The sequence below is a fragment of the Papilio xuthus genome, unplaced genomic scaffold (assembly GCF_000836235.2).
Source record: "Papilio xuthus unplaced genomic scaffold, Pxut_1.1 DF828177.1, whole genome shotgun sequence".
In the NCBI taxonomy this organism is placed as follows: Eukaryota; Metazoa; Arthropoda; class Insecta; order Lepidoptera; family Papilionidae; genus Papilio; species Papilio xuthus.
The window spans coordinates 3472544-3544632 of record NW_013530472.1 but is presented as its reverse complement, the minus strand read 5'-3'; the positions used below and the strand labels follow the sequence as shown (position 1 = coordinate 3544632).

At 33.8% G+C, this 72089-nt stretch overlaps 1 protein-coding gene across 2 annotated transcripts; it reads right to left on the bottom strand.

Annotated features, from left to right (window-relative positions):
* Positions 1-21628: 21628 nt before the first annotated feature.
* Cph (BCL11 transcription factor chronophage) lies at positions 21629-56709 on the bottom strand. 2 transcript variants are annotated; one of them, XM_013306910.1, is made up of 5 exons: positions 55963-56709; positions 35563-35736; positions 35163-35366; positions 34691-34876; positions 21629-24832 (listed from the first exon to the last, which is right to left on the bottom strand). In XM_013306910.1, exons 1-5 carry the CDS (start codon positions 55997-55999, stop codon positions 22839-22841), a joined length of 2595 nt encoding a protein of 864 aa, XP_013162364.1. In that variant the 5' UTR covers positions 56000-56709; the 3' UTR covers positions 21629-22838. The 2 variants fall into 2 exon arrangements, with proteins under 2 accessions (XP_013162364.1, XP_013162365.1); XM_013306911.1 differs by lacking the exon at positions 55963-56709 and adding an exon at positions 45314-45431.
* Between the last annotated feature and the right edge of the window lie 15380 nt (positions 56710-72089).

The following is a 72089-nucleotide window of genomic DNA, read 5'->3' as shown; positions in this document are numbered from 1 at the left end:
ATTCGAAGGGCGCGAAAGTCAGTTTAATAAGAGTATTTACTTTTCTGTTTCTTTTTGCATTATCTAGTCTGTATATTAGGTAAATAAATTATAAATGTGTAAACTAACAGACAGGTTACTTTCGAAATAGAGAGCGTGTGCCAAATGGTATTTGGTTGATAATTTCACTCTTATCAAAAATCTAAAGACTATCAAAACTTAAAGATAAGGCACTACCCTCATCCTACGAAATAATCTTTGCACGCGCCCCCCAATGAGAAGGTTTCTAACTTGGGAACAAAGTTGGAATAACTTTGGAAGACCAAGGGCTGTTTGGAAAGGACCCAAAGTTGCGCCCGGCTCTGAAATATTAATGTAGTTCGCAGAATCTTATATGAGGTGTGTGTGTTCTCGCTTTATTTGACGATAATGTGGTCAGATCATACCGAGTACATTAGTTGACAATAACGACCGCTCTAAACAATAAAATAAAGTTGATATGACTAAAACGTAAAGTGTAAATAATACAAACTTCTGTATAAAACCAGCTGTTATCCGCGACTCTGTCCGAGCGGGTTAAAAAAATAGATAGCAGCCGACTCTCAGACCCTGAATATGCATATAAAATTTTATCAATATCGGTCAAGCCGTTTCAGAAGAGTATGGTAACTATTAATTTAATAACATTGTATAACAAGAGAATTTTATATAATACTAGCGATCGCCCGTGACTCCGTCCCCGCGTAGTTAAAAATAAAGACACAATTAGTAGTCTATATATTCTTCCAGATTATGTTCCATATGTATGTCAAATTTCATCGAGATCCGTTCAGCCGTTCCGGAGATACCTTCAAACTAACATCCATCAATCTAAACATTCGCATTTATAATATTAGTAACATCGTCTATAGTTGCGTAAATTTATTTTTCTGCATAATTTATTTTGTACTTAAATATTATTATATTTTTACAACCTTCATCTTTTGTTTTATTACAGATCTATTCGGACGGACTACGACAGTCTTCTGGCAAGCAACGAAGTATTATAAAATAACAGCAATTACATAACTATTATTGATTGATAATGATCAGTCATTATCATACTCTTCTTGGTTGGTTGTATAAAAAAATATCTTAATTGTTCCTGAACGCATTCGACATTTCTGTATTTTTGAAGGATGGTTGTCTCGCTATGTACTTGCCTTCTATAATATACAACATTGATACAACTTGGTATATAATAAGGAGGTGTTTAAATACCTATTGTTAACTATTGCGATACCATCTTTCTACTCGGTGGGCATACGTGAACCGTTGATATGCCTCTTAGAACCACTGGCAGCTGAATAGGGACACCAACCTAATTTTAATAATTAGGACAAGTCTTCGGAATCTAAATCAAGCAAGAGATATCAATAATTTGTATTGTGGTACATTATAATATACATTCATAGATTTATACAAATTTCTTAATATTTACGATTATGTTTGCTGTAACTTTTATTTGCTATTTTCATCATGTAAATATTATGACTTTCTAGTTTTAACTTCTTATATAACATAACCCTTTAGCATGATCTTTAAAGTAAACATAAACCTATCGAAAACTTCTTGATAAGCCCTATTGATTCTCTTTTTTACCGAAATTAGGCGGCCACTTACTAACTTACCACACCAAAGAATACTGTTAATAAATAAGCGTGTAATTAAACAAACATTTAAATTAGTTAATTATTTCAGTAAAAACCTATTGTCACCCTATCACTTATACGTGGTAAAGTCGAGGAGGCAACGAGATTTTGACCAATTTACAGCGTGCCAAGTGGAAAGATAAGCTAATACGGCTTAGGGAGGGCTCCTTTATTGGAAAACTAATTCGCCACAACATACGCCCAGTACAAGTGCACTTGTAGACGTATTCTCCGTGAAGATTAGGCATTCATACTCTGACAGGTGATGACAGATATAATCCAATTTGAATGCGAAATAATCACCATAGCGCAACGATTAAGAACATTTTTAAGTACGCGATGAAATAGAACTATGGTAATTGATTTTAAACCAATAAGCTCCAGCGACGAACAGAAAAAACAAGAATAGAAAGATATGTATGTACTCGTTAAAGGTAAATATGTGAATGAACAATTAGTATGCAAATTACAGCAAAATGAAATAACTAAAAGCGTAAAGAACCAAACAAAAGTAAATCTAGTACTAAGTATTGCGTCGCAAATGTCAGTAAGGAAATTAAACGGGACGATTTCAACATACCTTCGGTGATATAGCGTATACTAATGACTGGAAGGCACGCGCTTGGACTTCGAAGGGTGACCAGCAAGGGACGAAAATTTCGTAAAGGGTAACCCTAAAGCTGGGGACGCGAAGCGATAATTAATGCTTTAAACGACTATGTTTAAACAAATTCAGCTGTTACATTTTATACTCTATTACGATTGAATAAGGTGGTTTATAATACTGAGTATAAGAATACGTTTGGTCCAATTTTATAGTCTGGGGTGGCGAATAATAAGAGGTTTAGGTACATACAAAGTTGGAAGCGAGTTGTTGATGAATGACACTCCATGGACCCATTGCCCTTCGGATGTTTTAAGTGGGTTGGATAAGAAATGTCGGATATCAAGTGAAATATTTGTTGGGTGTGTGTAGGCAGATATTGTGTTTGCTTATACCAGGGTAATTAATATGTAAAGTTAGAGGAATCGCTTCGTTTGCAACGACGAGCGACTGGAGAGTGATTGTTTTTGAGTTACGTTCCGTTATACGTTTATTAATTAATTTATTAATGTTTTGTGATTCAACTACGATTTTACTACTGATAACTCCAATAAATAGTCATAACTTAAATTTCTTTCTTGAAACAGTAAAGGAACAGAACGAATATGATGTACAAATTTTGTTTTTAAGAAACGTAAGTAAAAATATTACATCAAATGGTAATGCACAAGTATACATCAATTATAAGAGCTTATGTGGTGATTTTTTCAAAAGCTTAATCTGTAGTAATATTTTGATGAACTAAAGAAGTAATATTACGTTAGATGTTCCATGGCCCGCATTATTTACTAAAGTATATAATTAAAACATAATCCCCTAAATGAAGCGATGACTGAGCGAGAACGTCAGAGCATATGTCGGGGGTGCGCATTGGACGCGCTAATCATCTCAGATGCAGCCATAATAGCTTGTTACTTTCTATTAGTTAGAAATTTAAAACCTTATGATAGGGTTGCGTAAATTAGTTTTTGTCTTAAACCTAAAACCGTTCCATAATTTTAAATGCCGCTGCCACTTTTATTTTAATATTTATGGGGGCGCGTATGTTATTGGCTGAATTAAAAAAATAGCGTACTTCACCACAAAAGGGTTAGCATATCAAGTTGGTAATAAAATTATTAGTAACACGATTTCATGATTAAAGAACGTATAACATTACCATCCATAATAATGTTGAAACAAAATAATTAACGTTCGTAAATAGTGTTGGATTCATCAACGTGTTTATATTCCGATAATTAAACGAACAAAGCCGTTAGCGCCTCGCTATTGCAGACTCCATTGAAATTCGAGCCTTTATGAAACTATGAAACGTAATGACCATACGTCACATCGTAAAATACCAACCAAAACAATGGGAGCCCGCGACAGAAATTAATATATCATTATGTCAGAGCCATGTACTGGCAACCCTAGCAATATGTCTGTCTCGCTCTCTTACAGGGGTTCCCAACTTTTGTAATAACAATATGGAAATAGATACATTAATTTAATAGATTTAATTGTATCAGTTTTCTGTACATTTGGCAGATTTAACAACACATAAAAAATGGAAGCAACAACTTCTTATATTTGTTAATAAGAATATGTATAGCATTAAAAATGTTGACGGTTACGAAACTGTTCGATATTTTTTTTAAATTCCTAATTATCTTTACTTATAGTAAATTTATATAAAGTATCTACAGAGAAAAAAGTATATTGCTTTTTTATATGGAACCCTTTTTCAGCTAAGGTAGTATATATTTCTTAAACACTTCAATTAAAATTATATTTACTAGCGGACCATTAGTTTGTAATCCCTGTCGTAGAGCCTAAGTTTTGCGCGCCATCTCTTTCTCCATGGGCGGCAAACTTCGCTATGAATACGCGAATCTCTCCCGTGATTGGGATTAGTTAATCTTAGCGCTGAAACTGCTCCAAGTTAAAATTCTAATGTGTTACAACGCCTTTGGGTAGTGTTTGTGTTTTGCTGATGTTATTTACGACAAACTAAGTTATAACACTGGATTATGATTTAATTTCTTGGACTTATATTTAAATTTAACCTACATTTATTACTTTTTAATTTACCTATGTTTTGGACACTAAATAGTACAAGAAATTGTATTAGTTAAACTTACTTGGCTTGTAATAGTCAAGATTGCTTTTGCGTTGACCATAATAGGCCCCAACAATTATTTATTTATTAACAATATTACTCACATTGTGACGTCGTTCTTCAACCTTTCAGCTAATATACCTAAAAAAATAAAACAATTTTAGTTCACTTATGTTATACAGAAAACATGCCGGAATAATTTATTGGGAAAACGTAGTTCGTAGAACACGGTGCAATCATGCGTGGTATTGCTTCCAATAACTTGTAAACAAACGGAGCATTTGATATAACTTGTAACTGCAAAGAAAATGCTTAAAAATGTCTATAAAATTTTTACTTACACTATAAAGTAAAATATATAGTACCATAATTCGATGAACACACTAGTACTGTAAAAGTTCTGCGTTCCTAGTACGTACGCAGGAAATAAGATAGAAAATGAAAACAATAATTTAGTGTGATTTTTGATGTACACTAAGGGGCACACTTAGTGACTATATAACTTCTCTTAGTATGTCAGTGATTCTATTAAGCTTTATATTTGTATTTATTCAAGTGACGAGCATTTATGTAAAGAGAAATTTGTTTAATCATTATCTACCCTTATATGTTCAAAGCTATAAGTTCTCGCGGTTTAATGAAATATCTTTGATTTTGATATCTTTGTTTCAACCTTAGCGAACACTGAAGTGTATTTTGAAATATATTTGCCGTGGTGTATAAAACGATATAGAGCAGGGGTGGCCAACCAGTCGATAGCGATCGCACGACAATAGCGACTATTCCAGTCGTAACTCAAGATGTTTAGATGGAATGCAACCACTTATTTAAATAAATATTAACTAAGAATAATTGTCAATTTAACTATTTATTTTTTGAGATAAAAATACTGCATAGTTGTGTACTGAACTATGCTATTTTATTACGATTTAAGGAAGTTTGTCTTAAATAGTAAATCTTTGCTCTAATCAAGTTGGTCACCCCTGATATGAAGTCTTATAAGTGACTACGATGAAGGAATAAATAATCAGAAATGTAATTATCATGGAATATAATATCATTATTACGTCTAGTTTTGTCTTTGATACAGAAATAAAAAATAAATATATATCCTTTAGAAATATGACTGATAAATAATTAAAACGTGATATTAACAGAGCATCTTTTCAAAGAGATACAAGCGTATTGTTATAATATTTTAATACAAAAAGCTGTACATTGATCAACGAGGCGGCGTGTTACAATGAATCAGTGAATAAAAACAGTAATTTGCTAATGCCTCACAAGTCGCGTAGTAAATAGGGTAGGACGCGCATCACGATGTGTAGCACTTGACGTCACAGGCTAATTTACACCGGCCTACCACAAAGAGAAATACGCTAATTAAAAAGTGAGTCGTCAGTCACAAAGTGTCGACTGTCGACTCTGCACAAGGCGGTAGCCGCGCTTTGTCGAACTCTCGCTGTTGTTTTACAACCTCGCGGCTTTTTATATCGAATGTCATTTGTTTGATTTTTTCTAAATATCAATTGGGTTAATCGTACTAATATTATAAAAGTTTTGTTGAATGGATGTTTGTTTGAAGGCATCTCCGGTACGGCTTAGCGGATTTCGATTAAATTTGGCCCAGATGTAGAACATAGTCTGGAAGAACACATAGGCTACTTATTATGTATTTTTTAAATTTCTCGCAAACGGATTCGCAGTCGGTATTTATTCATTAAATAATCAAAGCTAAAAAACCTTCATATCTTATACTAAATGGAGTACGCACTTAAGTATAATATGTTTCATTAAGGCATCAATAAATTAAGTCTAACCGTGGATTTCTGAGACAATAATCTCAATTTAAAACATATCGTTAACTCTTTTGTATCAGACATTTCGGTCTCAGCAACCCACGGTTAGGTACTATCCATCTTGTAAATCCAATGCCTTAAAATTGCATTAGTAAAAAATTTATATAGTAAAAATTGTTTTAAATCTATTATTACTCTGCTACCTAATGCTTGGTTCTTAAATAAAAATACCTTTGAAGTGTTTTAGAGTCTACATGAGTCAAGAAAGTGTCTCTAGAACTAATTCACAAACAAAAGAGAGTCAGAATTAAAGTATGCATTTTGAATGTTCGTAAAAGCAAAACTATTTATTAGTTAAATAATAATAGTATGAAAAATATGAAAAAATGTAAGAGTTATTTTTTTCTTTTAACTTAAATCTAAAGCAAAATATGTTGTTAACAAATAAATAGTAAGCTTAGTAAAACAAATAGAAAACGGAAAATGAGCGTACAAAATAGAATCAGAACAAAGACGACTGAGCAGATATTCCATTTAGAAAAAAAAACATTTCTTTTCATTCTTTCTCGTAATAAAATTAAAAACATTGACGAAGCAAGCGTCTACTTATGCTTCAAATGTGCCATACATTTTGTTTGGGAAAACAAGATGTCTGAAGGAAATGATGCAGAGGAAAGACTTTTAATGAGCTGATTCGAGTGCACTGAATACAACCTCCATACTGCACGAGCTCGTAACAAAAGACCCTTTCCATTATGCCAGTTTTCAAAGGAGAAATGATGCCAGTGTTGCTGGTTTGTTGGGGTTAGAAATGTACTGGCAGTGTTCTAATGCGACCGGCTATTGTTTCTGTTAATGTGAAATGTTGATTGCCTGTGTGATAGAGTGCCTTAGTCGGAATGCACTCTGGATTAGTTTTTCCGTTAATTAGTTAAATAAAACGGTGTTGCACTTTCATTGTGGTTCATGGTGGTTTTTTTTTCATATTTCTCTTTCATTTATAAATGGAAAGTTGTTTTGTTTCTGATTTAAATGGTTTTAGATTCTTTTTTTAGGTTTTAGTTCAGAAGATGTAGCGAAAACTAACATCAAAAACAATCAATATATATAATTGGAGAGTCTGTATGTAATATCAAAAATAATATTTCATGCATACCATGTATTTACGTTGCTGATTTTAAAAAGCCTACTTTATTAATTTTTGTCTGTCTATCTGTATGCAAACCGCATTTGTTCCAGGTAATCTTCGAAAAAGCTAGCTAATGCATGCAGGCTATTATGAGTACTTTTTACTGCACTGATAAAATTTCTAAGTTATGCCTTTGCTACGTAATTGTATCAGCAAATTTTAGATGTTGGATAAAGCAAGAAAAAATATATAAAAGTAAAATACAATTTAAACACAACCATGTTATCTATTTGTCAAATCTCAACGATTTTTTGTTTCAGATTAACATATGTAGTAGCGAATGTGGAAAACATCAAGAATTAAAATAATAGCTCGTTGGAAGACTACGACTTTGGATGACATTATGCAAGAACGAAAAAATACTTTTGATTACCTATTTGATAAAAATAAAATTATATCCTAATTTATTTATAAAGATAAGAGAATATATTTAAATGAAAATGTTTATTCTGGATAACTTCTACTACAAAACTAATTTTAAAATTACTGTCACTAATAAAAAGTATGTCGAATAAAGAGTCTACTAGCAAGTTTATAGAGTAAGTTATAAACCTTAATAATGTCCTATTTTATTCTGATTTAATATATTAACATTTAGACCAAGTTCATAGTCACTGTTTGTTGAAAGCCATCCCGCTGAGTGCTGGCCCGTTCTTAACCGTAGATGGTTTTATCCAACAACGCTACAGTCAGATCGATAATTCCGATTATTGTTTCACTAAAACATGCACTTATTCTGAAAAAGAACCAGGTTGCAATACTCCACTATTGTACGAGTCAATTGTTTCCTTCCTTCAGTAAGTTTTTTTGAGACTTCATCGACTTGGTTTATTACTTCTCAGTCTCAATTGTGAATGCGATTTAAAACTAGTTTTCCCTTTAAAGATTCGCTATTTTCATTATTCAATTCCTACTATAAGCTTGCTTATAGTTTCCTCAATTATAGTTATATATCTTGCATAAAACCAAACATAAAAAATTAACTAAATACTTAAGGATGATTTGCTAAAAGTAGGAATAAGTTTAAAAAATATTACTAAAAAAATTCTTGATAAAACTTGTTTCAACTATACGAAACATTAGTATCAATTTTCAGCAAGTAGATTGGTGTCCTGCAAAAAGACCATGGATCTTCCTCAAAGGTTCGCAATACATCTGCAATTCGTCTATCGTTGCGGTACTCTATAGACGACTAAGATCACTTTGTTGTCTTTATTGATCCTTTGTCCTGTCCTTACAAAAAAACACTAATTCTGATTTACCAAATTTTACCAAAAAAAAATTGTTGAAAATTTCTTTTGTTTTTTCATTCTGAAAAAAAGCGCATACTATGTATACATTTTCAGTAACTATTCCTCTACGCGGATTCAACAGCCACAATTACATGCAATCACCATTAATTGGCACATCGAGGTTCCACGTGACGTCATTGGATCCGAGTAAAAAAAAAGGTGAAACCCACAATCAGGGGAAAAAGTGGCAATTGCGAAGCACTTAGTGTTGCTAGCATAGCGCTAATTAAAGTGTCAGAATATCGCACGATTCACTCTGAATTAGGGTTCCTTGATGATAAAATAATTTACGTATGTTAAATGTTTACTATCACCGAAATGTTGACAACATATTGTAGTACGAAAATGCTAAACATGCATAGTAATTAGACATAAAATTCGGTATTAGTTAGACTGGAGAAAACAGAGCAAAAGTGCCTAAAGAGTTTTAAAATCTGTCTGCCCATTAGTCGATTGTCGCTCACAAAACGGTCACATTATAGAACGGTGTAAATTAAATATTATGTACACTAGGAATAAAAATGTTGGTAATGATCTACCAAATTAAAACCTATTTTGAAATTAAATTATTGTACGGAACAAATTGATTTTTTTAAAGGCGGCGCCAATAAAAGACCTTTTTTCATTGGCACCTATGTGAAAGCTTTCTAATTGGTAACTCGCAGCCGGCGATTGCGACTGCAACGTGACACTCACTCAGTTTTAATTTCAATCTCACCCTCGAAATGTACTTAATCAAACAAAACAATGTTTTAATTTTTTAAAATCAAAATAAGGTGCGCGTGAAACAAAACAATTCAAACACACTTCAGGCATCAATTAACAACAGAGTGGAAAATTTTCGACGCGCCCTATAATGTACTCGTGTCTTTTTTTATTTGGAATGAAATATATTTTTTTTATTTCGATAACATATATCGCAGTTATTTTCACAAGTTGTTTCAACAAAGCTTAGAACGTAGCACTACAGTTTTAGAGAGTTTAACAGTGGTAGAGCCCGCTTTAACATCTTCGCACGAATCGGCCCGGCTCATCCGGTGAAATACCATAACCACACAGAAGACAGGCGGGAAGTGGAAGCAATTCCGCGTTTCGTCTGATGAGTGTGCGTCCCGGAGGCCTAATTTAGTCCTCTTTCCCTTCCCATCCTTTTCTTTATAAGGCAAGGATGGGAAGTGAAAATGGACTTTCCGGATGAGAGGATGCATGGAAAGGGAAGATATTTTCTTTCTGTGCATCCTCTCCTCCGGCGATTAAAGGTAGGCAACGCATATGTAATTGCGTATGTCTATGGGCAAAAGTCACTTCGCTATTTCAGCGATTTCAGGTGACCGCTCGCTCGTTTGCCACCTTTTGATATAAAAAAAACATAGTCACAGTCGAAATATTTGTATTATATTTGACAATAAGCTAAGATAAATTTGTAAAAATAAAACTGTAATTTAATTTTTATTCAATCACCCTAAATACCACAAAAATCCACATACAAATGTAACAAACCAGAATTATGATCGATTATATAAAATAACTATCAACACTCGTTAATTTAAACTGGCAACAATTTGTCAAACAACCCTAAAAATGTTGTCGGGGCATCGCGCCCAATGTTGACAAAACTTTATTACCGAAAATTGGACAATATTACCCTAAATCGGGTAATAGTTTTTTTGTATAGCCACCGCGCAGTTGGCCGTTCGATGTACAAAAGAATGGTCTAGTTACGTGACCCCGAAGTATGGTTCTGAAAGGTGACAATTGGAACGAGAAATTCCGGTTTTATTTAACATTTTTCCTATCTAATTTTATTAAAAAGGGGTACGATTTGGAACAATGTGATGAAATGAGTTATACAGATAATATAATATTTTGTACGTAATATGTGAGTATTCATCGCTTGATTTATTCATAATCACGTATTATTTAAACTCTAAAACAGATATTTAGTAAGTACATAATTATGGCCGTCTTAAATTTAAGTTAAAAATACTTTTAGTTATCTCTATAAGGTGATATCTTAAAGTGATTTAAAACATTGGGATCAAACTTGTAAATACTATTCTAAATGTAAACAGCAGAAGTCCTTTAAAACTATGATGAAAAACCACAATAAAAGAAACCAAAAACTGAAACAGCATTTTAAATGTCACTGCTCTAATTTTAACGGCCGCAAAACGGAATAATACCTGCAACAGATCTCACAATAAAAAAGCATCACAATTATCCATTGACATACGGCGCTATTAAAAATTTAAAATTAGAAAACGTTAAAACAATGGGTACATTCGTTCAGTCACCGCGATTCGGTCCGTCTGCCTCTGCGGCCGAACAAAGCCCCTCATTGTTCCAGCGTCCATTTTAAATGGGCAATATGGCGACTGCGAATTCAGCCGCTAAGGGTTGCAGCACACGAACAATAGTTTAGCAAACTATCGATTTCTAATAAACTTCTACATTCAAATGATTTATGCCCATTTCACATTCTAACTTTCCAGTTAGCAATGTTATCGTTCAGAATGTATTATAAATAGACAGAGGTGGACAGTACTACAGAATTTAATTACCTATAACTTTGTATTGCATATTATCCTGGGCGGTAAGTTTAATTCTTCTTTTGCTGCTGAAAAAATCCTGGAGCTTGAACTCAATACCATAGTATTAACCTACAAAATTTAAAGCGAATCTTTGAGTATAGGAAATTAATTTGAATTCGTAAAAAAATATTTATATTAGAGTCCAAACGGTAAAATTCCTTAACCTTACAAAAGTCTGAGGTAAAATAGTATATTTCTTCTCAATTTCATACTTTATAGTGTTGTTGTTTATAGTGTCTAGCACCTACCTATAGAGGTTAAAATATCATAATTTATTAAGAAATACATGGAAAAGGAAAAATCGCATGTGTGTCAACGCCCTTAGCTACAAGACATTTGAAACAATACTTCTATTATAGTGAAGGGTTAAAAGCATGCTATTGGTCAACTCTACCCCTTCGGACAAGCAGCATTCGAGTTTGTATTTGTGTGGGTAAGTAACGCAGTACCACATTAATAGAACAAATATCTTTTCAACCAAAATAGAGAAAAATTGCTGCCATAGTGAATTTTTTTTTTAATATTTTAACGCTAAAAACCATTGCAAGTTTTATGGAAATCGAATCTTTATACTCTCTAGGCTACAACCCAAAAGAAAAGCCAAAGTTAAAACGCTGTACCAGAACTTTTCTTGGTCTCATTGAAAAAATGGCGATGATAACACAAGGCGACTCGCTGATATGTTTTTTCTGCTACAACGTCTAACTTCTGTTGTCTACCATGATTCAATATACATTTCTAATAACCCTTAATGGATTATTAAGACGGCCATTAAGCCCTAAAAAGCGTTCTTAAAAGTAATTATACGTATGTGTAATAATCAAAAATACTCCTTAACCACGAACGCGTTAGATTCATTGGACGCGTGAGGCGTGACAGAGGATCGCAATCAAAACTTCCCCCCAGTCCTACACGTCCCACTTTTCTCCGAAGAGTATTATTTGAATGTTTCAAGCCGTGAGAAGGGTCCAAACCCCCTTCCCCCGGCCCCACGCGTGTCCCGGCCTGATAATGTAATTAAAACAACACCTTTATTTGGTACCGTCGTTTTGTAACGAGTTTTAGTTTGACATAGGTCCTTTCCAAATTCATACTTCTCTACATATATATTAGTTAATAGAGAGAGGATGTATTTTAAGATTTATTAAACACATAACTAACTGCATTTCTTAGGAAAAATATATTTTATTTGGTCATAGTACAGAATGACAATTATTTAAAAAAAAACTGTAACATATTAAGCTATAGAAATTATAAAATATTTGATTTGTTATTTCTAATAATATAATGTTTTATCAAAGCCAAAGTAACAATTATCAACCACTAACCATATTACACTATCAACTCACAAACAATGCTTTAAGATTCGACATTGGATTATTCTTTTATTTAATTATAAAGGAGGCAACAAAGTGTACTTTTAAGGTAAGTAATAGTTAAAGCAAAAGTTTATATAAAGCCATGTGGTCTTGTAAGTTAAGTAACCAGCTTATTGCATTAAACGTAACCTTTAGTGGATAAACAAAGCAAGTCGTAGTAAGAGAAGTGTGGTAAGCGAGCTGTGTTTTCGAGGAGAATTTTCGGGGTAACATTATACCGTACATTAGGGCTAAGTGATAGCGTCACATTTGTTGGATTAATTCATCATCTGAATTGCCGTGGCCAGACTGATGGCCCGGAACGCCCGTTTCTCCCCAACCTCCCTCTACCCGGAGGATGGGGGAACATCGTCGTAACTTTTCTTCTAGTCCGTTTTACGTACGAGAATTTAAATTATAACAAAGTATGTGTAGATAAACTTATTACTACGGTAACAAATAAAATATTGCGTAAAAAAAAATTTTTCAATGTCACAAAATATAGGTAATATAATAAGTTTCTAACTACAGACACTTTAACAAATTACCTTCGGAAAACTACTTGATCGTCTCTGTAATTGCAAATAAAATAATTGCCTAGATATTTTATAAATGAACTTTTTAGCTCATTTATAGAATTCTGGTACTATTAATAATCTTCCAAGACACACTGACTATCGATTCAAGTATTATTTTATATATTTATAACATACGGATACTGCTACTAATTTAAAAATAATAATTATAATAATGCTATTAACTCTTATAAAGCTAAAAAGAAGAAACACACAATACTTTTAAAAGTGAAATTAACGCCTTGTAGCGCTTGGCCGGTTGCGCTAGCGCCCATTGCCCTTTGCCCCCCGAATTAGTCCCCCGTCTCCCTGCGGCGTGGGGGGCGCCCTCCCCCACAGGACACTGCGAGTGTAAGGATAAATGGGAGGGCTGGCTCTTCTGGTTGAGTGTAGATTTTCCGAATGCGGTGTTGATGATGGTTGGCTAGGGATTGAAGTATATAATCTATCGATAATTTTCGTTTTACAATAAAATATTTTTTTATCATTTCACTTGCCTTATTATTCCATATTAATACGAAAACAAATGGTGTGTTAGGATGTCTTTGGAAGAAAGGTATGAAATTGTTTTAAAATGTAATATGATAAAAACATCTTTTGATATCATTTAAGAAGAGTTAATTCGGTAAATAATACTTTGGTTTGTAAAAAACTATTAAAGATAAATTAGGTATGTATTTATTAAAAATTAGATTTACATATTACCTTTTTACTCTATTCCTACTCTTATATTTCTCGTCTAACGTGAAGGAGACAAGGGTTGACATGTCACTGGCCGTCACTTTTTTTGGCCACCAATGGATAAAGCGTTTAAGTTTATTGAAGTTTGTATCGTGTAGTGTGAGTGTGCCCGTGTCGTGTTTGGAAGTCAATTAATAAGATAGCTGTAAATTCGAATAAATGAAAATTATCGATATTCGATAGATGAAACAAAACATTAGTAACCGCAGCACGTCCCTAGAGACACAATTTCCCTAGACCGTTGGACAGCCGGTTGTAAATACTCGTGTAAAATTGTCCACGCTCCCCCCTGGAAGCCTTTTGTGCTACATATTTCTTTGTTATTTACCTCGCACTGCGGCGCCACCTACCTGCGGGATGATTCATTTATGTTTGGGTTTAATACTTATTTGAATGAGTTCGCGGACGTTTGCTTTTATGAAGAAAGTGTTATTATAAACGTAATATAACAATATATTTACTTTAGTATTTTGTTTTAATACTGATTATTAACTATTAATTTAAGGTTAATTAATAATATAATTATTTAATTGCATTCGTTATATAACAATCTTTATCTATGAGATACCTGCGGCCCGCGACTCCGTCCGTTCGGAATTAAAAAATAAACTTTATTCCTATGCTACGCTATACCTATTTGTTCTTTCAGACTATGTTCTACATCCCTGACAAATTTCATCAAGATCTGTTGACCCGTTCTGGAGATACCTTTAAACAAACATCCATCCATCCGTACATGTAAACATTCGCATTTATAATATTAGTTAGATAATAAGTAAGATTTAAACATTTCTAAACTTAGAATCAACTTTAATGCTTAACAAACTGTAAAGGCATAAAAATTACAAGACAAAATAACATTGACCTTATATTATCCTGTGCCTATTTTTAATAATAAAGGTATGTACACACTATTGTAAGCGATATATAAAATGGAGTAAAACCGTCTAATATTTGGAGCACTTATGAGTTCGCCTCACGATCCCGCGGGTTAATTGCTAAGCACAAATGAGCGAGGCGAGTTGCGCCTGCTATAGCCCGCCGACCGACACCTGTGGTAAGGACAGTTACACACTGAGAACAACACAAAGAATATAATTTTTACTCAGTAAATAAAGAGGTATCTGACAAATGTGATGTTAGGCGTCCGTAATATCCAATGATGTTGTTTACATTTACCTCAAATTTATACTTCCAATGGTGCATTTTCCAATATTTTAGGCCATGAGAATTTGGGGATAACACAATTTATCAGATGAAAAACTTAGGCAGATAAAATCCTTTAAACTATTTGCTACAAGAATAAAATCCTGCTTGCTCGAATATATGTCAAGAAACCAGTATAATATAAAAAAATAATAAATAATTAACTCCAAGTCAGATGATATAGTTCTGTGACTATTAAAAAGAGTTTGATTATATTAGTATAGTAATAATTTGTTTTATTGTAATTTCTAATGATACTAGTTTTCCCCTTGATGTAACCAGGCCTTTCAAGAAAATGTCTCCCTTTCACCTTCTACTTTCGCTTGGATAATCTTATTTTTGTCTCAAACACGGCATTCTAACTGTAAACCTACTTACAATAAAGTCTAATATGCTATATCAAGGCTGCAGAAGTTAAAATGTATTACCTTTTATTGTGATCCTCAACACGGATTAAGAGAGAGCGCGGTTTTGAATTTTGATTCGGATTGTGTAGCTAGCGACTTGGCCATTCAAATTAGACCTCTCACGGATTATTTGTTACCTCTGTTCTAATCTGATTGTAGAATAATCGCGGGGCGAGGGGGGTCAGGGGATGCTGGTTTGTAACTATACACACTTATTATGTCTATTGCTTTGATTACATTCTTAGGACGGTCTTTAATGAAGATTTTGAATGATGATGGCGTGGTTTGCGATGTCTTTAGACTTATATGATTGCTTAATAGTATTACAAAATAATATCTTATCTTATTAAAATAAAATAAAAATTTGTTTGTGCCTTCAATATATTCTTTAACCAACTTACGCTTTAATTTTAACTTAGATTTTATTCAGTCTTGCTCTAAGTTACTCATACTAATATTATAAATGCGAATGTTTAGATGGATGTTTGTTAGAAGGTATCTTTAGAACAACTGCATGGATCTCGATTGAAATTTACCATAGATGTAGAACATCGTCTGGAAGAACACAAAGGCTACTAATATTTTTTTTATAAATTCCGCGCGGACGGAGTTGCGGGCGACAGTTAGTAGTTAAATAATACTCAAATCAATGTAATAACCGTAATAATTAAAAGCAGTATATTGACGCTACATAACCGGTTTGTTTCATAGGACATAACATTAGGTCCCTTTTACTCAGTTGTAAGGGCGTTTAAACCCTTCACGTGGACCCCAAAACAGAGTGACCTCGACGACCCATTTCCCCGTATTTCTGTAAAAATTATAACCCTTTAGGCGCGTGCGCTTTGTGGGGATAAAATATTATTTTCAAGTAATAAAGTTTTATTATTTATTGTGGAACATATGTCGTGGCGTGTTGTCGCATTTATTGTCAGTTTTGATGTCCCGATAACTTATTGGTTTTGAATTGGACTATTCTTTGTAATGGGGTCAGTGTGTTTATGTATATTTTAACATAACTTTGGATTTATTCCGTTACATGTTTATCTAATCCGATGGCTGAGTTTGTTCAGCGTGATCTCTGGAACGGCGGAACCGATTACGATGGGAAGGTAACTGAGCTGATTCAAGCATGTAAAAGGACGCATATAAGCAACAACAACTCAAATTAATCCTGTAACCCAGAAGGGTAGGCAGAGACCACGGACCACATTTAGGCGTGGCCAAACGAACCTCCACAATACGCTTAACGCCATTTTGGAAGACGAATCGTAGCGGGTGGCTACTTTTTTAAATTCTGCGCTTACAAAGGCCCAGATGAGTGTTAATTTGAATAAAAACAGGGATTTTAGATACACAGTGAAAATTCATGATTAAATGTTGAATTACTCTAAAGGTTTGCTATGTTCGTGACCGTTATTTAATACTGAATGCACCCTTACGTTATTTGTTTAAAAATTCTATGAAATACTTGTAGGTAAAGTTAGAAAACTGCAAACCAGTTTTGTATTGCAAACACCCTATATTTTTGCACATGCGAAATGCTAACGCTTTGGTATTGTTTGCGAAAGCAGATGGCCACTGCAAATAATGACCTATGAAAAGTATTATTATATTAAATATGATTAAAACCAGTTTAATATAGATAATAGGAAATCAGTTAAAAGGGTTTATATTTGAAACAAAATATAATCGATTGCTCTTAAAAATTATTTACACTGATAAAACTCTGAATTTATTTGATTATTTTTTATCCACTAACTTCATCGTTCCCTATATTATATTTTAAGTTTTTTTTTCCGTTGAAGTATTTTTGAATATATGTTCACTAAAACAATAATATTATAACTTTCAGCATCGAACATAAGGATCTCCTTTCTTTTACACAAACGCAACGATCGTCGTATTTTTTTACAATTAAAAACAGAATAAAAAAGTTATAAAAATGGGATGTTCTCTACAGCGTTCTATCCCAGCGCGTTACTCCGTCCGTCCATACATAACATACAAAAGGATCAATCAATTGTCCGGTGAGGGTCCGGCCGGGCGGGGTCCCTGCGTCGCCGCCTATTGGTCAGTCCCGCCGGCCACTATCGCTACGGTATCCATATTCATAAGAACTTTGTTAATTTTATTCTTATTGGAAAACCGGACGGTTGATGTCTTTTTTTCCGAGATAAAAAAACATATTCTTACATAGCAAAAGTTATTAATATAAAAGATATATTGTCATATCTATTTTAATTATGATGAATGGATGGATGGATGTTTGTTTGAAACTATCTCCAGAACGGCTGCATGGATCTCGCTTCAATTTGGCACATATTTAGAACATAGCTTGGAAGAACACATAGGCTACTAATGGCCGCGCCATTTTTACATTTTTTTTCCGCGCGAGCAGAGTCGCAGGCGACGACTAGTTATTGATAATTAATCAACGTGTTAAGGTATATTAATGTGTTGAGAAATCATTGGTATATTTCGTAATCTCTTACGGGAATTAGCAAGAAGTAAAACAAAAGAAATATCCAAATAATAAGTGACATCAAGTCTGATTTATTCCGTACATTAAACTCTTACATCGGTATGAATAGAGCATTTTAAAATGTCCACCAGAATTCAAGGTATATTTAACACAATCATCAAATGAAAGTCAACTTAAAAAACATCGGAATATAGTTTATATTTCCTTCAACGGAGTTCACAAAATACGGTGCAAATTAGAGTGATGTTGAGAAGTTTTATCTGCAAGCTTCCCTAGAGTCTGACCATGCTTAATAATGTAGAAAACATGACAACTTCGGTACTTCATTAATAGCCATTATGGCGCAGTGCAGTTTGCAGTACCATTGCTGTTTGGACAGCCGTTAGTCGCTATGTAGTCGTTACTACGATAGTAAAGACTAATGGTCGCTTTACTTCGCTTAATGTGTTCCTTTTCAAAGTAGTTTTGGAAAGAATACATAATTAAATTGTGAACAACCAAAATAAAGGATGGAAAAAGAAGAATTTTTGAACTTTAAAAAAGCTAATTCGTATCATAAATCCAAAACTACGAGTGGATAAAGTTTTTCAGTCAATAAAAGGCACGCACAAAAGTGTCTTTAGGAATATTAGTTTTAATTCGAAGTTTTGCGCCATCTGTTGTTAAATCAGTATACTACAGTAACTAAATCCAATATCAATCTTTAGGATGCTCAAAGATTTTTGGAACGTATATATTTTCTAATAAGATTCACTTGGAGCCACGAAATCTGCGATGATGTATAAAAACACAATTTTAAATTTTAAATTCAAAATAATGTTCTCTAATTAATTTATATAATTCGGGGTTTTACAATAATAATTTTGAAATAAATTTTCTGTTGGTTCTTGGAATTAATTCGAATGTTTAGTTATGAAAGTAAATGTGGATAAGAATTTCTTAGCATAGGTTTTTGTTAATATTTTTTTCTATCAAACAATTAAATAATTGAAAAATTCCAGAAAGAGAAGCAAAATTCATTATTTTCGAAAGTAAAATTTTCAGTCTAAATTAATAAAAATATTTTTTATAGTTATAGCTATTCCACAAGAGATGGCGCTGTCGAATTTGGTTTCCAACCTGTAACGCAAAGGTCTACAAACAATAATAACATTATTAAATTCACAAAACCCATAAGATTTTATTGAATTTTCATAATTTAGTGCATACAGCTAAATTTGCAATATCTAAATATTGTATGGTAGAGGGCGTTGCTAGCGTATCGTGTGATGTAGAGCCAAGTTTATAGTTCTATCTACAGAAGTTTTTCTTATAAGAGTGTTTATCTTATTGTATTTAAATCTACAAATCTATAAAGTAATATTCCTTATTATTAAATATAAGAATACCAGTAAATTATATCGAATATGACTTATCCTATTAGAAATTTTAGAAATCCTATTAGAAATGTATTTTCGTCTTGGGTGAATTGCTGTGATTGTAACTATTCACTACAAGATGGCGTTGGTCGTCAAGTCAGATACCGAATTTCCGCATTTCAAATCTTACTAGTTAACCATAACAACAGATTATAAATGATTACGAATAATGTTATCTTTTAAATGTAGTAAATAATTGTATAAGCAAGGTAAAATAAAGATTATTACCGTAATGTCGTTTCAATAATAAGAACTATAAGTTGACTTACCTAGGATAAGCCGGAATTGACCCAAAAGGATTTCACAAAATTTATTTTATTTACGGAAACACTACACTAAATTTAAACTTATTTTACGCGTGTTATCACTTCAATATTATCATTTAAAACGTTTCAGCTCTCTCGAGCTAATGGTCACGGCGGATACTAAGGTTTGATGTCGCGTTGTCAAAGATATATAAATAAACGAGTACCCACATTTAATGATAATTTTTAACATTGCCATGTATTGTAAAATTAAGTGCATTTTTTGAGACCTAAAACTTTTGTATGGAAAATAATATTGACTTTAATATTTAATTAATTTCCTTTAACGTGTAAAGAAAAATTGTTATTACATTTTTAGTTACTTTTCTACTCATTACAGTATTATAATTGTCTATATTCAATAATTTAAGGCACAAACTCGACCTGCCACATTACTTAATTGATATTGTAATTAAATTAATAAGTAAATTAAAAAAATATATATTTAGGTCCTAATAATGCAAAGCGTTGGTGAATGGTCACATTTTCTTAGTATAAATATATTATAATATTTTAAAGGTATAAGTTGTTTTAAATGTTTGTTATCCGACGTTTTATTTAAGATACTATAATACTACATACATTTCCGATGAATAAAACCATTTGATACCCGAACACTATTTAAATTTTATATTGAAATAAATATTTTCTTCATACTATGTAAAAACTGAAGAGAAATTTTTCTAGGACTTAAATTGAATAAGTAGGTAAGATTTACATCGTTCAAATAACGTACTCATATTTATTTAACTACATATTTACGTTTTTCATGAAACTAAAACCTATTAATGTTCAAGTCGGCAGAAACTCAAGACTTTTCATATGTACTTAGCGATTAAAGACCTACTTTTAAAAGTTCATACTTACAATTTCTATGTGACATTCCGTGCGGAATTAGAAGAACATCCTGTATAAGCCTATTTAATAGTCGATCGCAATAAATATATCAGTGTGAGGGCGCGTGGCTCGTTTGCCATCTTCTCTTTAAAACATAACTTGCCCACTGCCGTCCATTCAGTTAACCTCGCTACGTTCTAGCCATTTTTATTAATAAGACGTTTGTAAAAAATACTGTCCATGTACAGGATTTTTAAATTTTTTGTAGTAACTTTATCATTGTTGAGTAATAAAATAATGACTACATATCTAAGATTTATTTATTGTACATTTTTAGATAACTAAAAATCAACCGAGAATTTGTGTTAAATAGTTGGAAACCTAGGTTTCGTGCCTAAGGCCCAATTGCAGTCTACTTCTCATCTTTTTTTTTAACAGGAAGGGAGGATAAGGTAAAGATGTTTCATATTTATGGATCAGTAGAGTCAAGTAAGATCTTCTTTTTAATATATTCGTATTAAATCTAATCAATATGGTTATTATTTCCATTTGGGTGCAATTAAAAAAGTAGGTTATACATAAAAATTAAACGACAAATTTGAATAACAAATCGTGGATATTTATTGAAATAAAAATAATAAAAAATGAAAAATAATAAAAACAGTTCATCTTTCACATAGAGATAGTTACACGATAAAATTTGTCTTAGTTTTTTTTTTGTTTCGCTATTTTGTCTCCGCTTCCCGCCGGCACTTGTACTAAACATTTTGAATTAATACAACTATAAATATTTAGAACATTCAATATCATCTCCACAAAACATAAAATTAAAAACGAGGTAAAATTACTTAAAAATTGCATTGCGAGATAAATATAATTCTATGTTTTGAGAAGAAGTTACTTTAAAATTATTAATCAATTAATGAGCAATGACATTTTAATAATATTTATTTATAATTTACAGAATTTTATTACAATTTGTGGATTTAAATAGAAAATATTTTCAAATTTTAATCAACGAGTCATTTTATATTTCTAAAGTGACTCATTAATTGGTTTTGAATTATTGTTTATATTTAAATTGATTAGGGCCCGTTTACATTATATTTATTACGTGTTTATCAAACACAATGTGAAGAGGCCCTAACAGTAGAGTTGTGGTCGACATCGGAGACAAAATGTAATCTATTTATAATTTACTTACAATTATCTAATATAAATTCTATTATAATTTACATTAAGTACGTATACTGAAAGATTTCAAACTTGGACTAATTTAGTTGCTAATAACTTTCACGAATTTCAAAATCACAAGGAAATTTAATAAAACAAACTGGAATATTTGTTCAGTCTTAACAAAAAAAACTATTACCCATTTATGAGAAAGAAAGCGAAAAAATTTGCGAGACATTGAATACTTTTTGGAAATATTTTTTTTAATTTAATTTGATTTAAACACTTATTAGATACAGAAATACCTTGTTATAACACCTACCCTTATAATCGATATCAATTTCGTTTTCTACAACACTAAAGTTATCGATTAAAGGAAACTCACCGTATTTTTTGCCGAATATTTTGCGATTATTTTTTAAATTTGCCAAAATTTAATGTTACAGTTAACATCAATAAGTAGCTTCACAATTTACACAAACACTTACATTTAAATTAAATATTTACAAGAGTTTTATCTAGGATAGGAAACATTTTGCTTGTAGGTACATAATATTCTAAAAATTACTAAACAACTTACAACGAAAAACACATATCACTACCGATACTATGAAGATCTTAATAAATACTGGAAAAATTGTATTAATTGACACTATACAGCTTAAATAACTAAAGTATATCGTAAATTAACATAGCTAACTTTGGCATTGGTTTCCTTGAATTTTTACAATCAATAAAACGATAGAATGTAACATAAAGATTCCTAGTACAGCCTCGAACGTAAATAACCAAAAAAAAACTCGAGCTAACATCAACAATACAACTGGAACTGTTTAACACTCAATACACGAGATATGTCACTAAATAGCAGATAAATTAATGCCCTTCGGAGTTTGCATTTTTGGGCTAAAATTGCTTAAACATTTGTTTCATTAACTCCTTAAGACTAGAAATTGAACATCTGTCCACCCGAACTCAACGTCATCGTTCGTGACACAGCACATTGCATCTGCTCGAGGTTCGAGCTTTAGAAGATTTGGCTGGGCGGCGCGGGCGGCGGCAGGCGCAGCCCGCCCCACGGGTAGAGTCACGAGGCTTCGTCTCGGCACGCGTTCGAGTCGTCAGACAAAGCGAGTGCCCCACCGTTACTTTGATTCACAACACATTTACGCATATGCTTTTCTAACGTTGATGGTACCGAGAAAGGCATCTCGCAAAATCTGCAACGGTATACGTCTTTACCGAGCCTGCCGTGAGTCTTCATATGCCTCGTCAGCTTCGAACTCTGAGCACATGCGTACGAACATAACTCACATTTATATGGCTTTTCACCCGTATGCGATCGTCTATGTACCGTCAGGTTTGAGCAGTTTTTGAAAACTTTGCCACAAAACTCACAGGTGTCGTTTCGCCGTCCATCTTTTGATTTTAGCAATGAATTTTGTAATAATCCATTGCCGCTGTTTTTGAGACCATCAAAAATATTGTCAGGCGGTCGCTGTGCGTGCAGTGTTGGCAACCACCAACCGTCCCCCCTCTCCATATCTAGCTTCATGCGTTTAGATGCTTCAAATGGATTCTCAAAAGGGTTGAACAGAGGATGTGGCTGAGGCGGCATTTTTGCAAATTCCTCTTTCAAACGTAATGCAGCAGTCGGCGGCATTCCGTTAGGTTTGTCAGAGGGAGGACCATTATTATTATCGCGGTCTTTTGCTAGCTGCCATTTTAGTGAATTACCCGACTCCTGCAGAGCTTGCTTGAAAGCTTCGCTATATTGTGCAATATTTGAAAGACCGAATTTATCCATCAGTTCTCCGACAACAGATGCCGAAGGTGGATGAGCAGGTATTGCAGGAGTTTGTTTACGGGGTGGAGCAGAAGGTGCGCTACCGTTTGACACCGTCAAATCTTCTGCTTCTTCTATATCATCCCCTTCGTCATTTTCTTCCTCCTCCTCACCATCTAACTCCTCGTCTTCTAGTTCATCTTCTGAGTCGTCATCGCCAGTATCGCCACCGGACTCGCCATCCTCGGTGGTCGCGTCTTGCGCACGGTGGACTTTCATGTGTCTTTTTAATTTTGATGCCTTTTCGAATGATTCATCACATTCTGTACATTTAAAAGGTTTTTCACCTGTATGTGATCGCCGATGAACCATTAGGCTATGTTCGAATCGGAATTTTTTACCACAAAATTCACAAGAATGCACAGTTTCCTCGTTATTCCGTTTCACTGTCGGCGTTGCGGTGCGTTCAGTGGGAGGGGCGTCAGCAGCTTGTGGTTCGACTCTCCTATCGGGTGAAATGGAGCTATGCGGCCTCGTGGCTTCTCGAGGCGCGTCCACCGTTCCGGCTCCGGCGCCCGCCGGTGGAGTCTGACCGACTCGGGAGGGCGACGGGGAAGCGAACGGCGGCGAATGCTTCCTGGGGCTAGGAGAGCTCGAATTGCCTGTGGCCGCCCCTGGACTGGTCGTACCTGCCAGTTGCCGCAAGCGCTGCGAGTAAAAATCCAGCTGGGGTTCGAGAGAGAGTGGTTGAGAAACCGGTGGTGGTCTATCTCGAGCCGAGAGAGATGTTGGTATCGCCGGGGAGCGATCAGCTGGCGACGGGAATGGTTGGTGAGGAGGTAGAGAATTGGCAGCTACAGCTGCTGCAGCTGCTGCCAGATTAAGGCCATGGTGACGAAACTGCTCTGATACCAACTGTTCCATCCGAAAGCGATGGTCATGATGATTTGGGCGCGCAAACAGCGGCGCAGGAGGAACCGATGGATGAGCCAGTGGCGGTAGGCTGCCCGGTAGAGGCATTCTAAGAAGACCTCCAACACCAAACGGGGAATGCATGTCTGGTGGGGGTAATAAGGGGTGGTGGCGTAACGATGGAGGTGGTAAAGGAGCGCCTGTAGACGAACACCCTGAGCTTGAGGATGAGGTACTTGACGTGGAGTGGTTCTGTTTGTTCTGCGGTTGCGGCATTGTTTCTACGTAAATTTTAACTCCGTGAACGTGTTGAACGTGCTGTAGTAACCTCCACGCGGAGTGCACGCGCGCTTTGCACGTAGAGCAGACATAGTTGCTTGGTTCTGTTGGCAAAGAGAAAAAATGCATTAGATTTTTAATAAAACGAAACAGTGAAGATGGGATTGCTTCCCGATCGGAGATTTACAGCAATATTAACACGGGCAAAGTGGCTAGTAATAGCTCTCACATATCGTAGTGTTGGGCCTAGGGAAGATGCGTGGCGCGCATGCTAATAAGGCAAAGGTCCGAGGGCTCCGAACGTCGGCGGCCGTGAGTGATCGCCCTTTCGTGTCCCGCGTGATTCATGCACCTCTAAAATCTTATGAAATATACGCGGGCCGGGATCACGTGCGGAGGCGGGTTAAGACTGTTGATATTGAAATCTATATGTAACACTATCCTGGTAACAGAAAAATGAAGGTACAGTTCGTATTCCTGTGCTCACTCGAATCTTCAAATAATTTATGTTCTTATGAAATTGGCAACATTAAAAACATACTGAGTTTCTCAAGTATGATTTTGTTTTTCGATAAAGATGTACGTTATTGTTAAAAACTTTTTATATTTTCGATTTTATTAAGAAGATTTACAAAACAAAGGTGATTTTAATTTATTAAGTAGATGAAGAAGCATTAAATAACATCAATCCCTGTTTTGACATGTAAGTAAATCTTTTTATGCTAATTTAGAAGCGTCATTGATAACATAAGCGAAGCGTACGACGATCTCCCATATAGATAAGCGGGAAGAATTGAGATCACGTGGTCAAGACGCGTTCATGCCCGCGCCCCGATACTAGTCAGTAATTCTATTGCTCATTGTGAGGCCGAGACAAATTTTATTGTGGACACCATTGTATTGTATCACGACTCAACGAGCTTATAGAGACGAGCTTGAGGATATGAGTTATTATTTATTTTGTTTAATCTTTGATTTAATTTATTATACCACACACAATTAATGATACCGTAACACACTGAGTACTGAAGAAATATCATACATCTTTTTTTCTTCTAAGGATAACACTATTTTTCTATTAGATTTGTATGCTTGAAATTAGGTTTTACAATTTGTTAAGCAGGTTCAAGTCGTACAGATCTTAAATCTCGTTTTGTAACCTAACAGCAAAATACGATTTAAGATTAAAATTCATGTTTACATGTTGGGATCCTTTAAATCTTTATTAAAATACGTTAAATATTTCAAAGTTGTTTAAAATATATAAATTAATATTTTTTAAATCAATTTGTTCCGTCTATGTTACGAGGCAGTTTGCATCACTAGAGGCGGTAGGCGCGGTCGATAAACGATCTTGACTTTTAAGACGATTATTGAATTGTAACGGTCAGATTGTGACCGACCGGAAAAAATTGTATACATCGTGTTCCAATTTTCGTTGCAAAAATATATAAATAAGCAAAGTGTGTTTTTAAATTATATAAACTTTAATGTTATAAGACTCACGAAAACAAAATATCAAAATCAGTTCAAATCCCTAATACCAAATAATAATACTTTATTACTTATCTTACCTCTGGAAATGGTTTAGATGTAGGAACAAAAAATTATTCATGTAAATTTATTAATTTTAATTAGAAAAAATAATAGTCTATAGATCACCCTGTATTAAGTACCGCGCGTATTTGTATCGTAAGATCATAACACTACATTTTGACCTTTTTGTCAAGACCATTGTTCATTGTATTGCTTTGGTCAATGAATGGGACCTACTGGCCACAAAATATCACTCAGTGAATATCATCAAAAAAAATCTTTTTATTAATTGAGCACTGAAGAGTTTTATTTTAACTTAGGCTAATAAAAAATTGGTTTAGATTCTTAGTAAATAAAAATAGATATTTTGTAGTAATAATGTGTAATAAAATATGTTAAATGCATTTTTTGTCTATGATATGTGTTCGTAGTTAATAAGATCATTGTATGCGATATGTAAACCGTACAAGATCCATCACTGTCACACATTTAAAGAAGCCAACAGAAGCCATAGATTAATACAGTCCATCTAAAGATCAGACGAGAAAAATATCGATAATCAATCGTATTCAGTTACAATAAGAGTCAATGATCTAAAGGTATCATAAAATCGATTCGTTTTTAATCCGATTACCGTTGAATATTCGATTATTCGTGTGATTAGATCGATGGTCAGATGTATGGTGATAGTGATAATTAAACAATGAACCGCGTGGGCCCCGTGTGCAACAGATCGAGGACACAGTTTAATCCTAACACTTACAATACTGTAATCTGTGGGAGGTTGGATTGTATTGTAATGTATTTGCAAGTGTACATATGTTACAGGCGATGGTAACTTAATACGACATTCAAAATGCCAATTTTACTTATACGACCGATTCTTAATTCTACCAACATCATTGAATCATCTTTATATGCATGAAATTACTTTTAAGGGACCAAATAACTCTACTGTCTGTCATATTCTCTTTAAACTTAAAGACACAATAAGATTTTATATTATATTTTAGGAATAGAATGATGGATTTTTCAAGTCCAAGTTCAAAAGGCGCTGTGGTTCCGTAGTCGCGTATATCGTGCGGGTCCCAGAGACAAATGTTTAACAACCGTTTCAATTTCAAAAGGCAATCACTGATTATGGGCATTGTGTGGGCTGCGAACCAGTGGCGAGTGAAATTTTTAAACATCACCACCCGTCTGACCCCCACCCCTTATCCAAAAGGGGGGTGCAAAAGGGCCAGCAAAAGCGTTATCCGATGCTCGTATTTACTAAGTATACGGATAATAGAAAAGGGATTGTGTCTGGATGTTATTTACATCGCTTGTTACAGATTTGTGAAACACTGTTCTTATTTAAATGTACGTATTATATTTGAAAACAAATATTATATTTAAGTAATGGAAACAACGCGTAATCTCTACTTTTCCTTCTAAAGAACTAATGAAAGTTGAAAAATTCGAACTTGCAAATGGAAAGAAATTATTCTGTTACATATTATATCAAAAACATCACCCCTTATCATCATCGCATCTGTTACTGCTGGACATAGGTCTTCCCTAATGTATTCCACAGTACGCGGTCGTCTAGCTTCCGCGCTTATGAAGATAAGATCAATCAATAAAAAAATATTTTTGCTTTTAATTTTTGAACAATTATTTTAATTGTAATATCAAATAGGATGAAGCTCAGTAATACGAAGTATAACTCAAGCAGGTGGTACAGCACGGCCGATTCAATTACTCCGTTTTGACATCGTTTTTATTGCGCACGATTTATATCTAAAGGTAGAAGTCGTGAGGTCCCAGTTTATCTATACAATGTTCCGTTCTCATGCACTTGAATATAATGTTATTAAGACAACTCACTTAGCCCGGTCATGTGAGGTCGCTAGTAATACGGATAATAATATGAAATTAGTTAATAATATGAATTGTGATACCTTCAGATACATAATTGAATAACAAGTGTGAAAATGACTATTATTAATCTTATCTTCTAAATATCTTACCTACTACTATACTTTGATCGCTACGGCGAATCCCGGAAGTTAAAAAATCTTAATTAGTAGCCTATGTATTCTTCTAGACTATGTTCTACATCTATGATATAGATAAGTCAGTTTGGATAGATATTTGTCGAGATAAGAGCGCGTATACCTGTGTCCCGAAAATGTACGATTGCCACGGAATCGAAATAATAGCAAGTGTAATGCTATGATTTTTATATTAAGTATTATAACAGATACATGATTGAACATGGCCTTTAAAACACGGAAGCGTTAGTTTAAAATGTCACAAGCAATCGATCAATACAATAGATGTCGAATAATATGTATATTTGTTTGGGACGTTGGGTCCTTACGCTTTGAGCAAAATTGTGCTTGTATTTTTTGTTTGATAAAATATAAAATAGATATTGTTAAAAAATATAAATATTGTTAATATTATTGCGTAAGGATACTTTATCAAATTGTAAAGTAAAAAATAAGTAAAGTGTAAGAAAATACGAGGACATGTTATATAGGCGCTTTGCGACCGGAAACCGCCGGAGCGACTTCCGGCGACGCGGCGCGCGCACATCAGCGCCTCTGGCGGACATTTTCAGACGCCCCATAAGCTTTAAGTGGGAACGAGGTTTAACTATGAAATAGTGTTGCAGTCTATACTATCGCACAATAAAGTGTACCACTTCGTATTACAAAAATAAACAATATTAACATATAAAATAAATATAACAATCAAGAAAATTCTATAAATATTGAGTAATTCCATGTTTTTTTTAGTAATACTTTTTAGCTATCCCCCGAGCGTAATTAAAAAATAATAATTAGTAACCTATGTCTTTATCCAGACCTTATTCTACATTTAACCCAAATTTCAGCGGGGTTTCCTTAGCCGTTCTGAAGATACCTTCTAAGAAACATCCATATATAGTGAGATGGAAAACCCTACACGCTATTACAAAAAAACTTGTCGTTTGTTCATCTTTTCTTTCATTCAAGCCGGGACAACATACTTTTCAATAAACATGTAATTATCTAAAACGTAGTATGTATATTTCGATTCGTAACGAGCTAAGTCGGTATCTGCTAGTTTGAAATAAGAACGCCTAGCCGGGGTACCTCGCCATCGACTTGTTATGCGGCGGATGTCCGTCGCGCCGCTGCTCTGAATGACCGTCTTCCGCCCCCAACCCAGTCTCACCCCCACTCACCCCTTCACTGACACCCCTAAGGCCCACGTGGGGCAAACCGAGCGCTGCAAATTGCCGTAAGGTGCTACACATGCTCGGAAAATCATTTATAATTTAGTTTTTAGCTACGAGTTGGTACTTTCAATGCTTGTAATTTTTTTAGAACAATGTTTCAATGTCGAGATTTCGAATCCTGCCATTCGACTATTGTCGTAAACCATATCCTAGCATAAGCCTAGCGCTTAGTTGGAATGGTACAAGATATATTAATAATATTCACAAAAATCTGCTTATATTTTATAAAAAATATATATTTATCGTATTATTTAAATAAGCGACTTTATAAGCGGTATATTATAGTGGTATGGCAACACATGACGCATTTTACACATGTTTCAGACATGAGTAAATATCAATTAAATGACCGCTTCGACCGAATCATATTTTACACAAGTGTTTTCTGTTTAACCAAACGTATGTGAAACAAAAAACTGACCCCGACCTCCTTAAAATATTTTCGTTATGTTTCATAAAAAATATCATTAGACTAGACACTAAAATATCTTTGAATATTATTTATTTTAAAACTATGATAACAATAAAGTCTCAATTAAATTATTTTTTAATTTATTTTTACAAACCTATTTAATTTGTTAAGGCTATTAATTCCTCCAATTTCAATTCCCTAGCGAATAGTGTTGAATGAAAAATATTTTGTCGTACGTTAGTTGATTAGCCCGCCAATTTTTGTGAATGCAATAAAACCAAGATGGCGTCATGTCCACACCCATTTCCATCGGCACTTCGCTAAAACTCAGATTTGTGTAAACTATCGCGTTACTTCACAAATTGTTTCCTCAGTCACACCCTACCGCACAAATTCGTTACGCCCTTGTCTGGGGCGTACGTCATTATGAAAATAAATTTAATAAATTTGATAGTTAGTTTTATTAAGAAATATTATTTATTTACAATTTTTATAGTATTCCCTTCGGTTTTAGTCATTTTTAAGTTTATGGCTTCTATTTTTTTGATAATACTACTTCGAAATTCATATATGTTATAGCTATTAAAAAAGTTAATAATTATATAAATCAATTAATATTTCATGGCCGTTAAAAAACTTTCTATAAAATAGCCTATAAACAAATGACAAAGATGCCGACACTTCGTTCTCTGAAAAATCCTTATAAGACAACAAAATGCTATCTCCGAAATTGGTCTTGTCCTTGTTGGCCAGATGTGAGGGGCTATTTTAAACTCGTAATAACCGTTGTCGACACGTGTGTGACGACCATTACCACATATTACAAAAAATTGAAGAAAAAACAATAAAATGTTCGAAGGGGGAGTGTTTGGGGACATCAAAGTGGACGCGGTTAAAATTTTATTTCACTTTGTTAGAGTTTATCGATGTTTTTACTTTGTTTCGTACAAAATAATTCTGAAGTAAATATTATATCTTATATCTTAAAATGAGCAATTATTGTATATTAATAATTGGAATCTCGGAATCGGCTCCAACGATTTTCATAAAACTTAGTATAGTATATAGGGGGTTTTGGGGGCGATAAATCGATCTAGCTAGGAATCATTTTTAGCAAATGTCATTTTATTCGTGTTTTATCAATAATCAACTAAAACATAAACTTAACATATTTCATCATTTTATTAGTAATTCGTACTTAAATAAAATTTCCAAAAAATACAATTAAAAAAAAATACGGAGCAAAGCTCGGTCATCCAGGTACTTAATATTAAATTTACAAATTAAACAGCAGTACTTAGTAATAAACCAAACGATAGTTTTCAAATCTTTTCTTGGTAAGTTACTTATCTTCAAAATATTTGTGGAAAACTCTATTTGAAGATATCTTAAGTCTCCAATCATTTTAAGTTGTCTGAATAGTCATTTATCATAGAATAAATCTATGATACATTTACCGCAGCGGGCGTATTATCACCATTCCTAAATCAGCTATCAACGTACTCTTTTCACTAAAAGGGTGAGCCACACTATAGAAAAGGTTGACCCTTCATAAAGACTTATCACTTCATATACAAAATAAGGTTCTACTAATCCTTTGAAAACCGCACGAAATGGAAGCCTAAATAGAGATGTCATAAAGTTCAATTTACAATACTAAACTAGCTACGATGGGATCTCGTCAAACTTAGCGGTAGTTTTTTCACAACAATCTCCTCTCGGACTTAACTTACGTTATCTCTTCTACGAACGTCACGAGGAATAGAAAACCCGCACATACATAATAAGGACGATATTTCTAAAGAAATTTAAATTCGCCCGCAAAGGTCCTGAGATAGGATTAAAGATTGGGCGTCGAGATGGCCCTTTGTGGCCGACCCTTAAGAAAACATGTCTTGATATGGAAATATCTCGGACGGAACTTTGTTGTGGAATCATTTACGACGGCGATAAGAGGAGCAGAGAACGAATGAAACTTGAACGTACGTATTTTATTTTAATTTTCGTCCAGTGATAATCATTGCCCTATCTTGTCGATGGTTATTTCACATGGTTGAACGTGAAGTGCGGCATTGTTCGTTGCGGTCTGACCGATCGTTTATCGACGCGGCGTACCGTACACTCTCAAGTATAAAGGATAATTTTTATCTGTGGTCAACGCAAAGGGTTGGTTAAATCGATATTTAATGCATCAGTAATCACGAACAGATCGAATAGAGGGTGTTCCAAAATTGCAACTTATTATTACATTTTGTCATTTAAAAATGAAATGCCAACTACGATTACATAGGGTAATCATGAAAATATCGCATTATTATTTAACTTACATAGCCAAAATACAAAACTATTCCGTCCAAAACTATAGAGTCCGACAATTAAATTCATTATTTTTAAAAACAAGCCATACCGAACAAACGCTGGACTCGGCCAGCACTTGAATCAATATTTATTTTGATATAAATAAGTGACGGCCATCGGTGCTGCCACGTTTTGTCATGTTAATGACTGTAACAAAGACAGCTTGTGGACACAATATAAAATATTATACTTAGCAATCCTTTGTCACGATCACGGTACAGAAATTTACCTTAGCATGGAAATACCGCAATCACATAAACATCATCTAACAGCTGTAGATAGTTAAAATTTTAATCATGATGCAAGCATAGCTTTCTTCTTTCTTCTATTTATAGTCGATTACCGCACCGTCAAAGGCCACGCATCAGGCACGAGACATTCTTCCCCTCACCTTTCCCATAGAAAAGACGTCACGTCTAAAATTAAAACCCACTTATTTAAAACCCGCCACTTAGCCACCTTCCCGGCTGTACAAAAACTAAAAATATCATCGAGCATTGTGTCACGCTCAAAGAAGTTCCATAGGTCACGGCGACGTACGACGCACCACGTGTCAGGAACACGCCAAACGTTTTTTATCTTTGAAAAAATTATAAAAGGCCTCTCTAACAATGGGACTCCGGTAGCATCTTTGACAATTATAATATCTGAGTCGTTCGCTTCCGCAACAGCGTTAACGTCAACAGATCGTGCTTCGATATTAAACTTTAAATAAATATAATAACTGCTGAATATTCAATGACCATCGTACAAAACACGAACTCTTTTGTTAATAGCATCGTGATGGTTAACATAAGGGTCATCACAAAGGCGAGAGATAACAATGCGCGTACGTCAATCGTGTGCTCATGCAAATAATTTTTTTCTTCATAAACATCCCCTTTATCTGTTACGAAAGCGATGGGGTTAATTAATATGTAAAAAATAATACAATTAAAATTAAGGTCCCCTATAAGTCGGCACGAGGTCAAACTTAACTGACACAATTACAATATTCTTATTTGACATTGCAGAGAATTGTTTGTAAATTTATAGTGGATACTATTTTGTTTCTGTTCATCCATTTAATATATCATGATATTTTATAGTGACTGAACCCTTTTATTAAATAAGCCGGCTTGACAGCTTACTCGAAGGGGTTAATATGAACGTTTAGGATAAACTCAATAAGCTGAGACAACTGGTGCTGAAGCAAAACCTGCAATTGACATCTCGATGATAGCGCAATCGTATACCCAGACGCCGCGCCGGTGCGATCCCAACTCGTATTTCCAACGAGCCAAACTTTACAATTGTTATTGAAAACAAAACGGAAAGGACAATAGTAAGGAATATGAAATAATTAATATTTCTGGTTATTTCGGCATTAAGTGCAACTTTAAGCTGGCGAGCTGTTGCACAAAGCGGCTGACAGAATGCGGGTCGAAAATTTTGAACGCTGTACGATTTTCGGGTTTAAGGAGGCTTTTGTTGTGCAACGGTTTAATACAAAAGTGTCAAATGACAGCACATCTGCTCCCACAAAGGGTTACGCTCGGGGATAGATTATTTTTCGAACCACCCCCGCAAGATTGCTCGCTTATACAGATGTCCCAAGTTACTTTAGATTTATATTTAGCCTATATTTTCAGTACTATAATACTTCTTAGATAATGATTATGTTTATCTGCTTACATATTTTATTAGCCATATTAACAATTTCTTTTAAAAAGTAGTTTTTTAAGTTTTATTTTATCTTCACTTCTATTGCAAGCAATGTCATAGAGTAAAAGTAAGTCTATTTTTTTCGGAAAACGGCCTTCAATAGCAAATCCTTTTAATGTCTATGTAAAATACCTATTGCTAATAAATTTTGTGCTGGTGTATAGAAATTAAGCGTGACTTAAGTTCCATATTTAATTTCTTTGTATGAAACACGCTGTATAAGGTATGCCTATTTTTGAAGCGATGCGATTAAGCTCCTATCCTGAATGTATGTTCGAAGCATGACGTAAGCATCCCGTGCGCGTCCAGTATTGTTGTTGTGCAACATCTTGCGCGATGTAGGACAAAGGAAACGGAGCGTGACGATAAAATTGTCTCTACAGCCGAAAATCTTTCTTGTTGTCAAGTCATATTGTAACAATCATTAATATAACGCTAAATACCACACCTACACGTTAACGGTGACGCGCATTTTTAAAAAGTCTGCCGCCTTTGTCCTATTCTATATTTGTTAGCTCCTAATGTTTTCACATTTTTTTAAACAAACGATAAATTAACGCCTATTTGTATACTGCTACTTTTCATTTCGATCTCTTGCTGGCCAGTTACTTAGACACGTTTGTTTTATTATAATAATAAAATGGATAATCTAACAATGAAAAATACGAGATTAAAACTTACCACTATGCATTGTATTCGACTCTGCATCGGCTACTTCAGTCCTCGATTTCTTTTGGTCCTCCGGTGAGCCGGACGTGTCCATATGTTCCTGTTTGATCTTAGGTTTGATGTCCTCGTCTGGAGAACTTGATGGCATTGGTGAGGTGGACGCTCTTCTTTTGGGCGTTGAAGCTTCCGCGTCTGCTTCTGTATGGTATATATCGTTTGATCAGTTTTTAATTCTTGATAAAACACAAATTAACTTTAAATCATTGGATGTGTTATTATAAATCAGGTATTACTGAGGTAAGTACTAATTATTCAATTTGTGTTTAATTATTTCAGCCCGTAAACAATTTCGGAATTGCTGAGACATTATCAGTCTCTTCAAATAGTTAATTACTTCGTGGGGTGATGATTTTGTGATTTAATATAAACACTGTTATATTGATGGCGAATTTTGTTCTTTTAAAAACATGATTATGTTACGTACCGTCCAAAAGTCGTTTGGGAGTACTCGACGCTCCACCATCTTCGATGAGGTCAGGTGGTGCTATCGAGGGGCTGACGAGAGGTGGGGTGTGTACCCTGCTATTTGGAGGTCTTCTGGCTGTCAGTAACGACGGCCGCCTTCCACTAGAGTTTCCCGTCGCAACCTGCCCTGTTCTTGATCCATCTTCTTGGTCAGAGTTAGGCCCTAGTAAAAGATGGTGTACCGTTAATACAACTTAAAATTTTTTAATGTTGTACATTAATCTATGTTTCGATTAATTTTTATTTTATTTACAGTTTCTGTAATGTTGGATAGGAACTAATTCAAGAGCGAGTCGTAGCGTTGTCACCAAGAGATGGTTGCGTGGATAAATAGAATTGTTTTGTGCTTGTTATCTTACCTGCACTGTAGCAGTGATAGGTGAGATCCTTGTCACAGGAGGAGACTTTGTGCTGTATAAAACGCACAATGTCAGCTAGAGCGAAGGCGCGGCGGCAGGCACCACAGGTGAGCGTGTCTGCCGGCACGCCCGGGCTTGGGGAACCGCCGCCCTCCGCCGCGCTGTCCGCATCCGCTGCACAAGGGAATAAGATTAAATCATAAAACAGTATCTGCAGTGCTAAATAAAAAAAGTAAACGAAGAGTATACTATTAATTGTTATTACATTTTGACTTCGTAATCGAATAATCGATTTATAAGTATCATGAATCGAATCACAGACGATTTGGACTCAAGTCCCTCAAATAGATGTGTATAATTAAATCTAAATCTTTGTAAATAATCAGTAAAAGCAAATATTTTACTTTAAGGTCATCTTCTTTCATATATAATAAAACTTTCGAATATAATAGATCCCGTTTTTAGACTTCTGACCAACAAAAGTTAATGCACCATATGGTCAGTGACACTTGGTTACAATCCTTTAAAGTGTGAAATTACATTTAATAGTATGTTGTTACAGTCACGGTGTTATGGTATAAGGTGTCAGTTGTAAGATTTGACCACTTAACTTTCAATGGACAAAAGGGTATAATAAGTACGTTTCGTCTGCGGTTCATGTTTTTGAATGGGCCAGTATAATTTTGTTGTGACAGGAAAGTACAGCAGATGCTGCGTTTGCTTTGACTTAAAGTTAATTGTAGGCTGTCATAAAAACCAGTAATTATCTTTGACCGAATTTTAAAAGTCTGTATCATTGTTAGAGAAAATCGTTGCAAGTTATACGATTTTATTACAACTATTTATATTTTTTATTATTTTTAATAATTATAAATGTAAATAAATATAAAGATGGCTAAGCAAGAAATAACCCTCAAATTATTTAAAAACCACATATAGTAACAGAAGTAACCAACAATGAATGTAAATTCGCCAACTGTATTCCACTAATACATGGCGACCTCGTGCGTTTTTAATTACCTAATAAATAAGGCGGCGCGACACCATCGCCATCGCGACAGAATTATAAAGGCGCTTTCATACGCGAGTCGCGCACAATTGGTCGGCACATCAAAGCCGTTCGCGAGCTAATTTCACATAAGCATCGTGCAGACGCCCTTACGTTCCGTCCTCTCTTATTATTATTATTCTTTCTTCAGTTTCTTTGTAAAAGAAAGTAGGCCGTACTTAGTGCACGCAGGGGTGACTTGAAACCGGAGTATAAAATTAATATCGCGGTAAAAAAGTTCGTGATTCGACCGCTCTGTGTACAATGTTCTACTCGGTTTGTTTAGGGGGTTTATTATGTAAATGTGACATTGTATTGACGTATTTTTTACAGATTTGTTTAAACGGCCCGGCTCGTGGCAAACGGATATGTTTTTCATCACTTCCTTGTTTAATGGATTGTCTTTTTTGTATGTTTTAATTTGTTTAGTCAGCGTTAACGATGTCGCGTGCTACTTTTATGTATTATTACGTATAACTTATACAATAGCATTGTTATTCATCACTTAGGAAACTTCTATGCTGCTAATTTAAAAAGATAGAAATATAGAGTAAATATCATAGAAAGTCGCTAGGGTAAAATAACCTATGGATTGAAATCCTTATCTAAGATAACGTACAACATCAAAATATTAGAACAGTGGACATAAAGGACTATCGAAAAAATCATAAAACAAAAACCATTCTTGTATGTTATATTCGAGAGTAGTTTTAATTTAAGGAAAACAAGCGAAACAGAAGAATAAAAATATTTTGAACAAAAAAGTTGACTTATTCGACATGTATCCGATGTTAACAATAATTTCGTTCTTTCTGATATATATACACTACGTTATGTATAAATTCGATTTTGTATATGTAAACGTAATACAGTGATTCCGGGTTATCTTGTCCAATACTCAGGTAGCCACACCCACTGCGCGGCGAGTGGACAGCGGTCAGCTCGCGCCCTTTCGCCGACACCCACGCACACGTCTGATTTATTGCCTCTATTCCAATGATTTCAATAAGGGATGACATATTTATAGGATTTCTGTATTCTATACTTTTTCATGTAACAGATTTGGTAATGTAAATCTTTATATATATAATTCTTCTGTGAGTGTGTATGTCACTGAACTTCTCTCAAACGACTTTGATGAAATTTTTTGTGTGTGTTCACGGGGATCTGGGAATGGTTTAGATTCACAATTTTGTCCGCTGGACAATGTTTTTTTAATTAATTTTTAATTTATTAGTAGTTGTTGATTTTGGAATGTTTTACATTGGATCCGACAGACGGCGCTACCATCGAAGTGTCAAATTTTAAATAATATTCGAATTAAAGACGTGTAGACAGGACAACGTCTGTCGGCTCCGCTAGTATGCTTATATAATAAATACGTATACAATATTATATCTGTAATTATTTGTTGTGTGTAAGGAATTTAAGTTTTATACTTTAGTATAAAAAAATACGATACAGACAATGTTGTGATAACTAAAATAAATATTAACTACTAACTGTCGCGCGCGACTCCGTCCGCGTGAAATGAAAAAAAAACTGAATGAGTTCCCGGCAATTATTCGAATCTTTCTCACCTTTTAAACCTTCCTTACACCTCTACGAACATTTTAAGACCAAGATAAGATAAATCCGTTCTGCCGTTGTCGAGTTATAGATATATATATATAGTTATACTAATGAACAGCAATTGATTTTTACATATATAGATTCAATACTGTGTACATATTTACTTTAATTTTAAAAAGATTAAGGTTAATCGATAACTTAGAATAAAACTGAAATAAATATCGGTGATTTATTGAAAAGCCGTCTGGCCGTTGACAGTGGGTTGAGGTAGGGGGCGCCACCCTCGCGGGTGTTGTACCGAAAAGTTTAAATTAGCTCGTTACACATCGCACACGTCGTCGGTAACTGAGCATTGTTTTTTCGCATAGAAAAGGTCACTGGAAGCCAACTTGTGTGTTAGCGAAGTTCCGACCGTCGTCGCGGCATAAATTATTAATTACATTTTGTCCCGGCACGCTGCTGATCCTAACACCATGTTAATTTGTAAAACGTCTCTTAAATTTACAAGGGTTTCCGTGTTTAATACTTTGCTCTTTTAAATTATAAATAATATCAAAAAATTTCGAAAAAAAAAGAACATAACATTTTGTTTTTTTGTTTGTTGTTTAGGTAATTGCCTAGTAACCCTAAGAAAATCAGTTGACTGGAAAATTTCCATGTAACTCTTGAAAAACACCGATAATTTTAATCTCAGTTACGAGTAATTTTAACTCGTGCAAGTTTAACTTCTTCGATAAAATAACGTATTTAATGAATATAAAATTTTATTATTTTTTATAATTTTATTATTTCGTAATTAATTAAATTTAACAAATGTTTCCATTAATTTCATCTTTAAATTAGTTATATCTGCACAGACTGAAACAATAGAAGTATACAAACAAAACAGCGACGCGGTTTCGAATTCTGTATATAACTGTACAAAACAAAAATGACAAGCATTGTACTGTGAATCTAAAAGATTGATCACTGACCTATCCGTAATACGATGAGATTCGAACAAAAATTCATTGAACTCTGACACAACTATGACCAGCGTGTCCGATGTTAATTGGCAGGGGTATAACGCATTGTGGTTACGTTGCAACGAACTGTACGTTTTGGTACAGTCGCGTACAGACGAGGATATTTATTTTCTTACAATTTCGGTCAATCGCTTAACGCTTCCAATGCAATTAGGCACATAAATATTACGTTTTATAGGTCTTTTGGTTACAGTTTTCTGCATGAACTTTGATTCTTAGTGAAAAAATATTATAGTCCTTGACTATACATCAATTTATATGCGACAATACACTAGTGGACTTTATATTAGTAATAATCCAAATCTTGCAAATATGTGTATCTACACGACTGTACCAGATACGAAATAGAAATATGTATAGAATAAGGGTGATTTTTTCTATATTTGGATTTTGTGGGGGCGTTTTAATTGTTATATTTTATTTTGTTCTGTATTGCACGCAGTTTTATTATTATTGATATTTTAGCACGAAAAAACTTACAAAGATAAATTATTAAATATACTTTACATAATTTGGATACAAAGGTAAGAGCGCAATCGCTAATATATCAAACAAGCTCCCTCCGCACGGAAATAAAAAAAAACTTAATAAATATAGTATACGTTCTTCGAGACTTTTTTACATCTCTGCCAAATATCAGCGAGCTGCAGCCCTTGTGGAGATATCTTCAAACAACCATCCATCCATCCATCTAAACAATCGCATTCATAATATTAGTAATAGTAAGATTAATTTAGAAATGTTCGTTTTAAAAAACACATATTAGTTGCTGAGTTCGTTTTATTTTGCCAACAAGTCCAGTTTGTTTTTGTTTTGTTTTGATTCCGCTTTACGTTACCGAAGCATGAATTTTGACATCACAGTTTCTTTGATAACATCTCTTTTCAATGGATCAGGTTGTCGGAAATGGACATTGCTTTCAAAGGGCTATTCGATATAAAGCCCTGTGTCGGCAAATTCCGATTCAACATTAACCGCCTTATTTTTTATCTACGCCTGTATAGGACTTCATCTTTAAGACATACGATATTTAAGTACAATTGTGAATTAATTGCGAGAGATTTTAACGACACGAATTCCAATCGCCAGTGCAGAATACTGTAAATAATAATTCCGGACAATTGTCTGATTCAGCTTTCATCTTTCATGAGAGATGAGACATATATAGTGTCAAAGGTTTGGATACTTTTTCTACACAGGGACTTAATTCCAATACAGATAATTTTAGAATTATAAAACGTCTATTAAACAAAATACGTACTTTTTACTTAGGAATTGAAAGTTAAGGATTTTGTGTACTAATGTGTAATGTGTTACTGTAAATATGAAAAATTAATTGTATCTTTTCAGTTCAACTACATAGCATCTTGCAGTATAAATCGACAGCCATTAAAAATGCCAAGTCTTTATTCTTTGATATAAATTTAAAATAAAAGGGCATATATTGTCGGGGTATAAAGAAATTATATGAAACAATGGGGGCGCTAAACACAAAAGTGCAGAGGGAAAAGTCCTAGGACCATATTGCGCTGCGCCGCCCAGGTCTCACCGCTATTCGCGTCAGTAGGCGGGTTATGTCAACATTGCCTAATGACGTCACACTTCTCCCAACATGGCCACTCCGCAACCCTTGCTACCTATAATTACCCTTAGCAAATGGAGCAGGAGATTTTATTGTATAAAACTCAAGTACTACGTGTTTGTACCTAAGTTTGTATATAAACGGTTTTATATACTAGCACAAAGAGGTAGGAAGAAAAAAAGAATGGCGGAAAGAAAGTAATGTAAATATTATCTCATAAGCTTTAATATGCACCATACAAACGCATTTAAGTATAACATTTTTATTATTTATAAGTCACAGTCAAAGGAAAAGTACTGGATAATTATCACTATGAAACTTATTAACATTTATAAATTTATAAAAGACGAGCAGTTGCCCGCGAATTCATCTGTGCGAATTCTAAAAATCTGGTTATAAATATATCCTATGTCACTCGGAGATAATGCAGCTAATCGGCAGTAAAAGAATTTTTCAAATCGGATCGGTAGTTTCGAAGCATATTCAGTGCAATCATATCTCTCCTCTTTATACTGTTAATATAGACAACTGCTTATTTGGTACATGAGAGTGGATAAATATTAAAGATACGAGTCCACTAGACATTTTTATTAGATTTTATACTTTGTAAAAGGACTAATTAGTTGAAATGTAGTACGTTTTAAAAGTAGTAGAGCTCAGGTGATTACATTATCAGTTAACAATAATTGTCGTATATTAAAAGCCCGAATAAATAATTAAATATTTTCTAAACAAGTAAATATAAAGCATCTAAAGACTATCAAATTATGATAGGCGAGCCTATAAAACACGATTAGCTCTTAAGGGGACGCTTCTCGTCCACCGATAGATAATCAAATTATCCGAAGTAATTCCGAGCGGCGAAAACGTCTGATTATCATCGCCTTGTTTTTTTTTCTCGACCTCAGGGAACCAAAGGAACATTATTCGATGGCAGAATATTTGCTACATAAAATAAAATAAAAGTAAATTAAAATCATACCATTGTATCTTTTAATTTTTTTTTCTAAATAAAAGGCTTAAAAGAAGAAGGTCTTATTGTATATTTTCGAATTTAATTATAATCAGACCAGATTATTCGAAATTAAAAACTACTATGGTATTACTTATATAGTTTGTTTGGCAGAAATATAGCAAACTAATTTCTGTATAAAATGTTATTTATAGAAAAAAAAAGTAACTAAACTCTGATATGTTTTTATGTAACACAGGTAGATGCGGTCCCGGGGGACAAAAATTGCGTAAAAAAAGAAAAGACCACAAAGTCGTTTGATCAAATTAGGCTGGGTCAGTAATCGTGTTACTGATACCCAATACCGACAACGTTCCAAATAAGCAGAGGAAAACAGAGCCCCCGAGTATTGCCTGTTCTGCTCGTTAGAGATATTTGAATTTTTTCGCCATGGGTCGAATTATTTTTTTTTCATCTCTCCAAGCACGAAACGTGATACGCACTTGGGGTAGATGGACAACCCTTAATAGAAAAATATTGAGTGAAAATTTTTTGAAATATACGATATTTCACTCGATGTGAAAATGGAATTTTTTAATCGAAATTCGACACCGGTTACTTATCGTTTATTTATAGAACTTATTAAGAACTCAACAAAAGCTTACTGCTGCATTCAATTTATGATTTTGTAACAAAAAAGTAAATACTTTTCTTTGCATTTTTTTTAATTAAGAAACAAAAATATTACATTATATTTTTGTTTCTTAATTTAATAGATGCCAGTAAATTAGGGAAGTCGCTTTGAATTAAATTGAGATTACAATTTAAACTATCTTATAAAGTCCTATAGGGTGTATCATTAAATTTATAGCGGCATATCATAAATGAATGTATCAAAGTATGTATGTATATACAGCGTGTGTAAAAAGGTTATGGAGAAAGCCTTTTGCGGCTTTCATTCGAAGGATATTTGTCACGGTACGAGTGTCAATAAAAACGCCACACCGGACTGTCTGCCACTATACCACAATACAATAGGGATGTACTCACCGGTTTTTCTTTATCGATATTGTATCGATAAGGAAAAATCATTCTTGCAATAAAATAGAAAATTATATTAAAACAAAGAATTGACCTTCTTCCCACACAGATTAAAAAAATGGGTTAGTTAAGATGTAATAATTTAAATTAATTTAATTATGTAACAATTAGAAAGTTGTTAAAGAATAAAGCATAAAAAGTTACAATAACATCGAAAATATTTTGCGTTTCAAATTTGCAGTATAATACATTATTATTTTTAACAGTTGCTCCAACAAATTTAATTCACCCTCAATATTTCTATCGATAATCGATCATAAGTGTCGATAGAATGGGTCGAGTCTATAACAATGTACCCGTTAAAGCGGACACTTAACCCCTAATCCTCGGCAGTTCTACCCCGCTGGCGGCTGGCGAGCGTTTATGGCAAAAATCTTAATTCTACGGCAGCTCTGACGTTAACTGCCCTCCAGTAATTACAACCAGGAGCTGTATCTATTACATCGAGTGTGCTCTATCTATTTATGAAGCAGACTATGTTTACGTTATATATAAATAAGGTACAATTTGCTGTGAATTGTTTTGAAAAAAATCTTTCCTTTTTCAAAAGGTACAGTTAGTCGAATTAGAAGGTATGAAAATTCATAAATTTTACAATAACTTTCGAAAAGGAAGTTTGATTCTACAATTGAATTGGAACAAACAGAGATAGTAATTCCCAGTTTTTTTTTCTTAGTTAAACTTATTAGTAATAAAATAGCGGGCTTTTTTATTAAACCATATTAAGTAACTTTCACATGACACAGCATAATGCAGCACAAGAAAAAAGATATTCGCCCTTTCTTAATACAAACAAACAAATTATATATTACGGATTATAAAAATAGAAATCATAAATAAACTATAAAACTTTCATACTTTTGAATTTAAAGACTAAATTTTAATCCATTTCCTACAAAACAAGAGAAAACAATGTTCCGTTGAAACCCAGCAATCTCCGCGCGGTATTGTTTTTGCGTAAAGCCGAAACGCATTCAAAAAGTATTTTTCGAGAGTATGAAACAAACGACGTAGTTTTTCCTGAAGCAATAAAAGTGAGGTCATAAAGAGACGTCCGGTCGGGAGCCATGCCAGCGACCACGGTACCCTCAGAGCTTGCGAATGCAGCGAACATTCATAAATACTGGACGGCGTCGGCTCGTTCCAAAAACTTTGCACCATACAATGCTAAAATTGAACGATACAAATATTATTTTTACATTTTATGAAATAGAACTTTGACACTGGAATAAAAATGATAAAGCTACGCGTAACCAAATGAACTATGTGTAAGCTAAAATGATTTATAATATATTAGGCTTTAGAGATGTTAATGCTATTTTTAGAATTAGCATTATACGTCTGTGGAGTATAGAACACTTTTTCATGTCTTGGTTATTTAAATTGGCAGTAGGATTTAAATAGCGATCCGCAATTATGTATCGCAAATTTATGAAGATGGAAATTACATTTGCATTTTTATTAAAAAACAACAATCCCGAATTAAAGTAACGACCGTATTCGGAGCGTGGACTTCACTCGGCCTATTACTTGTTGGTCATTATTTTGACTTATGACTTTTGTGGCAAGAAATTTTGCGGTCAATGCATTCGAGGAATGCAGTTCTATCTGAAATATAATTTTAAATATTACCCCTATGTTGATATAGTGTTGAGGTTTCATAGCGTAAGTGGTTTGCTTTGAACATTCGAAGCTTGTAGTTGACAGAAAGTTTCTCACACAAACATCTACGTTCGTATTGACTTTTAAGTTCAATTTTGCAAAGTTATTTTATATGTTGGCAATAAGGAAACTAAGTTGTAAAAGATAAAATGTTCTATAGTATCTAAGAAAACAGAAAAAGCATTCTTTCCAAATTAATACATTTTAAAAATTAAAACATTTGGTTTAGTGTAATTTATACCTTAGACTGAATCTGCCAAGTTTTTATGTCCCGCTAAATTAATATTAATTAGTTGAAATTGCGAAAATATTTAATGGCACGTCTACCGTTGTGTTCTGTATTGTTCAATAAATAATTTCTATAAATATTCGGTATATTTAGTACAAAAATTAATGATATCGATTTATAGCAGAGAGCTCATTCGATTCGCACAAACTTATGATACAGCATTCGTCCACTTACGCACTCATTTATATGTTAATGTAAATGACATTGGTTTCTCTGTGATTCGTATATAGATAGGAATCGAGAAAAGATATCATTTTCACTGCCTTATTACTTTCCAATTTGTCCTGAACATTGGTTATTGCCCTGTTTATGGCTACCCTCTATTCTGTATTAACTTGATCACTCATGTTTTCATTCACTGTATATAGTATGTAGTACATAGAATTCTTAAATATACATAGTTCTGTATATTTAACAGTATATTTTAATTTAAAAGTGTATATTTTGTGCAAATAATTTTATTCACTTCCAATACCTTTTCGCCTTAAGTCGATTCCAGAGTCGAAAAATCTTGACTTACTCCTTGATGATAAATCCATTTTCTTCTCGTATTGTTTCAAGATGTTAAAACTAAAGTGTCTATGTGTCCAATCCAAAAATAAATGTTTATAAAATAACACTAATTAACACACTCGAACATCGAAGTACCAAAGACCACTGGGCACTTCGCGCGAGACTCCTTGAGGTCAAAAAGCATGTGATCATCTTCGCAGATGAACACAGACTGACTGGCTAGCTCGATAAAGTTTGAGTCCCGAAAAATTAATGAAAGAAAAAAACCAGCCCCAGAGTCCCAGGTAAAAAAATCCCGTATCAAAACCGCCGTTTCCTAGTGACCCCGATCGCTCTCCCATCCCTTTGTTGGGCTCCTTTTATTTATAATAGTACATTTTTTTCACACACGCCACCCCTAATAACGTGCGAGCAAAAATATGCGTAATCGTATAGTACCTACCCGGGCGCAGCGGCCGCGGCGAAAGCGTCATACAGAAAAAAATCCACTGTCCCCTATTTGAATAGCAAAAAGTGCACGTCACTGCGAAAATGGTATTAGTGAATGAATATGATTTTCTACAGATCTAAATGGATGGATGACTTATAATTGTGGCGTTTTATATTTAGCGTGAATTATTGGTGTCAAGATTTATTATATCGATCTGTTACGGAAACCCGGTGGACTATAATACAAATAAAAAAAATTAATCACCCTTTATAAACAATTCAAACATAATGTAGAAAACAGACATAACTATGACAGAATTTTTTTAACAAATTAAATTGTCAATTATTTCTTAATTTTAAGCGAAAAATATATTTCCAAATAGTAAGTACGGGTCTCTTTCCGACTGCATGACCAGTACCCCTTCTATCTTTATAGAGACATGAGACCTCATATACGCATTATTAAGACATAAATCGATGAAGAAATTTCTTGTCAGTTAATAACCGTAATAATGTTAGGGCAATCAGATTTAGCGACCGAAATGTGAGCGAAGTGACCCCAAAGAGACGCAATGTTTGCTATTTCTGCGTAAACAAACATAGAAGATTGACATTGAGTGTACATCTGGTAGGCACAAGCAAACAATAGGGGAAGCGATAAACAATATATAATTCGATTTTCCTACGGTTGGCTACGACAAATTGCGTGTGATGTCGGATGCCGAAATTGTATTAATACTGTTTTTTTGCCTCTAGCTTTATTTAGTTTCAGTTATTTGCAATCAGATGAAAGTAAATCAAATTTGCAAATATGAGTAACAGTCCTTTTAACTGGATTATGGGTCAACTCAGGTTTAAACAGAAGTTAGTTATTTTTTACTTGAAATGGGACAAAGCAGACTATTATAAAGTAGACATGTCAATTGATTTGACCACTGTTCAGTACGCATCCAATTTATCGAAATACGTTGTCATACCACAAATTAGGGAGACATTAAAATTGATGTTTGACCACAGATCCACGATAAATTTTACATGGTAAACAAAAGGAATAAAAGATCAGAAGAACAACTATAACAAAAAACGTCTGATATAATTTGATACAAGAGAACAGGAGGTGATAATATAAAAAAAGGATACAGTTACGCGAGCCGTTGTCCGAGATTATGATCCGAAATTTCTGGTGAATGTTGAGGTTACCTGGCCGATGGGGCGTGTGAAAACGGAACAGGTGGCCGCGGCGTCTTCCGCTCGACCCGGTAATTATAGAACGAACGGACAATGGCGACGCGTGATGCGCGGGAGTGGTTTGACGCGATGGTCGCGGTTTTTCTGCTCTCGTGTGCAAATGCGTCCGTGTGGTGGATTTGTAAATGTTGCCATTAATTTTTTTACGAATGTTTGATTCGGTTTTTACAAGACTTTTTATAAAATAGGTACAAATGTGATTTTTTTCTGCATTAAAAAAATAAGTTTCTGTCGCATCCGAGCAAAACTAGAATATTTATCAATGATTTGTTTATAACCCAAGGAAGTGATATTTTATTTATTTATAAAGTTATCATATAGTTAATTGTTTTTATGATTATGATAAAACTGAAATGTTGATTCAAACGTACAGGTAGTCAGTTACATTAGGAATATCTAAAGCTATAAAAACTAAACGACGAAAATAAATCCGATATGTAATTTTGCAAAAAAATCTCACAAATGTGTTCCAATTCTGGTCAAGGAATCCTTTGTGGACACTATTGTCGAGTGTATTGACGGATGGAAGTCTCAAAGGGTTGGATGCCACCTTGGATACAAAAAAAATTGACAGCGTGAGACACAAATTAAAAGACATACGCGAACTGTGTATAACAGTTATAGTTATACATCCAGAGTATCTAATATTTTCAATGGTCAAAGATTAATGTAAAAATGTTCAGTTTTTAAACGGTTACACAAAAAGTTATCTAAAAATAATTGACCGTTGAGTGCAGAAGCACCATCAATGTCGCTGTGAAGTTGCTTTTCCAAATTCAACTCTACGTTTCTAGAATTTGAAGAGAAAACCGTGACATGCGAATCATGGGACTTAAAGGAATCAATTGCTTGAGTAAGCAATTTACAGGAATTGCCAATCGAAAAGTCCATAAATGGATAAGTCGCGTTCGTTTTCAATAGCTCAAGTGTAGTTGGTAGTTGGACGTTTGAATCGGTCCGCGCAGACAATGGACGACGGCGGAGTCGCACGCGGGTCACTCGGCGGTTATCTTGCGATCGGAAGAAAGCCAATCTTTGCGGCCGCACAGTCAAATTTATTGTACTGTTCACCTCTGCGGTACAGTTATTCGCTACTCTGTGGTCACGTCTAATCATACGTGTTGTCATAAAATTTTCTATATTTAATTAAATGTGCAATGATACTCAGATTCATGACTGCATATGTAATGAACCAGTAAGAGGTAAAGAGTTGATTTTAAGCTTTATGAATCAACACTTGTTTATACTTTGAATAACATGAGTTTGTCATTATATTGCAACTTTGATTAGAGAATGAGATAGACGATTTTAATCGATTGCTGTAATATTTTAATCGAGAACTTTATTCAACTCTTTTAATTGGACAGATTAGCTTCCGGAAAAATCTATATTGGTTCTAATACTAACATTAAATAATTGTCCCACGGTGTGTCGGGCAGTATCTTGCAAAAATTGCCATGTTTGGTTTGCAGTAGCCGAGTTGCATTTCACATGGCCTCAATTAAACAGTCATCACTCAGACGGATGTGGGTGCACAATCTTACGGCAGCGGCGGGTCATCGCGTTAACAAGGCGAGCGGTCACGAGCTGCCCGCTATGGGAAAGCTCCCAGCATACAATTGCATTCTGATACCTCACTGCGTCCGTTTCTTAGCTATTTTTAATCTGTGTCTTCTTTGTTTTTTTTTTCAGTGACACTTGACTTATTTAAAAATAAAATATTGCACTAATGATATATTCCACCGAAGACTTTAATTTTGTAACGTTTTTTTCGATCTGAATTAATTATAAATTAAGTAATAATATTTAACATTAAGCAAATTAAATTAAGCCGAAGTACCGAATTGTATTAAATGCTACAGACCTCGGTCCATGGCGCTATAAATCTCAAAGAACTCCCACGCGGAAACTCCGATGCAACGAACAATACGCTAACATACAACAAACACAATATAAATCATAAATGAACATCGGACTATCTTTCACTCCTTTGACTCTGTACCTTATGATTTTTAACACCCACTTAATCTCTTCAAGCGAAACAATAAGCCTTTTAAGACATTGCAACATCGGTTTAAGCTCGCTTAGCAAAACGTGGGATGAAAGTTACGATATCAATGTCTGTTTATTTTTTCGTGTCGGCGCTGTCTAATTACAATTAACTCTATGATTTATTTTGTTTTGACTTCACTATATTTTGATCACGTAATACGAATTGTAACATTTTACTCGTCATATTATTGAAGAGGCGATATAAGAGCCGCATCTAGTCTAGCATAAACAAGAAAAATAAAACCTAAAGCTAGTTTTTTTTTAATTAAGTTACACACAATCGCGTAACTGTCCGTTTCGCTCTTCTTTTCATTGTCGAATGGATGTAGAAAAAATAAATAAATCGAGGAATCTCGATGAATCAAAAGCATTGGACAATGGTCACGGGGATCATTCAGACGGCGGACGTTTTGGGATGAAGGATGACCGAAATAAAGGCACAGGTAAAAACCACGCGGCTTTGCTCGTGTCAATCAAAAGTATAGACTATCAAGTAACATACGAGATGCAAAAAATTATAAACTTCTTTTTATTGTGGCTATTTCGCGGAGAAATAACTTCTTCAGTTTAATAAATTTCATGTTTATAAGAACTTTTTTGTTTTGCTTTTATAAAAAAAGTACTTTCTCTCTCTCTCATTCCCCTTAATAAAATTTGATAATTTGATTTCACAAAAATCCAACCGCATAACAATAAGCTTATATTATATATCTAGGTGAACTTATATAAAAACGGCTAAACACTCACGTATATTCGTCTGATGGCGGCACCGACTATTATACAAATAATGATAACATACATTATAATTATACAAGTATCTTATAATGCCTCATGAAAGTTTAAATAAGTCAATACCTAGGTGAAATGTAAATACTTTTATTTGTTTGAAACCAAGTACGGAAGCTACGACTAAAATAATTGCATTGTCATAATTGAAGACAAAAAAAAATGAAAAATTTAAAGTGACACTCGTAAACCCTTTTCTAATAAACGATGAAAGGATGACGAATAATGATACACAATACTTATTTAGCCTACAGGCGACTTCGACCCTATTCGCCATTGTCGCAGTATTATCGATATTCATAGACGGACTTCTGAGCCTGTTTTGCCCAAAAAAAAACCTTTGACCAAAATTGTTTGTCAAACGCGGGTCGGCTTATTTTTTGTTCAGGTGTTTATCGAAGTTTGACCATGGGAAAATATCACAGATTCAGGTGCCTCTATCGAATTCGGGTCCATTGTCAACCTGTTGTGTGTTATTAGAGATAAAAATCTTTGCAGCTTTTGTTTGACAACTTTACCATTCCAATGTCTAGTATTTACTGTTTATTAAAACTGTAACAGCTTAGTAATTAAGTATCAATCTTATGATCTGCTGAATGTAAGTTTGAGTTTAAGTACTAGTAGTTGTTAAAATTTCCTTATTTAAGCTCGAAAAAGTTCCGGCAGCATTTGGTCTGTCTATTTCATTAGCTATTAAAGATGTAAAAACAATATTTTATCCATACAGAATCTTTCTTATAACCTTGGATAAAGGAAGCCTTTACAACTATGCCTATTAAATTAAAGGCTTGATCGTACACCTACCAAAGTTTAAATCGTCGCTAGCGTTTCTATGACATTAACAAATCGGTATCAAAGCCTGACAAAGATGGACTCTTGAGAATCTGTCCACCCACTCCCTGTCTATTGATCGTAGTACCTTCACAATAAATTAATTCCTGTTATGAACGCCTTTTTAATCCATTGTATTTTTCTTTTATCTATTTAACTAGACCTCTAAATGGAGTTTAATGTTCGGTCATCGGTCAGTGTAAAGGTCTTTTATAATTACGTTCCAAGCGGAACAAATGTATATAACATTGGAGCCTAATTTTGGTGGGTAAGGAGAGTTGTTAAATATATTATTTAGTTATTGCCATTATGCAAGGGTTACATATTTAATTTGTTAAAAGACTGTGTCTATGTGTGAATAAATAATTTAATATATAGAGAAATATTTCTTCTAAAATATAAATCGTAGATTGTAAGGGACTAAGGTAAAATTGCTACAGTTTAACAGAAATGGTCAATTATCATTCAGTTTTATCTTAAACCATTGGATTAGTGTAATTCTCTAAAAGGGTTCTATGTTTGGTGTCAATTTTTATTGTTTGTTACATGATTTTTGTTCTTGATATAAATAATCCTTTTTCCTAACAATATCTAACAATGAATGGTTTTAAAATTTGCAATTTTTTCTTTCAAAAATAATCTGTCTATAATCTTATATCTATATCTAATAAACTAATAAAATGTATAGAAATGTTGTATTTGTATATTTTCTTTTTCAAATTTCTATTGATTTGTAATAAATGATAACCAATTTGATATAACATGTTATTATTTTCTTTCTATATATTTCTTATATCTGTAACTACGTATATGTGCTTTTATATAGAAAATTATTTTAAATTAGCATCTTATTATAGGAGGAGCGTCGGTGGCTCAGTGGTCAAGCACTTGACTTGCAATCTGCAGGTCCTGGGTTCGAATCCCGCCATGTACCAATGTGTTTTTCGATTTCCGATTTACATATGTACATTTATCCGACGTTCTTACGGTGAAGGAAAACATCGTGATGCAACCTGCACATATCTGAGAAGACTTTCAAAAGATATGTGTGAAGTCAACCAACCCGCACTTGACCAGCGTGGTTGACTATGGCCTAATCACCCTTAACTTAGGGTAGGCTCCGAGCCCCTCGGTGGGGACGTATAGTGAGCTGATGATATATATATATATATATATATATATATATATATATATATATATATATATATATATATATATATATATATATATCTTATTATATGTATAAATTGTATTAAATTCTTTTTAATTATTGACCAAGTTAGTCATAAATAAACATTTACCTCCAACGTTGTTTAGCATCACTTAACAGCGCGGGACTAATAAATCCAAATTAAACTTGGTCTGGACCTCCGTTTAACATAACATATGTAAATCCATACACATCTTTATCTTTGGGATCACAAAAACAATGCCGGTGGATGCGGACATTAAGAAAAATAAATCCACCGTCGGTCCAGTTGCAAAAAGAGCGGGTGGCCGACGCCGAGGACCGCTTACATTATTATTCGTAATACCGAAATTAACTTTATTCCCATCATTTAAATATCGGCTACCTTTTATTAAAGATATCGGTCCTTCTTTCTTTATGTCTTTTTTCTCTAATATCTGTAACACAACTTATAATGTAGTTAAAGACTCATTTCGAGAAGTAAGGATATTTAAGTTACGTCGATAAATACTATAAATGGTTATTGATACTTATAAAAAATTATTTTTTAAGACATATCTACGATTCTCCGTACTAAACCTACTAAAATTTCCTAGCCTTGAGCGATCTTAGTATCGGCAAAGACCATTAAACGTTGCTCCATCAAAGTTAAAGACTAAATTAAAATTAATAAAAATATTTATTAATTATCCAAAGTATTAATTTTCTGTAGCTACTTCAATGACTATCTTTCCTAGACGGAATCGATTCAAAGTATCAAGACCTAAGTAGCAGCTGTAACTTGGTACCAAGGATCAAGATTGAAAGTTCCGCTTGTAAATGCGATGCTTCGATATTCGCTTAATGAAGACATATTGAATCGCTAAGCGGCGAACGACATAGTCAACGTTTTAAATTGACATGCAGCCTTTTATGTGATATCCGCTCTTTATAATAAAAAAAAATAAATAGATTATAAATCAAATACAAGCAATTAGAACATCAATTTTCTTTTGATGAAGAGAAGTTAAGGAGCGTCGGTGGTTCAGTGGTCAAGCACTTGACTTGCAATCTGCAGGTCCTGGGTTCGAATCCCATCATGTACCAATGTGTTTTTCGATTTTGGATTTACATATGTACATTTATCCGACGTCCTTACGGTGAAGGAGAACATCGTGATGCAACCTACACATATCTGAGAAGAAATTCAAAGATATGTGTGAAGTCAACAAACCCGCACTTGGCCAGCGTGGTTGACTACGCCCTACTCACCCTTAACTTAGGGTGGGCTTGAGTCCCTCGGTGGAGACGTATAGTGAGCTGATGATGATGAAGAGAAGTTATCCCGTTAAAAATAATAGAAATCAGAAGAATTCCTTGTTCATTATCAGTGTATCTTTATGACATATGTAGTGGTCAATATAAATAAGAAGCTTTTAGAGTATTCGCTATGAGTAATCAGGTACAACAAGCATTCGATTTGCAATGGCCTTTAAAAACAACAAAAAACACATCACAAAGTCCTAAAATTTACAATTAGAGTTACAAGAGTGGGGAATCATTGTTTAATAATTTATTTAGTGAGTGGCATTGGACAGAAGGGAAGTTAACTTGGATTTTTAAAAGTTTGCAAAAGTTAGGAACGCGTGGCAGAACTCGCGTCTGATAATGTAATTCGATGATTCGCTAATTCACACCTTTGAAGAGGGTTAAAAAAGCCGAGGCCCTCTGTCCTCTGCAAGTTGTAATTGAGGGTACCTTTAAAAAGTTTTCGGATAGTCAATTTTAAATTAGACACTACTTGTTTTCTTATTATTAAGATTCTTTTTTAGTTTTCATTGTTTAGAACTAATCGTTTTCTATACTTCTAAGACTGATAGGATAGGAATTAGTGAAATTCTACGATCATGTATTTCCTATATTGATTAAAAAAAAAGCTTCCTAGAAATTACGCGTACAATCAATGGAGACGCAAAAGAGGGGGTTGCTTTGTTCGATGCGTACTCGAGGCTCCTGCGCCGGTAATAAGAACAAACGTGTCACCGATGAGATGACGCGTGTCGGCCAATCGGGCGGGAGGCCGCAGCCGTCGGTGACGTCACCTGGCCACCGACCAATAGCGGTGCCCCCTTGCCGACGGTCAACTTGGACTAATTGGCGTTGTGTGCGATAACTCTCTAGCCAAGAGGAATCTGTGCACTCGATTCGGCGCACACGCATGTCTTATTTCTACGCACACACATGCAAGTACTACGCAAATAAAAAATCTCTTGAGAGATAAGCAAATATCTTGTAAAATAAAGGAACTGAATCTATTCATGTACTATAATATATAATACATATTAATTCAACCACTCGTTTACACCAATTTTATACGAAAGTCTTTTAACTAAGTAGTATTGAGAGTCTATCAATAAAGATCTTTCTAGGAAAATATCGTTTACAAAAAGAAAATTAATTTATCAAGTCAACAGTGGCTACTTTTCTGCCGAGTTGTTTTATCACTTAAGCTAGATTAAAATTAGTCAATGAGGAAAATATAGTTTTTAAAAACAAAAGTAAAGCATGGGAACACAAACAAGAAACGGTTTATGAATTATGTGCAATTATATTAGCCGTCGGACAGTGAGAACTTTACACAATGGCATAAGAATTTTAATGTAAACTAATTAATATGAACAATTTCTAACATCTACAGCATGCTCCGTGCAGACTTTTATGGCCATAAAATTAGCATACGACTTATGTCCTCTTTTAGACAATTAGATATTTTAGTTATTATTTCTTATAGTTTACTTCCTAGTATTATAAACTATAACCTAAATTGCAAAATTTTAGAAGTATTTATTTTAATAATAAATTATTAAAAATATTCTGAGAATCAGATTAGTAATAAACTGAATAAAATATTTAACTATCCATTCTTTGTTTGTATGTGTTATTTGAAAAGCTTTGGTTTTTGTCTAAATTAATGCTTAATATAAAAATTAAACAGTGTTTAAGGGCTAATTACGCTACGACTAAACTAAACGTATTTTAATATTTATTTAAACATCTTTCCTGTAACATATCACGACATATACCTACTGTCTTTGCTACAAAATGGACATTCAATGTAAATATAATTAATATCGCTAACTTATTTTCCATATTAGATGACTCATATTAACATTGTCTATATTAGATTTGACCTGTGCACATTCGAGTTAGGTCTTATGTCAGTGCTGGCAAATGTGTAATTATCTTACAAAATTACGTATTATATATCCCCGGTCGAGAATTAATGAATATTTCCAAGAAAATAATATCATCTATCAATTTTTTTAAGACATGTTTTTTAAATCTGTGATAGAGGAAGTAAAATAATTTTATTTTCTTTCTGTATTTTTAGATACTCAACAATGTTCTTTTTAATAAGTAATCTGATTGATAATATGACAAATAAACGGATATTAACTCTTTTAGCCAACTTTAAAGTTATTGCAATTCTACTTGACAATGCAACTTAGAATAGGCTTAAGGCGGTTCTTAGTAAGTAGGTATATATCGTACATTGTTTGTAAAACGTGACAAAACATTATTTTTATTAATTTTTTAAGTGGTTATAAAAACAATTGACGTCAAACGATCTTATCGGAAAGTCATAATGGAAAAAATCTGGACATTTTTATAAATAGTTGCATAATTATATCAAAAATAAATATAAATATGTACAATGTCGTACAATGAGGTATTAAAAAAAACAATTATTTTTAAATACTGGCTAGAAAGAATGTCTTGTTGTTTTCGAGTGCTGCATGTTTTGTTGTTGAATAATTTAAAGCGGCAAGTGAGGTAGTCGGTGTAACTCTTTAAAACTATCCCTGTCCCTCTTGGACGGATGACCAAGGTCCCGAGCAAATATTGACTCAAGAGCTACAATATTAAGTAGCTCGTTGCTGACTTGAATAGAGTCTCGTCAGAGCTACTGACTGCAATTGTGTGAAACTGTGTGCCCGTTAAAATTTTATTTTTACTTAGTTTTGTTAAAAAATCTTCGGTAAAAAGCTAGGTACTAAAGTTTACGCTAGTTTTAACGATTATAACTAACAAAAAATGATGTATATTTATTTTGCAAACATCAATAATGAAAATAAACAAACCTTGCGCGATGCGTACAGCTGGCATCTTAATTCTCATCTTGATTTGGTCACCTATTTTTGGATCTTCAACAACTTCTTTATCCTCGGAAATCTTAGCAGCGACAGCTCCTTGTCCGCGGCAGCAGTTCACACGGGCCGCCGGCGCTGCCGCTTATCGGCCCGTTTTTTAAAACGATTTTGATAACAAAGGTCGAGATGTCACAGAATTGTCCTCGAAAGTCCGACGGCGAGCTACGTCTAACAAAATTTTAGTCATCTTTTTAAGTCAATCATTTTTACAGTTTAAATTTTTTAACAACACCGTCTTCTACTTTTTCCTCTTCATGATGCTTAATATGTCTCATTCGTCGGCCAAATATTTACTTGCCAAAATGTATTGGTCATAAAACGGCCTTATCAACACTCGAATGAAAGTCTCGCGTTCTATCTAATCTGAACGCACTCAGTGGCGATCTTGCATTCCAGCTAATAAGACGGTTTTTGCACTAATATATTTTCATATATTAACTTCTTCACTTCAGTCAAAGTCACAGATCTTGCATAGATAATTTTAAAAACAATACGAAATAAAATAATTAAATATTTGCAGAAGGTAACTTTAACAACTTAACAAAAGAAAAGCGAAAATAGTGATAGTCTATTTTGTTTATGAATTTCGCGAAGTGGCGTATACCGCGATCGAGATCGAGTAGGTCGCGCGTGCGGAGCGGTGTAGCAGGTGCGCGGCCGGCCGCCCGCTCTCGCCCGCTGTCCGAGAGCGTCTGTGGCCGTCCTGTGTCCCTTCGCGCGAGGGCGCCCGGCCTCGGGCCTCGTGTCCACGACTCGCGCCGTCTCGCTCCGCTGGCCGAGAGCAACGCGGCGCGCGCGAGTCCGCACGAAGTGGCCAGGGGTTACTCGCGGTCGCCGACGCCTCGGCATCTGAACAGAGACGCCGCGACACTCCCACAAACGCAGCCTCCCAGCGCGCGAAAAGGATAGACATTGATCACAAGTGCCGTGCGTCGGTGTGCGTGCGCGGGTGGGGCGAAGATGCAACGCGTACAAAAGAAAAGGGATAATATTTGCCTGCATATTTCATGACTCGATTAGGAGATGGAATTTTTAATTGAATGGACCTGCGTCGCGCGGTCAGTACGAGCTTTTTAGAGTTGTGTTAATGAAGACGAACGACTTTAAAACTGTATTTTTATTTAAAACTTGGTTTTAAAGTTTACATACTCCACGTTAGTATAAAAAGAGAATAAAGCCTTAAGTAAGAACCAAAAGCGTTTAATTAAGATGATAAATTTTATAAAATAAAACAGTATAAATGTCAAAATAAGTAACAATAATTTTAATTTACGGATGGAAAATTTGTCTTGACAAAGTCATGGTAGTAAGCGTAGCTAGTAGCTACGCGCGTAGCATACTCGTAGCGTGGTCGTCGTTTAGAATTAAATCTAAACACATATTCTTAGGTCTGTCGTATTACTGTCATATTCTATTCTTATGTTTATTTAAAATTTGTCTTGTATTTAAAATAATGATAGACTCAATATAAACAAGCCCTTTTAAAAAAGTAAGAAACGCAACACGTTGAACTCTACAGATGGCTAGATCTTTCACTTTCACTCTTCCAAGTTTCCGAGCGCATTTTTTCCCCCACGTTATTTTACTTAAGACGCTACGAGGAACTTATCTCGGTCGGTCCTTGACTTTAATAAGTTTTATGAGTGTCAGTCGAGACTTAACTGGCGCGAGAACGGCGACGAAAAAGAACTTTTTCATAATTGTTTCTCAACTCGCTTCGTGAACTTGGAACTTTTGCCTTCGATTATTGAATTATTTTTTTATGTTTGTCTACCCGCATTATGATAAATAGCAAATTATAATTGTACACATATGTATTACGTCATACTCTCTTTGTTACATTTGTATACAATTACCCTACTCTACCATTTTATTAATAATTAATAATTATTGCGAAAATAAAGTTTTTAAATGATTAACTTTTTTGTTATTAAAAAAACTTTTATCTGTATTGTTTCTAGAAACAATGAGAAAACGGAGGACAATTAGACTGGTCAAACAAATAGGCCGGACATTAATATATTAGAGGTCTGGGTCACTTCAGGTGCGTTTCAGTTGCAACTTCAAAATCATTTCATCCCTCTCTAAAGGCGACTTACGTAGGGTGGAAATAGAGACAGGTGAAGTGTTGTACGTTTTCCTAAAGTGGAAACTGGGGACATAATGACGCGTGTATGTTGATCTCATTCATATGTTGGGTTATGTTAGTGACATGAAAGGGATGGTGCTACGTTCCGAAAGTTTTCATATGTGAAGGCTCACGCGGTTCGCTACTCGACGCTAGGCGGCGTGGAAATGGGGGAAATGTTTAAGCCTTAAAAAAAAGAAAATGTTCCTTTTTAACATCCAGTGCCCATTAAATCTCTATGTATTTCTTAGTTATTGTTATTCTATATACAACTAGATGTATTTAAATTATAACGATTTTCAGGAATATTTTCGTTCTAAATCTACAAAGTTATAAATATTATATAATCACAGTAATTCAATTTAGCTTAAAAATGATAAATCATTGCATCATGTGAAACAAACATAAGTTAAAATAGCACCGTTGAGAAACCTTTCTAAAATCGACGCGATTTAAAAAACTTTCCAGTAGATCTATAATTACACGACGCGACGGTTACTTTTTCTGACGTTTTTTTCGACCTCGGTGACAGATGCAGGATACACGAAATTGCTCAATTTGAGACTTGTAACGTTATATTTGTCAAAGTATCGAATTTAGAAATCAGTATTCGCAAATTAATTCTTAGTTTAAAGTTCGGTGTTCAAAAGTCATTCTATGGTCACAAGAAGTAGTGTATTATATAACATTACTGAAATAAGCCTCAAAATTAAATAATGCGTTAAAACTATGGGTATTTAAAAAATCATCCGTTCATTTAGGTATTAGGGAATTGTTAAAATATTATTTATTTATGAGCTTTGTCTCGTTAGATGTTTTAATAATTTCCTTACGATCTACGCTCAGTGTTATAAAGAGCTACTCTTGGCTATAAATCGAACCAGCAACCACCCCATCCCCTGCGCGGTGGTGATTTTAAAATAGCAACAGGCAAGCGTCAGCTTCGTTCAAGGGCAGACGGCGCACGTGTTTCGAACAAGGATTGATGTCCCCGCAATCCAGGAATGACGAAATCGTATACTGTTATGACCACTTTACTAGCCCGAGGTAAACTTTTGAGGATTCTTTTTTTTTATAATTCCACAATGACACACCCCACCCTAACATTTGTGATAAGTTGTTGCAACTTACCACATTAAAATGTAGAATTATAAACGTAAGAAAGTATTTTGTCTATCTTGATTATCCAAGTTAGAAGACTTCTTAAGGGCTGGCTAAGGTCTTGCATACAGATGTTTGAATTTTTTGTTATCAAGTAATATCGTTAAGATATCAATGGAGTTACGCACTTACTATGTTATGTTATGTTTCTCACCAACACAGTATCAGGATATTGAGAAGTCATGTTACTTTACTCCCTTGTCTACAAGCAATATTATTACCATGACTATTTGAAAATAGAAACGCAAGGGCGACTTACCACAGAGTTATATATAGAATGGTCAGGAGCGCATACTTTACAAGATCTATGTCTCCGCACCTAAATAAACAACATTGATTAATGTTCCGTTTAAATTTTAAATTTATATATTAGTTTATTATATTAATTAATTATAATATTAAAACTGTACTGTAGTAATTAATTACTGGAGTTTCTTCTCCAATAAAGTATTATTGTCGTCGCTAATTAAGTTTAAAAAATAAGAAGGTTTTATATAAATTAAACTTACGGTTACAACATGCCAGTATGTAAGAGGAGAATACTTCTAAGATATATAAACTCGTGACAATTATTTTGTAAAAAAAAATGCTTATTTATAGTATAACCACTAGACAAAGAAACATTGTACTAGCTATATTACTAATAGAAGAGTTTATGATGTATGGAAGTATTTTTTGATATATCACGTGCATATCATGTATTTATTCTTCAACATTTTGACACATTATGTCGATTCTACAAGTGATATCGATAATCGATGTCATTTTGGGTACAAGCTCAGATTATTGATAAGGTGGTTTACATTATATGAAAAATATTCATTGAATTTAGTGAGACAGTATGTGAATAGCAGTTTAATACCAAATAGGATAAATAACTAAATATTCTATTGTATATAATTTATGTTAATTGTAACAGCAAACTGTCAATACTCGCAGTTCTAAGGTGAACTGGGAACAGTGGGCCTAGCACGGATATTTGTGACAATCGCCTCTTGTGTCGTTATCGTTATGTTAAAATTAGTATGAGATTTGTTGGTTTAGTTTACGCCTGACAGGAGCGCTGCACGTTTTAATACAACAAATCAATCACGATACGATCGCGATTGTCACAAATATTCGTGCTAGGCCCATGGACAATATTTTTAGAACTTGTTTTACCGTAGAACGAAGTAAATTATAAAATACTTCCAAATTTAAGTGACCACCGCTACCCATGATCATAGTTAGAGTTTAGAAGGCTAATATAAATTCCCACGTCATACTTTGAACTTTACAAGGATTTGAAATGGTATAACGATAATTCATTTCGCCTCCCACATGGAGTTAGGTTGCGCGGCGCGGTTGACGCCACATTAAATGTGTAAGTGCGACTAATTAGGATGGATGTTAGCCTCGGCCAGGTGAATCAATGTACGCCTACGTCACACGTTAATCAGGTGCGTACGAAATGAGACAGCCGCTTACCTACTACTAGTGAAGTGCCATTATTTATAAGGATTTACATCTGAAGTAAAAAATATGGTAGGCTGTACCTACTGAATTAAATGTTAACAAATGTGATCAAAAGACATAAATCATACTAATATTATTTATGCGAACGTTTAGATGGATGGATGAGTGTTTGAAGATATCCCCGGAACGGCTCAACACGTCTCGAGGAAATTTGACAGGGCTGTAGTAGAAGCAACTCGTTTAGTTTTTTTTGTAATTTTGTACGAACAGAGTCGCGGAGTAGTTGCTGCAAATCAATATTGATTAATTCAGTTATAAAAATGTAGCTTTAATTAAGTTTGAATAAAAAGGTTAAATTTTTAAAGCGATTGTCAAAGAAGTTTAGTTAAATTTATGAAAAACAGACAAAAATTCGACAAAATGAAAATCTTATGTTTACTGTAGTTACTTTTAAATTAATAATGAACCCATCTCTATTGCAATATTATTGGTATAGTACAGCAGTCGCTACCAACGCGCACAATAAATTTCTATGAGGTTCCTTTAATAATTTACTTGTGAGTTGTCGGGCGGGCGTAACTAAATGCAAGAAGAGATCAAAGGTCAATTGCAATAAATGACTATAATCTGTCTAATAAATAAAGTAGCCAAAATTTATTAGTCAGTACATACATTCAGCTTAGTTCTTTGAATAAAGGAATATGTGTGAATACGATTTAAAAATAATTAGAAGTGCTAATGCGAGGTTTCTAGGATAAATTATATTGAGATATAGTTTCAGTTTTATTGTCAAAAATGTCCTAAGTAGAGTCTAATTTTATATGTAGCATTTAGTTTTTTCCCGAAAAAAAAGGTTAAAGTTGGCGACTTACTACCACACTCAGTTTTAAATCCCTTAATTGGAAAAGCTAAACATTATGCCTAAGTAAGCAGTTAATAAATTGTCTATCACTTGTAATAGTGTTATCTATGACTAAGTAATCCAAAATTAACATATTAAATAATTTAACGAGTATCCTCGGGCAGCAACGCAACCGCAGAGTTTAGCGCCCACACGAACTCTGTTCACACAATGACTCATCTCTTGCAAAACCCCTTGTATTTTGTTATTAAACAATGATATGGAAAGAGGAATTGATTTTTTAAAATCTATTATGAAATCGCTATTCTTTTGTCTTACATTAGCTTCTTGAAGATTTCCTTAGTAATATGAGTAAAAGTTAAAATTCACATTTTCCTTGAATAAGGAAAAACAAAAGCTTAGTTTGTACTATCTTTGATAAAAACAGGATAAAATTAAATGTAGAAATTATTAGTCATGCATGATACTTTTGAAATTCACGCAAATCAATTTTGTTTAGGATTATTAGGTACTTATTTCAGAAGAACTACTTTAACATTATATTTATTTATTCTCAAAATATTTATACTTAAATGGATTATATTAGCAAACAATTTGAACAAAAACGGTAAAAATTATCTGTAATATATTATGGCGTAGACTGTATGATAAGAACTGTAGACAATTTATTACGTCGTTTACATGATAAATGATATAAAATTGTTAATAGAAATTGCTTATTTAAACGTCAGAAAATTTCAAAATACAAAATTCTCAGGTTTGCGTAGAGCACGTGGCTGACTGGAGCGTGTTGAGTACTTGCCTATCCGCAGAAAACTTTATATTCACGTGCTTAAGATTAAGCGACAATTTAAAAAGAAGCCAAACTTTGAAGGGAGATTTCAAAAGCGTATAGAAGTCGTTGGATTACGTTTTTTTAACATAATGACTAAAATAAATATACATTTTTTCTTATTTATTTTTTTATTATTAAAAATGTTTCTTATACAATTAAATAAACAGGTTGAGCGTTAGAGTCTGTCATAGTATGAATTATGTGACAGACACCGGCGCCATTAAAAGTATTACTTTTTTTTATATCATAAGGTGGCAAACGAGCGAGCGGTCGCCTGAAATCGCTGAAATAGCGAAGTGACCGTTGCCCATAGACATGCGCTGTTGCATATACGTTGCCTACCTTTAATCGACGGAGAAGAGGATGCACAGATAGACAATATTTTCCCTTTCTATGTATCCTCTCATCCGGAAAGTCCACTTCCACTTCTCATTCTTTACTTATAAGAAAAAAGGTGGGAAGGGAGAGAAGACTAAATTAGGCCTCCGGGACGCACACTCATCAGACGAAACGCGGAATTGCTTCTACTTAATATATTTTTTGTTTCAATGACAGAAGGGTTTTGTTTCACAGCTATTTAATGTAAGTTACGCTAAAAGAAATAACTCAAACCAAAGATTCTATTACATGAAGACTAAGTTGCTATATCCTACTAATGTTATAAATGAGAATGTTAGAGGTGAATGGATGGATGTTTGTTTGAAGGTATTCTAAAACGGCTGAACAGATCACGATGAAATTCCGCGTACATATAGAACATAGTCTGGAAGGATACATAGACTACTAATTATGTTTTTTTTGTACTTCCTCGTGGACGGTGTCGCGGGCGACAGCTAGTTATTGGATAACCATAAACTTAATTATAGGACATCCTCAAATATTACATTTTTCTTGTCTTACCGATAATGGAAGTAAATTTGAGTTTTTACTTACGATAGACAAAAAGTCTATACAAACAGATATTTTTAAAGAATGAATGTCAATATTTTTGTAGTAGGAATCAGCGATAAAGTGCATCGCTAATGATACCGTCTAGTGGTCATCATGTCCATTCATGTCGTCTATTTTTATATCGACACAGGATGTTTGATATGATTTGCGACAAATTGATAAGATTATATTATGTTTCACTTGAGTGCTATTTTGTGTGTTAAATAAACGCTAATTTGTTTTTGTTAATCGATTTATTAATTGCTTACGTACGAATAGATATGGATTTACTTAATCTAATAATATTTCAAACATTTTAAAAATAATGTTACGCTGCACTCACGTGATGGATTTGACGGTTGATTGAATAAATCTTTAACTCACTGTTCGTTCTCATTATATGTTTTTAATATATGTATATATTGTGACGTATACTTCGTCTGACAAAATTGAATTTATTATACATCCTTATTTCTATAATTACATATAGTCTTAAATCTATGATATAAAATAAAATATTAAAAAAAAACGAATAATTCACTAAAATATGTTATTAAAAGGAGTCCCTTTAGGCAAGGTCCCGAAGATACTGGCAGCGTTCCCCCTTTTAATTCCTTCTTTTTAATTACATATTAAATCTTAATCTTATATTAACCGAGAGAATATTCCATGTATTGAGAATTTACTAAGATATTTTGTTTATGGTTGCATATAAACGCAGTGGTAATTACGGAGAATAATATAAGATGTACCTTGGTTGATAGAATAGGTAGATTTCAAGTGTAATGACAAATGAGATTTAATGTAGTAAAATAACATTAATGTATGGATAAGATTAATAAAATAGGTCAACACTACTTACCTTTAAGTAAAGGCGTAATAATTTTTTTTCTATTTTCCTTGTTGATGTTTGCTGATACTTCGGCTCCATGAATGTTATTGAATATATTATGTTTTATCATCTTATCAGTGTGTCTTCATTTTATATATTAGATGAAAAAGTATCTGCTGATGTGCACGTATCGATAAGAAATAGCTCTACATGATAAATACCAATTTTATAAAAATGCAAACTCAGTATTACGAAACATAATTTAACCATAAATTTTACGTTGTTCTTTGTTTATTTTATATTGACGTTTAATTTTTTTTCATAAAAAAATAATCTTCAACAATCTTAGTGGCCAGTACTTATGAACTCTTTGGTAATTTATAAGTTTATTATCTACCAAAGAGATCGGAGAAGTTAAAATTCATTAGAAAAGAAAGATGACATTTTTTTTTCTAAAATTGTTTTGTAAATAAAATCTCACGCTAAGGACTCAGGTAATGTATACTTACTCTAACAATTTTAGAAATAATATATATTGTAGGTTTAAATTATAACATGCAAACGAATCACCTAGAAAGCAATACATTAGATCTTTATTATATTTTGTATTTGGTTCTTTTGTAATCTAATCACGAAATCAGTCAGAACTACCCTCGGTGCCGGCTTGTGCTGGCTGGTACCAGATATTGACCGTGGCCATTCTGTCTGGCCTGGGTGTAACTCACGGGTCACTTCTTGTATTTTCATTTCAATTGTGTTGTATATTTCTTTTTTTTTTTTACTCGACTAATTTAGAATAAGGATTATATTTGTGGTAATTGTGATCTTCAGTCAAGTCTTGTGGGATAACATTCAAAATTAAAAACAAATTGGTTTTGATAATTATATGAAAACGACATGATTGTTTGTAGGAGGCGTAGAATCAACGTGTTGTATCGTAGGTAGTAACATCTTTAAGAACGTATGAATTTTGATTAAACAGTATATGATTGACAGCTGCTAGTGCGTGACAAAAGACACTTTCTCTCGGTATCATTCTAATAAAAGAATAATAATAAAGTTTCGATATAGTTACTTATTTAAAAATAAAGGTACACTAGCTGTCATCCGCGACTCCGTCCGCGCGAAATTAAAAAACATAATAAGTAGCCTACGTGGTCTTCCAAACTATGTTCTACATGTGTGCCAATTTTCATTAAAATCATCCATCCATCCATACAAACATTTGCATTTATAATATTAGTAAGATCTTATATCAATTAAATACATTGCGAGGAACTATCTAGATACACTATTTGTAAAACAAATGAACATCATTTTTCGGTCCTCAAATAGTACAGAGAAATAAATGAAGACCATTCCCCGACCCTTTGTAAAAAATAGATTAGGAAAGCACACGACCCTTTGTAAAAAGCCGTGCTTGGTACCGTATATTGACGGCTAGCGATGCCTGTCCAGTGCGACAGGTTAATGATATCGCAAACAAATTAATCGATACTCTTGAAAGTGGTTTTGGTAATTTATAAACCAACGCGCAATCTCACGATTAGGAGCCTGTGTACGAACTCCTATGACGTTGCACTGCGTAAGTCACTTAGCGATTGTCCACGGATTTCTAGAATTTACTTAGCCTCGTGTACGAAGGGCCTTAAAGTTCTGCATTGGATTTTACTAAGACATCATCATCATCCTTCGTCTGCTTATTACTAAACATAGGCCTTATCCAATGCCTTCAACAAGACATAGTATTTTTATTATATTAATGAGATCGTGGACATTGTAAAGAAGAATAATATTATTGTTATGAACTATATTACAGAGGTGTCTGCCACATCCGTGAACATATTTTTTTATATAAACAGTCCATATTGCAGGTCAGTTATCAAGAATGTCCTTGTCATGAGTGAAGTACTATTATGAATAATAATTGCCGTAATTACCGCGGCCCGTATGACATTCCGCATTAGAACCTCGAGTTATTGGGATGACCACAAAAACTACGGACTTATAAATAAATTATTGTCTGATATTAAATCAGATGATAATTATGTTAATTAGTAAAGTTATTGTATTGTTAATTGTTTATTAGTTTTTGTTGCACACCCATGACAGTCGGACATAAAAACTTAATATATAAATATTTATGACACTGTACTGTCCATCATAGTCAATTTATACAATGTTAATAAAATGTATCTAATTTTCTTCTACTAAAAGCATCGGTGGCTCTGAGGTTCAGGACTTGAATTGCAATCTGCAGGCCCTGGGTTCGAATTCCGCCATGTACCAATGTGTTTTTCGATTTTTGGTTTACATATGTACATTTATTCGACGATCTTACGGTGAAGAAAAATATCTTTATGCATCCCGCACATATCTAAGAAGAGATTCAAAGATATATGTGAAGTCAACCCGTACTGGGCCAGCGTTGACTATGGCCTAGTCATCCCTAACCACCTGATGATGAATTTCAATCTACCAGCGTCACATAGCTATTAAAAAAACAAACAATTTCTGAATGATAGTCAAGATTTAGATAGAAAAAAAGACGATTCTCAAATACAATGTGATAATGATTATAGCATATTTGAATCCCAGAGTTATTGTAGACAATGGCACAACAAAAACAACAAAGCAATCGTCAACGTGATGTCATGAGACCTTAGTGACCTGTCCTGGTCAAGTTCGATTCCTAATTCATTCCTGATGACTGCCGTCAAGGTCAGTCGCAGCCTAGAATTTACATACAAATGGAACCTTGTGTAATGACCATATGTTCGGGTCAAAGTTTTTGCTTCGTACAAATTATAATATTCCCCGTCGATCATTTGCAGTTGACGTCAATAACAATTATCTATACCTCGCAGGTAATAAGGATAAATTTTGCTCGACATTTATTCCTTAACTTGTATAAGACATCGTTTTTAATTTTCCTTTTTTAATGTTATAAGACTTTGAAAGAACAATAGTAGTTTTTATAACAAATTTTGAAAAATAAATAATTTTAAACAAAAACTTGTCACGTTTTTATTTTAAACAGTCGTCAAAATTGTACGAAAATTAGTTGACTTATATTTCTTCATAGGAATTAGGTACTTGCAACCTTTATCTTTATCACAGTCTCATGTCTATATTAATATTTTAAAGCATTTTTCTCACAAATGTCTAATTCATGACAAATACATTGGAAACAGCAGCTGTGAACACAGATAGGAATTAACTATCAAACACAGCCGAATTGCAATACGATAGGTGTTATCTTAAGATTTCTATCTGTATCGTATTCGTCAATCGCTTCTCCGATGACTTCAATTGTCAAACAAAATGCACCCTTATTATATAAAGAACAGTTTAAATTATAATGACAATATAGTGTATCCATTCTCAATAGATCGAATAGCATTATTAGCGTTAAAAGGTCCATTGTAAGAATCCGTGAAGCAAAGTAAATATTTTGACAAAAGTCCGTTGCATGTATTGAGTCGTTTAAAGGACAATTGGGATGAATAGTGACACTAAATAGACGGCTACTGAAAAAATATTGGCGTTATAAAGCCTCTTAGTTTTCGCCGAAGGCGTTGGGTACAGCATCAAAATTATTAAAGGTTCCGTATTACATTTTCTTAGTATGAAAATTATGATAATTGAAAGTGATGTTTATATCCCGTGGTGCACATATTAATATCATAAAAACTTTTATAAATGAAGAATAATATCAACATGTATATTTTTATGAATTATTTATAATATAAATTTCAATACGTTAAACTGCATCTCCTTAATAATATTCGCAATTAAAAATAATTACAAACAAGTAATTACACTTTAATCATTCATAGAGTAGATTAGATATTTAACATATTATGAATGAAATCGATATTTTTAAAAATCATTAAATTTTTATTTTGACTTGTTTTATATCAGATTACAAAAAGATATAACATAAACGGTGATTATTTTATCAGTTATCAGAGACCGGTCCCGGCTTTACGAAGATATAGAAAATATTTTACTTCCTGTCCCAGTGGCGTATATTCTAAAATATTTTTTAAATTTTAGCCAGTCATGCAGGTATTTATGCTTAGAAATTTTCCTCATGAAACCATCAATCTATTGATGAAAACATACCTACTGCAGAAGTATGTTCACTAAATTTTTATTTTAACGCGAAGGAATAATTTATAAAAGTCTATCCTGATCAAAAGATGTTAATACGAAAAATAATTTTGGATTATATTTAATACGGGTCAAAGTTAGATGTCATATATGTCGTGCCCCGTCTGTCGAAACAACAAGGATTCACAATTGGAATAAAAGTAAAAACAATGGATACGCGCGGCGAATGGCAAATGAGTGTCTGGCGTGGGCTGAGAGTCATGTGGGTTGGAGGTCAGCCGTCACACGTTCTAAATTTAAAATTGATTTTTAAACTGGGAAGTGAACAGAGGCATTAGGCAACACCAAAAACTTTAGGACAGCGCTTCAGTAACCTATTGTACTAGTAAAGAGAATTAATACGTAATACATAGAAAAAAAGAAGATCCCTCTTGCATGCATGTACAATAAAAGCATAAAATCCTCAGAGCAGTGTATAATTAATTTGTATAATAGTTTTACTTATTACCTGAATGAAATTTGTCAGGCCTTACTTTCATTATCATAAGAGATATCAATAAACATAATTAAGTCATATTCCTTACAACAGCACAAGAGGCCGGTGCCGGACCGCAATGCAAGTATCGCAAATTAACCGGTCCACTAATGATACGTCTTAGCAGGCCGCGTGCGTCCACAACAATACCAAGTTTCCACTTTCGCGGTCGAAACAAATGTTGCCATATTAAAAATATAGAATAAAGAAATCCGTGGAGGCAATATTCGAGATACTACAGATGTTAATATTTTTATCAGAATTGACAATATTTCTAACCGCGTAAATCGATATATGGGCATATGATAATAGATTCGATTGTCATTGGATAAGTCCATTTTTCATAATCTTAGTGCAGATAAAATGAAAGCCGATGCTTCCGTTTATATCTATTTATGTATCCATCGTTTTTCTGTCTTTAGTATCTCTGTATTATACCACTACCAAAAAAAAGATAACACGAATAATACACAGGTTCAATCCTTAAGACTAGGTTTGAGTCTTTTTTCTTGTATTGTTATTATAATTTATTTGGCATAATGTTAGAGATGTAACGAAGTTAATTTCATATTATCATGACTATTCATTTCACTTATACAATGTGTTACTCAAAGCTTATGACGTCATTAGACATTGTGCACTTTATCATGCGGCCAGGTTGCAATGATATGTTTTCTACATAAAATGCTCACTGCGGTTAGCGTGTCCGTAGATTAAGTATTTAGGTCCGGTCACTGCGCTTTCACCTGTTGCGTTGAAATACGTTTGTTTAGTTTTTATTTTCTTTTGTTTATTTTTTATTCTTTTTGGCAGAGTGACAACAGTTGGCGGGCAGAACAGGCCACACACAGAAATCGACCGCATTCGGACGACACAATTGCTGTTTCGACATATGATTATGTTATTTGTCTTCGTATTTAGTGATGAAAATTTTACAACTTGATGTGTGTACTGTGTAATAATGGCTTTAGGGAGTTCCAAGTAACTCTGGTATTGATTCAAGATTCAGATGCCATGACTCATGATGCCAGTTTCTTCCTAAGCTTTACTAATTATCTTTATAGAATAATTAATTAATGAATAATAGATAAACATTACTAAAAGTCCAATAAAGTTGACCGCTGACCAATATGTCAAGATCGAAAAAAGCTAAACAATTGATCGATTTATTAAAGATCGGTCTATTAAAAACAGTCGACTGAAACAAAAAGCAATATAAATCACGGCTCCTATAACAAAGCATTGAATGTTGTTACGAAAGATTATAATTGGCTTGGTCTATTCATAATGAGAGGTAAACGGTACGTAATTAATGACAATCGTGATAGAAAATAGTTGCTAAACGGACGTCTGCCCACAAGGCGTAGGATAGCATGAGCCTAAACCGTTAACAAATAAATTGGGAAACTGTTTATTTGATAAAAAAAATATTAACACGACAATTTAGGATGTGAACTGCTACCGATTAATTACTATTAAAGGTTAGATTAAAATAGTTTAAGATTATGAGAAATATTGCTATTCTAGTAAATACTACGTGGATTTGAACCAATGGATGTAACAAATGGCTTTATAATTAAATTGTTACATCAAATTATCTTTTAATATTTTATATTGTATATTTATCATTCATATAATGACAGCGGTTATTACAGCAATTAACGCGGCATCGACTTTATTGAATTATCTTAAATTAATCAAATTCATCTAATTACAGTGTTCAATTTCCTGTTGCGAGAAAAAAAGATTCCTGTTATGTTATGAATGGATCGTCTCTATGAATGATGACCCATTGAATTTATTTTTTATCCCGCGTCAAATAAAATGGGTGTGGTAACAGAAATGTACAGTCATCAACATAACAAAGTTGAGGAGTTTGACATTTCATATTTGTACTTATTAGCATACTGGCCAGTGGTTTTGGACGCACCTTTGTTGGTGATTTAAATTTTTAAACAGCCTTTCACTGTTCCGTTTTGTTGATGCTTGTCACGTATATATTATTATTTGTAATATCATTCTATATTTAGACTTAATCGAATTATATTGCTGTTTGATTTAGATTTTCCTATTTATCAAAAGTTTACTGCTAAGCGTTGTGGCTGTTAAAATAATGTTTAAAGCTAATTATAATTTAAAGAGCTTAAGAATTTTTATAATAGGACTGTTTTCTACTTTTTCAAACATAAGAAAATGCACCTACACATAAATTTAATGCAAATGCTCCCATGCCTCTGCAAATGATTTAATAATTAAAACAAAATAAGGAAAGGCAATAAAAGAAGAGTAGAGGAAAATATCTTTGAAACTGAAGGATTGCCGTTACTCCATATAGAAAGCAAAGCATGCCTTCGCGATCTAAAGACAATTAAGCCTCGAAACAATGAAGGTAAACTGTACCCACGAGTTTTAATGAATTATAAAAAGTGATCCCGCTGCTTATGAATGGAGGAGCGGTGGGATAGGTGTGATTAGAACGAGCCTGCGCGTGGGCAGCCCGCCTGTCATCGCGTCTCGGTCATTGTGTACTGAAGACACCAGTATTTTATAGAAAGGTCGAGTCTTATTTGACATTGAAATTACAAATATTAATTATTTATATCTGTTGTCTCTAAGTAAGTGTACGCCACATATTATTAACAACAGTTTTGATTTGACATTAAGACGAAGTTTTGGATGTTTGTGAACAATTGCCGCTGAAGAGCTTCAGTTTATATTTATCTTTGAATTTATGAATAAAATATAAGCTATTATAAAGCAAAGAAAATCTTTCCTGTTTCGTATGTCATAAACACTGCATAATATTTTAGTTAGTGACAAAGGTTTCACGGTTGTGTTCATGTTGTGTCGTGTCTAACAATTCTTGGGCCCGGCGAGATTTGCATTGAATGGATGCGGGCTGGACACACAAGTAACGGCGGCCTGTCATTAACGGACGCGCGCAATCTGTCGCCGCTCCACCCCGTGCGGACTCCAAATTATTGTGTTGGTTACAAGCGCGCTTGCGACACGCGCCGCGCCTCGCGAATTTCATGTTTCACAGTTTTGACGTTGACTGTACCTTGTAATGTTAAAGTCAAATTTTATATTTTATAAAAAAACAATGAAAAAATTAGGTAAAATAAAATGCTAACATAATTTTTACAATATTTAAGACCTTGCTTTTTTCGTTGATGGATTATGATACTTAATCAATGTTTTCTT

Coding starts and splice junctions, on each gene's coding strand:
- Cph (XM_013306910.1), bottom strand. CDS start 55,999: ATGAGAATTAAGATGCCAGCTGTACGCATCGCGCAAG. Junction 35,737..55,962: donor AGCTGTACGCATCGCGCAAG/GTTTGTTTATTT, acceptor TCCCTTGTGCAG/CGGATGCGGACAGCGCGGCG. Junction 34,877..35,162: donor TCCCAAACGACTTTTGGACG/GTACGTAACATA, acceptor TATACCATACAG/AAGCAGACGCGGAAGCTTCA.